Source organism: Convolutriloba macropyga, chromosome 11, assembly GCF_964194025.1.
Source record: "Convolutriloba macropyga chromosome 11, txConMacr16.3, whole genome shotgun sequence".
In the NCBI taxonomy this organism is placed as follows: domain Eukaryota; kingdom Metazoa; phylum Xenacoelomorpha; order Acoela; family Convolutidae; genus Convolutriloba; species Convolutriloba macropyga.
In genome coordinates this window covers 11227919-11300007 of record NC_134478.1, presented here as the reverse complement: position 1 = coordinate 11300007, position 72089 = coordinate 11227919, and the positions used below count along the sequence as shown (strand labels likewise).

Here is a 72089-nt window from a genome sequence, read left to right as displayed (position 1 = left end):
TACACATTTTGAGATTAAGTCATAACTTAAAAAGTTGCAAAGAAAAAAACATTGACCAGCCTAAAGCGAAATTGATGAACGGCCGCCTTATTTTGTGTTGTTTAGTCAATAAAAGTCGGCCATTGATTTCTATCGTACACTTTTGAGGGACACTAGGAAGGGCTATGATGAGACCCTAAAAGTTTTCAGACAATATCATATTGCGAAAATTTTAGTTTTCCAGGGGAGGCTAGCTAGGAGAGTCCAGCAGCCGGGTGACAAAATAGGAGATTTTCTGGGTGATTTGCATAATTTAGCCTTCAAGACGTACCCCCAAGAGTGTACTGAGATTTTAAAAACATCTCATTCTTGATAAGACAAAACTCGGGCTTCGAGCAATATAAACAAAATAGACATATCTTTGTTGATGTGGTCGATTTACCACGATGATAGAACCGCTTTTGAATACTGATCAAAGTTAAGATTAAATTTATCCATTGAACACCAAACCTACCATAAGAGCTAATCACTCTATTGAACCTTCTTTTATTTGAAGCAATTTTTCTTCTAAATGAAACTACTTATTATTTATATTCTAATTTTGTATTTTAAAGAAAAATTACGCTCAATAACAAAACATATAAGCAATTGAGCAGGAGCGGCTGCTATAATGGCGACCGAGATTGAAAATAAATAGAAAACTACTACCCAATTTTAATGAGCGTTGTACTGACTTCCAATTTTAATGAGCGTTGTACTGAGCGTTGAACTGAAAATCTATTTTTAACTCAACATTAAATCGATTTTTAGCTCGACTTTGACTTTTTAATATTACGACCCGAAAGAAGAATTGTAAATTGGTGTTTGGAATCGACAACAAGAACTGCCATCTTCGATATTTCAAGTGAGTACTCCCTTAAGATTCGAATAAAATTAATCGGGTGGCAGACCAATCAATCTAACAGGCATGATAATGAACAGTTTTTATCACGAGGAGTGAGGCCAAAATAGTTTACGCAGCAGAAATGTACGAGACTCAAGAGAAATCGGAGATGGAAGGAGAATTTATAATAGCTCTGCAAAAAGAAGCGCTGGTAATGGACGAAGAAATTCCGACAATAAGGTGCGATCGCCAACACCAGGAGGCGAGAACAGAAGCCAAGATAGGTCGCACAAGATTTGTGCCCAGCAGTCAAAATCAGCGTTGAGTTTCGAAAAAGAAAAGTGTCGCCGTTGCGGTCGGCAGAATCATGCATCTTAAGCAAACAAGAATTGTCTTGGATGCGGGAGTCCAATTCATTTCAAGCGAATTTGTTCTTATTTAAAAAAGAACTAGTTGAAGATGTCAAGGCTTCATTTTCAGCAGATTATGTAAAAAAATTTCTTGGTAGAAAAAGACCATTGGAAGCATTGTCTGCTCAAATAATGATAAAAGACAAACTGATATTGGGTTTAACTGGCGGTGGAAAAAGTGTGAATATTTTGAGAACCGAACCAGATCAGAGTGTGCAATAAAAATATATTAGCTTCCTACAATGGGAAAATGTTTTTAAAGGGTTCAACAACTATTAAAATCCAACTTACAACTAAAAAGTCAGTTGAGTTTCTAAGTACCAGAATTGAGATAACGACTTGTTTATTAGGCATGGAAATCTTATGAAACTTTGAATGTATTTTAAACTCAAGAGAAAACAAATTGTTTGGCGGAAAATTTGTGAAAACCTTACAGTTCTCGCCATCACAACGAAGTAACAAAACTCTGTTTTGAATTGTTGCGGGGGATCACGATTTACCTTGTTTCAATAACTGCAATATTGTTGATGAAAAAGGAAACAAAACACGACAAACTGAAACTATAGTCGAACCCTCTGAAAAGCTTGAAGACAAATCACATTTATTAATATCGAGATCGCTAAGTGACTTGGTTGATAATGTCGTATTGTTCGGAGTTCTGAACATTACGTTAGAACATAGGAAAGTTTACAACAATGCGAGAACAATTTCAAGAATACATCGATAAAATCCGGACAATAATACAAAATCGAGATCTGAATTTGGTTTTGAAAATCATGTAAAAATCATCTAATTCAATGCGTTTGTCTTGTAAGTAAATTACAAAAAGAGGTCTTTTTGCACATTATATGGGATATGCAAACGATATAGTTTTTTGCGACTGAAATTATCATAAAATAAAAATAAAAATGGATCAGTCAGATATAAATACGGCAGCATGAGCTTTGAGAAACGAACAGCTTCGAAAGAGATTAATGAACACTCAGACAGCATCATCATTACTGGTACTTAAAAATGGATATTATTGCTTAGTTGAAGACTATTGTTGTCAAAACGAACAGATAGAGAGCATGCTGGCCGTTACCAAGATATAATGATGTTAATGATTCTCTGGAGGGAAGCATGTTCTCCTCGAATATAGACTTTTTGTGGGGATACTTTCAGATGGCGCTCGAGGAACGCAGTCAAAATTTAACAGCTTTTATGACGCATCTGGGCTGCAAATGTGACTAGCCTCTGCACCGGAAGCTATTCAAAACCTAATGGAAATAATTTCTGCTGGCTTCTCATACGGAATGGCTCTGGTTTTTCAGGATGAAGTTATTTTTTTTTTAAAAAAATGTTGACTAACATCTGAAACGGTTAGAACTGGTTTTCCAACGTTTGGCGGAGAATGTATTGAAAATTAAAGTATCAAAATGCAAATTTTTCAAAAAGCGTGTCAGATTTTTGTTTAAATTATACTCGAGAGTGGTGACGATGTCGAGCCAGAAAACGTAAGAGCGATAGAAAGAGCCATCCTCTCTGAGAAACGTGAAGTATTTTTTCAGCCTTGTGGACCCTTATGGAAATTTTATTCCAGGTTTCGAAAAAACCGCTGAAATTCCCTAAATAATACTAAATAAATCAAATAATTCACAATGAAGTTCAGAATGCAATTGCGTTAGCTGAATTAAAGATGAAGCTATTACAAGCACTGGTTTTACGATATCCAAACAACAAGGATCCGTATGCATTAACTACGGATGTTTCACTAACATGCAATGGAGAAATTCTGACACAAAATCGAGGAACCGAATAAAGAGTTATTGCATGTGCTTGCAAAACTCTGAATAAAATCAACGTAATTACTCAACGACAAAACGGGAATTGATTGCACTTGTTCATTTTACAAAACTTTTAGAAAACTTTTCACTTGGTCAGCACTTTATAATTATAGCGGACCACAGGGCTCTTGTCTGGATCTATAGTTTGAAAGAACCAGACGGCAAGGTTGCAAGATGGATAGATAATTGTGCCATCAACTCCATTTTGCCATCATACAACAACTCCAATTTGCCATCATACATAGAACTGGACAAAATCCCGCACGCTCTCTGTCTGTCGCGCATAACCACAGAATGATGAGCAAACAGCTTTTGTTAACGTTATTGCCATGGAAGAAGAGCAAGACAATAAGGACTATTGTAGTCGTGGTTGGCAGTTACACAAACTACAGGGAGTGAAACTGCAAGATTCGCAGCAAAGTGACAAACTCCTGAAAAAACTTTATTTCTGGATTAAAAAAAAAACAAAAAAAAGGCCAGAACCAAAGCAGTTGAAAAATGGTGTTTGTGTATATTTTGGTTCAGTATACAAATCTTTGTCTCAAAGAAGGGATTTTGAATCGAGAACACCATGTAGAACCTATCTTTGAAACTGTAACGCAAATGCTGGTAACAAGTGGGAGAGTGTCCAAAATAGGTGAGCTGTTGCATGACTCTTCTAGCGCAGGACACCTTGGGAAAAGATACCAAAGTGCCTGCGAAAGGTTTCATTGGCCTTGCATGAGAACAGAATTTTGAGGTGTTCCTAAAAAGGAAAAGCACAAAAAAGAAATATTGACATTCAACCAAAAAATGGAAACTTAATCATCTTTTTCAAGTATCTCTCAAATCATGGGTCCACTTCCCAAGACTCAGGCACACAAGTACATTTTGCTTATCGGTGATCAGTTAAGTAAGAATTACGAGGCCGTCGCTTTACCCATTCAAGAGGCAAACACCGTGGAAAGAGCGTTTGTTGAACAGTGTACAGTGAGATTTAGCTGCTCAGTCAATCTACAGAGTAACCAAGTGTCGAATTCAAAGGACATCAACAACATCCTACTACAAGAGAACGCTATGAATAAAAGAACAACTCGAACAGAAGAACTCCTCTCCAAATATATAGGTCAAAATCATCATGAGTGGACCAAATCTCTACCCTTGGCGATGATGGCCTATCAATCATCAATCCATAGTGTAACAGAACAAAGCACGGCGTATGTGGTATTGGGTTTTCTACTGTCACTACCTATTGACTACATCTATAGTGCACCACAGAATGCAATAAATGCAACACCAAGTAACTATGTTTTCACAATGAAATGGAAACTACAAGAAACGCATCAGTTGACGCGAGACTTCACGGATGTCGAACAAGAACGCCAGAACACCTATTATGATTGATGTAAGTATGGACCGAGCTATAATATAGGAGAATTGTTAGCTTTCAACGCAACGTTAAAAAAAGAAAAACACGAAAAATTACTTCTTTCTATAGAAGACCATACACCATAGCTGAAATTATAAACGATTTGATATTCAAGGTAGAAAAAAAAGACAAAAAAGCTATTAAGTTCCTTTATAACCGACTGGAAAAATGTATAACACAAGAAAAACCATTCACCACTGAGCCTAAGGAGAACCAAAAAACAACAGTTAAGAAGGAGGAAAATATCAATTTCGACAGCTCAGACGGTGATGATATAACTGATTTAGAATCACCCTCAGACAGTGGAAGTAATCCAAACTCAGAAAATCAACCCGAAATTGCGAATGCTAACATTTCATAAAAATGGAACAAATGAGAATAAAGATAAAAATCAGAGCAAGAAACCCATAACGGGCAAGAGAAGGCAAGCAATGTTGTCGAGGGAGGAGGTGAAACTTCTTCGAAACCTGAAGTGTATACTGAAAAGACAGCAGCAGAAAAAATATTCCAAAAAAACACATGATTTTAGTAGTAATATAAAAAGTATTGACGAAAGAATTAATAGTAACCCCAAAGCACCAAAAATGACTTTAAAGTCTGGCAGCCTATTTAAATCGGTAGCTGAGAAAGAAAGGAAATAGGTACCTCATAATGAAATAATGGAATCGAAAAGAAAGTTCAGTTCGATCGGAGCATCGTGTGATGGAGTATTATTTTGTTTGTTTCTGGCAAAGCTAGCCATTTCCCCTTGATCCATTATTGAACAAACGGTTATGATTTTGAAAACATCAGCAAAGATCTAATCACTGGATCACAGTACAATGTATGATCACAGAAATCAAGTATCGAAATCAATAGAAAAAGCTATTTAAGGATCCAATAGGTTTCTCGAAAACTGTTTTCATCAAAACATATTTTGAAGACAATTTAGTAAAATAAATTTCTGAAAATCAAGGCAACCAAATTTGTCAAACAATCAAACACTTTAATATGGAAGACCCTGCAAAATTTTTTGGTAACAACAAGACTTTTATCAGCAGCTACTCGACGTGAGGGAAATTGTTGTTAGGAAAGATAGAATGCTCCCACTTGAAATTCAACGACTGACAATTCAAACAATGAATGAAAAATAAAAGAACGTAGTGAGTACTTCAGTAACGCTCTTCAAAAAAGTAACTCACATTGAAAGGGCAGGATCCGTTTAATAGGTTCATATATGTGCCAAGGTGGTAGCAACAAAAATTAAACCTATTTTTTGCAAAGAAAAAGTTCCATAGTTAATAAAAGGTCAGAATTTATGTTCTATTAGAGATAAGGACCCTCTTATAAAATTTTTTGCCATAATTATACAACCGCTGCATGCAATCCGCTGTATCCAAATGTCGTCATTTTATGAGACGGCTTTTTTCAACAATATGAAGAAAGTTTGATGAAATTCAATCGTGAACTACATGAGAAGCCACTGAATAATAACTTAAATGTAAAGGATCAAAACCTTCATCATAGCTTTCTCTCCACATCAGACTTAAAAGAGAGTCAAATTGCTCAAAAACAATTCTCCAAAAAAGAAATTGAATTATCAGTCGAGAGCCACTCCGAGATTTGGATGGAAAATAAAGTCATGAAAAATTTATTCAGTGGAATGACCAGTTCCATCAGGAAATTTTTCAAGCAATTTGAACAACAATTTTACAGAATTTAAAAACCGAAAACTTATTTGTTTGTTAAAAGCAAAGCACATTGCTGTGTCAGTCTTAACAGTCTCCCTCATTTTTTAATTTGTTAAATTTCCTCCTATATTGTTCATCTATTTAGGATCAGTTAATAAGTGAGCGTCTTGGCAACAACTATAGCGAAATTTTGACCCTGTAACGGGAACACCTACGTATAATCACTCACTCAAATAAAAAAATGAACGCCCTGAACAAATGAAAATGATTGAAGAAAAAAGTTCTTGAAAAGTTGGTTGTTTAAAACAAAGAAAGAGTGAGAGAGAAAGAGAGAGAGAGACAGAGAGAGAGAGAGAGAGAGAGAGAGAGATAGCATCTTGATTCCAAGACTTAAAATATGTTGGTTTGAGATCAAGCCCAAAATAAAGAGATCGTTTTGAGTCCAAAACCAAAAACAATGTGGTCTTGAGATCAAAACCAAAAAAAGAAACGTCTCGAGAACAATGTCGAATAACTCTTGGAGGAAAAATGGTTTTTTCAATATAGCAGGCAACGAGATAGCAGAAATTTGTAATATGTGTTCTATATAACAGTATTGTGGAAGGTTAATTCCGAGATTTCCGAGGGAGTGTATCTTGTGTTTCGGGGACTCAAAGGTGTCTACGCTAGAAATTCTGAGCAATATTTGGTCCCGAGCTCTGCACACTGAGGCGGATAAGCATAGCTAGTGCGCGCAATTAGAGAAGTTGAAATGTACAATTTATTTCATTGAAAAAGTCCTTGTCGAGCTACGACAAAAACTGGATAGCCATTGTGACAAGACCAAAGAGGCAACAAAGGCAGCATTGGGCAGACTGAACACCGAGTATGAGGCTCTACAAGAAACTTATAGGCAGCAGCAGCAGAAATGTTGAACAGGAGCAGTCCATCGATTTAATGAAACAAGCGTTGGCCGGTTTAAAATTACATGCAGCTAAAGGAAGGCGAAGCCATCGAGAAGATGGAGATGGCAAATGACCAATTCAAAGTCAAAGATTTAGTTTTAGATGTAATTTATTGCCTGATTTAAGACTGACACAATTTTGATCAGAAAAAAAGACATTTAATTAGACAGAACTCAGGCTACGAGTAATATCATCGACACTGACATATCTCTGTTGACTTGGTTAATTACCGCATCAGAGCTAACAACTCAATTGAACATTCATTTTTTATACCAATTTTTGTTCTACATTAATCTATCTATTATTTTAACTTCTAATTTCGATTTTTAATTAAGAATCACGCTCAATTAACAAAAGATATATAACGGGCGGCTGCTATATCAGATTTTTTTTATTTAAAAAATTATGCTCATGTTTCCGTACAAGAAACAGTTGCAGATCAATTGCCGCATGCAAATTTTTCAAATATCGAACCTTCATTTTTTAAATTAATTTTACTTCTACATTAATCTATCTATTAATTTAACTTCTAATTTTGTTTTTCAATCAAGAACCAGGCTCAATTAAATGCACTTTTCAACAATATGAAGAAACTTTGATGAAATTCAATCGTGAAATATATCAGAGGCCAATGAATCATAACTTAAATGTAAGTGATCAAAACATTCATTTTAGCTTTTTCTCCACATCAGATTTAAAACAGAGTCAAATTGCTCGAAAACAGTTCTCCAAAAAAGTAATTGAATTATCTGTCGAGAGGCACTCCAATATTTGGATGGAAATACAGTCATGAAAAATTTATTCAGTGGAATGACCAGTTCCATCAGCAAATTTTTCAAACAATTTGAATAACAATTTTACAGAATTTAAAAACCGAAAACTTATTTATTTGGTCAAAAGCGAAGAACATTGCTGTGTCAGTCTTAACAGTCTCCCTCATTTTTTAATTTGTTAAATTTCCTCCTATATTGTTCATCTATTTAGGTTTAGTTAATAAGTAAGCAACTTGGCAACAACTATTGCAAAATTTCGACCCTGTAACGGCAACTTGTACGTATAATCACTTACTCAAATTAAAAAATGAACGCCCAGTACAAACGAAAATGATTGAAAAAAAAGTTCTTAAAAAGGTTGGTTGTTTAAAACAAAGAGAGAGAGAGAGAGAGAGAGAGAGAGAGAGAGAGAGACAGAGAGGGAGAGAGAGAGAGAGAGAGAGAGAGAGAGAGAGAGAGAGATAACGTCTTGATTCCAAGACTAAAATATGTAGGTTCCCGTACAAGCCCGAAAAAGAGAGTATGTTTTGAGTCCAAGACCAAAAACGACGTGGTCTTGAGATCAGAACCAAAAAAAGAAACGTCTCGAGAAAAATGTCGAAAAATTTTTGCAGGAAAAAGGTTTTTTTTTCAATATAGCAGGCAACGAGATACCAGAAAATGGTAGTTTGTGTACTATATAACAGTATTGTGGAAGGCTAATTCCGAGAGTTCCGAGGGAGTGCATCTTGTGTTTCGGGGACTCAAAAGGTGTCTACGCTAGAAATTCTGAGCAATGTTTGTCCCGAGCTCTTCACACTGAGGCGGATAAGCATAGCTAGTGCGCGCAATTAGAGCAGTTGAAGTGTACAAACTATTTAATTAAAAAACACCTTGATGAGCTACGACAAAGAACTGAATAGCCATTGTGACAAGACCAAAGATGCAACAAAGGAAGCATTGGGCAAAATGAACACCGAGTATGAGGCGCTACGAGATAATTTATAGGCGGCAGCAGCAGAAATGTTGAACATGAGCAGTCTATCGCTTTAATGAAACAAGCAATGGCCGGTTTAAAATTACTTGCAGCTAAAGGAAGGCGAAGCCATCGAGAAGATGGAGATGGCAAATGACCAATTGAAAGTCAAAGATTTAGTTTTAGATGTAATTTATTGCCTGATTTATGACTGACACAATTCTGATCAGAAAAAAAGACATTTAATTAGACAGAACTCAGGCTACGAGTAATATCATCGACACTGACATATCTCTGTTGACTTGGTTAATTACCGCATCAGAGCTAACAACTCAATTGAACATTCATTTTTTAAACCAATTTTTGTTCTACATTAATCTATCTATTATTTTAACTTCTAATTTCGTTTTTTAATTAAGAACCACGCTCAATTAACAAAAGATATATAACCTTGCTAACAGGCGGCTGCTATATCAGATTTTTTTTATTTAAAAAATTATGCTCATGTTTCTGTACAAGAGACAGTTGCAGATCAATTGCCGCATGCAGTTTTTTCAAATCAAATCTTTCATTACAAATATCCAACGAAAAAATAGTAATCGGTTTTTTCGACCCATAGAAATTGTTAAGCTGAAGTATTTCGATATATTATGGAACAAGATATGGGATAATATTTTTCTAAAAATTAAAACAACATGGACATTGTAGCTAGACTTATTTCAAATTAAAACCAAAAAAAGATGCACTATTAGGATGTACCTAAGGCAGCATGAGCTTTGAGAAAAGAAAACCTATTAAAAAAGATTGTTGAAGATTTGGAGGGAGATAACTTGGTTCAACCAACTCACTTGCTTATTGTTTCGTAGTAGACTATCGTGGTTCAATTCGTTCCAATTATTTTTTTGACTGAAATATGGGGCAACAATATTGCTGCATGTCCAAACAAAACTTGCAAATTCCTCACATGATGGTTGCTTAGAGTGTGTACAGAACTCTGAATTACCCTATGAAAACAAAATGATGGGTAATGAGCAAAAAATCCGATAAAGGAAAAATTTTGAAAAAAATGATAACAGATGTGAATGTGAAGTTTTAAGTAGGCTAAAGGTGAATATAAATTTTTTTTATTCAAATTTGTTTATAAGATTTTACCTAGAATTGTTTAAATTGTGGTCTCTGACAAATGAGAATACATTTCCATTTCATCATATAAACATTTTTTTGAAACATTTTAAACCTGTCGGTGAACGTAAAGTTCAAAAACGTTTGTCATAGGTATCAGAATTGATTTGGAATCAGTTTTTTCTACCGGGTGAATAAGGAACCTTTAGCAAAATCTGCTCAATACAGGTTTTCGATTTGACTATATGTAACGTTCTAACTTTACGGGACTAATTATAACCTGTCAAAGACCAATTAGTTAAAAAAAACGTTCATTTTGTTTGATAATTTCAATTTAAACCGCATACTTTTTTAAAAAAACTTTTGCTGACTTCCCATAAGAAAAGCGTTAATTCCTTTTAATAGTTACTGTTTCAATACTGAGATTTTTTCTTTGATTGTTAATGCAGAAAACCTGTCCACCTGCTTGTTTTAGTCAATTTCAAATTGTTTCTTTTTTCTTTGAAAGAAATCAAGCTACGCCCACAAATATTAAACAGTTTACCATGCAAAATGCAACATAACTCGTTCCATATGTTAACGTTAATTGTTCCTCAAGATGTACACAACTCGAGACAGCACCAAGCAAAGAGAGCGGGAATTCTCGATTTTCTCCTATGCCATAGCGGACTGGCAAGACCGGGAGAAACACATAAATGAAAATCCCTTCCAAGCATACTGCTTCAACAATGCCAACCTGTTGGTTGAACTGCGGTATGACTGGCTCTTTTGAAAAATTCCAGACACTCATTTCAATGAAAACCAAACACAGGAGGTCTTTGGCCTCATGGGTCTAAAGTGACACTTAAAATCCGATCAAATGAATGAAAACATTTCGGCCACATATTACTAGTAAACCGTCACATTCCAAAATGGAGAAGCTAAACGAAATGAGCCGCAACGTAGACTCCCAACTTCAAAGAGACTAATATGAGTTAAAGAGGAAAATCTTCTCAGCAGGAACTTTCTCTGAGATACAAAACTACTTCAAGAGCATACGCAGAGGAATTCGGCTACCGTCTGAATTGTATCTCGGAGACAGGAAAGCGACAACAGATGAGGAGAAATCTGAACCATTCAACTTTTTCTTCCAGTCAGTTTTTATTAGATTGGACTATCAAAAGAAAACTGACAAAACGAAATTAGTCAGACCTGACAAGATCCACTTTTTAGGAAAACAAAAAAAGACTGCCCTTCAAGCACTAAACAATGGGAAGACAAAGGGAACAGATGGTTTGGGAAAACTCCCTTCGAAAAGATTGGCGACCAGCATGAGTAAATTACTTGAACTACACTATTGGTAAAAACAAGATTTTCCGAGGTACTGGAAAACTGGATCAATTATTCCTCTCTCCAAATAGGGAGACAAGCAGTCCATAGCAAACTATAGACTGATAGCCCTGCTAAACGGCATCTCAAAAGTACTTAAAATTGTAATATTAGACAAACTTTCCAAAATTATGTAACAAGTTATCCCAACACAACAAGTCGGGTTCACAAAATATAAGTCCAAGATGACACAAATGATTTTGAATCTCAATGAATTGTTCGAAAAGCTTGATCTGACCACGCTGGCAACACTGTTATTGGATTTTGAGAAAACCTTCGACAATTATGCCATGAAAAGTTCCTTGAGAAACTATGTACTGTGGGCAGAGCTGGTGGATTATTAACTCTGTTAGAGAATTTTCTCACAGAACGAAAAAGTCAAAATAGGCTCCACGAAACGGAATTTACAGCTTTACAGGTTTACAGGTATTAAGAGAAGTCCCTCAAGGAAGCTACTTTGGACCTCTATTTTTAAATCCGTTTATCAACAATCTCCCAGGAACAATAATGAGCAGCTTTCACGTTTACGCTAATGATTATAAAGTAGTTTGCACCAACTCTGTGACACTTCAGATTGATGCAAGCAAAATCTGGCAATGGTGTTCCAGAAACATGATGAAGTTGAATCTGGCGAAATGCAAACTACTGAGCATCGCGGGGGAGGCAAACATAAAACTTGGGGAGAGATTCTTAGAAAAAACCAGAAATCGATTGGGACCTTTGGGATTGTTGTCTCATCTGATCTTTCTTGGACAATACAAGCAGAAAACAGAGCCAAAAAAAGCTATTAAATCTTGCTGGAGCATCAAACGAAATATTTCCAAAGCCTCATCTTGGATCACAAAGAAAAACTTCTACCGCAGCTACGTTGTTCCAGTAATTTCCTAGTGATCATCTTTGTGGAAGGCAAGCAAAGCAAACCTCAGACGGATATTAGCTGCCCATAAGCAAGCCTCTCCTTAAATCCTACATACAACGCAACTGGAGTACACAGAGCGCCTGAATTTTTCCACTTGCGATTTATCATGAAGCTCACAATCTTTTGACGTTTATGGACATAATACAAGTACACAAGTACGATTCAACATGATATGGAAGGCTAACGTCTTCAAAAAAAATTCGAAAGAAAGAATTAGAACGGAGGGGAACACGATCGTCAATTCGAGAAGACTCCTAAAACCAATAGAGGAGAGCGATCTTTGGACAAGAGCAGTGTACATTGCGAATCTGTTTGGCAAATATTCACACTGTGACATTCCGAACAGAAGAAGAAGAAGAAAACATTTTATTGTTTAGCCCTGGAATTGTGGAAACCGGACGCTATCAATGCTAAGGTATACAATTAAAAGCATCCATCAAAACAATATCACGTTAAAAAAAACTGTTGTAAAATTCCACAGTGAGGTTTTTAAAGATTAAACTTGTCGAACCTCACACCACGAAAGATATTCAGAACTATTCCCGCTATCAGGAGTTTGATATTTGTAGTGCTTTATTATCACTTTTTGAACAAACTAGTGCTAGTTTTGAAATCTCTGCGTTGATTTGGTAGTTGTCTCCATTTTTTTGACATAGCATGGAGAAACAAGTTATTTAGAAAAGAAGTTGATCTGTAGTCATGGAAAATTTTTTTTAGTACAATCGTTTATGAAGTGTTTTGCACTTGGTAATATCAATGTCGTATTGCGTGCAGTTTTTGCTTATAAAAAATTCTGAGATAAAAAAACAGGAAGTTGAATAATTTACTGCTCAAACCCAGTCACCTGTTTTTTAATTCTTAAGCGCCATGGCTATTTTCAATTTCAGTTTCTAAGTTCCCTATTCAGCTTTTTTTACAGAAAACATCGTAGGTTTTCTAATGTGCTGAATAAAAAAGCGGAGTATTTGAGATGTGACAAAATGATTGGTTTCAGGAAAATTTCTATGCTTGATGTAGGGAGTTGAGTTCCAATTGAGTCTATTTTCCCCCTGAGCCATCTTCTCTAATCTTTGTTTAATATGATTCTCGAAAATGAGAATGTTAATAATTGTTTATCCTAAAAATTTACTTTCATTAGAATTTTAGGTTACTTTGGCATCTACTAAAATTGTGTCCTGGGTTTTGGTTTCTTTGATCATTTTGTTTGCTGAAACAAACGAATTCCGTTTTTGAATAAATAAAATTTAATTATTGTTCTCTGAAGTATATTACTTAATTGTGTATGTTTGATTCCAGTAGCTTCTTTGCTATTTTTTCTTCCTTGTTAGAAGAAAAATTGGGCATTTATCTATATACTGTATCGTTGTTTCATGAGTATCAATAGCTGTACAAAAATCGTATACATATAAATTAAGCAAAAGAGTTGCCAATACGGTTCCTTGGGGTACACCTCTGACAACTCTTTTCCAGTTGGAGTAAATTGAATCTAATTTTACACGTTGAAGTTTGTTAGAAAGAATGCCTTTTAGAAGGTTCTGTGCATCGCTATCAAAGCCAATTAATTTTAGTTTTCTTTTAGGATATCATAAGATATGGAATCAAATGCTTTTAAAAGATCCAAGGGTTCAGTTTGCACAATATTGATTGAGTCAATAAAATTACAAAATGGTTCTCTGGAAAACAACAAAGGATCAGCAGTGGATCCACCTTTTCGAAAAACAAATTGAACCGGATTCATAAGTGCAAACTTTTGTACGTGATTCGTTATTTGTTGATGAAGGATTCGCTCAACGTTTTTTGAAAAATGGGCATGTGATTGATTTTGGGCGGTAGTTAGTTACATTGATCTGATTACCTTTTTTGAATGGGGCTGATTTCCGCCTTTTTAATGCAGTCTGGAAACATATTTTGTTTAATGCATTCGTTAAGAATATAAGTGCGGTGTACATTTATTGTTTGGTTATCTTTCATAGCCCAGGCAGGTACTGTGCAGGACCTAATGACTTCATGAACCTAATGACTCCCTGACAACATCATGAACTATTTTTTCTTTACAAATTTTGAGACCGGACAGTTTGGTGTGCTTGCTTAGGTTATTTTTGTGGGTGTATAATTCTACAATCTTGTCTCTAAATAAATTACCAATGTTATAAAAAGTATAGTTGAGAAACTCCGCTATTTCAAATTTGTTATTTAGTAATCTTTAACCAGAAATTGCAACGCAGTTACAGTAGTGAAATGATTTTGTTTCCCTAGTTGATTTATTAAACAACCGCGTTTTTTCAAAATGTCAAGAGAATTAAAACAATAACCTGAAGGTTCTGGCCTTTTAATGTTTATTAGAATTGGTTGAGATTGTCGCTTCTTGTTATAAAAATCCCAATCGGCAGACGTTTTGTTTTTCTGGCATAACCAAGCGCATTTTCTTTTCTTCGTAATTCTGTTTTACATTCCTCGTCAAAGCATTAATTTTTCATCATGTTCTTGTTTTGCGATTTCAAATAAAGTTTTTGACAATTGGAGCGTGAATTTCGAGTGCATTGCTAATAATTGATGTCAAAATATTAAACTGTACGAGAGCATCCTTGCATTGATAAGGGGAGTGACACGGTGATAATCACGTTTCTTGTCGAAACAGAATATACTTTTCGCTTTGCATTTTATCAGTTTGACATCAATTACAACAAAAAATGTTAAATGAACTCATTTGAATGGCCTATCATAATTATATTGCCTGTTTTCTTCTATATTTTCATTCAAAATACAATCAATATTTCATTCTGATTTTTTTGCTAGTATTGTGGGTTCATGTACATAAACAATTTGTAGAGAATGGTGGTTTTATGATGCTTTCCAGATTGTTTTTCTCACATTCGTTTGAACAATTGAGGTTAAAGTCGCCCAATGCATGAACAGTGGTGCATTGTCCAGAAGCGAAGTCTACGTTGAATAACAGTTTGCCTAAAAATTTTTCTTGATTTTTATTTGAGGGACTGAACGTTAAATTGAGAATAATTTTTTTTAGAAATTCTATGAAAATATTTTTTTACATTCAACCCACACTGACTCAAACACATTTTTGTCCATTATCACTTAATCAGTTTGGTGCTAGTATCTTTGGAAAAAAATAGGGTCACACCTCCATCTTTCTTTTCATCTGTTTGAAAGCGGTCTTTTCGGAATAGTGCTTGAGTATTGTTTAAAACGTTCCAAAGCTGAGGGCAATCAGTTCAAGTTAACCAAGTTTCACTTAGTTCAACAGTTGTGATTTCCCCAAAAAACACAGGAGGAGACATTTCAATGAGATTGATTCCCTAATAATACTTTGCGCGTTTAATCGAAAAATTTATATGCTTAAAGAACATTTTTTTGTTATTGCTAAAACCCATTTGTCAGAAATTTTTGGTCCTGGATTTGATTTCGCGTCAACACATAGCAAAACAATAATTGCAAAAAATTTCGCACGAATCAACTTGGGATGACTCCAAAAAATCCGTGACACTACATTCACAAATATTTCTATTTTTTTGCATTGCAGCTTTGGTAATATATATAGAAAATAAATACATCATTTTGGATAGGTCTTGATATTTGTCGATTCTGTTTCGGTCAAATTGATATTGCACAATCGCATATTTCATTCTTTAAATTTATTGGGTTGTTGCAAAGAGACTCTACAAAAAGCATAACCCTGTTTTCAGAGTGATGGAAGACATCTGTATGAATATAGTCAGGATTATTTTGAAACTGGGCATTCAAATCAATCAGGTTAAGTTTTGTGTGGGATAGGTCCTTCACTTTTGAAACTAAACTGTATTGTTCCTAACTGAATTCATTGACACTAACCTTACTCTCTTCTCTGAAGGAACCATAAGTGCTGATTAACATTGTCTCTGTTGTGAATATGTGAGCCCATGTATGTATAAGCTTTTCGTATGCTGTAATTGATTCTTTAATCTCTAAATCAGCCAATCATAGACAATCAGTGATTCCAAATAGAATTGTTGCCCTCTTCTTTTTTTTCCTCCACTGCTTGCAGTTTTCTCAAGCAGTCCTTAGGTCCTATGACCCACGAAGTCTCTTGATAACGTAGTTGGTCCAATTTGTGTTCCGGCAATTCAGTTGGCGATTGAATCTCCGATTACATTTGCCTCTGTAGAGCCGTCTTTTGGGATAGATAAAGCTCGTCTATAGGCATGATTTGTGCTGGCATTTTGTGTTGAGTCAACTTTATTTGATGGGACTTCGAATTGATCTGCTTATGTTGTCAGTTGTCCACTGGAAATTGCAAATGCTCCACTTTGGGTCTGAATTTGATCTCTAATGGAGAGATTTCTGAGGTTACCTGAAAAAAAGTCACCTAAAAGATTCGGAGAACTATCAGTTTATTCAAAATTTTGCTCGGGTTGTTGATTTTTTCAAACATTCCGGCAGATCCGTAACAGTTCTTCTGAGAAAATAAATTTCTTGTTGAGATTGCAGGAGACTGTATTTAGCAAGATGCTCAGAAATTTTGAGGTTAAAGTAACATCAAAATGAATCGACGGATCTCCAGACTGATTGCTCTTGTTGTTCAACGCTTGAAGAACCTCAAAGAAGGGCTCACAAGAGTGTACTTCCGAATATTTTGACAAAAAAAATGACTACGGAAACTTATGTACATGGAGACTGTCATGTTAGTGCAATGAATTCAGAAACATAAAGAAATTAAACTTTGACTGAATCTACTGGCGGAAATGAAAAGTTTCCTTGGAATGCCCTAAATTCTTTTTTATTATTATTATACTTCAGATGTCTTTCCACTTTGCTGGTTCGGATAAGTGGTTAAATCATTTAGAGATTGTCTCATTGATTAGTGTCGGACTTCATGCCAAGTCTACCCGGTAAAGTAATCAATTAATACGTAGAAGAATGGATCTCACCTATTTAGCTTAAAAATTTTATTGAATTAGGAAACAGTAAAGACAACAGTAAAATCGATTTTAAACGCATATGTAGGATCCGTTGTAATCGCGCACGGATGTCAAGTTTGGTATTTAAGCAAAACAGATCTACTTGCGATAGAAAAACAAGAAAAAAGCGCGACTAGGTGGATCATTGGTAGAAACGAAAACCATAAAGAACGCTTAATTAAACAAATACTACCAATTTTCACTTTAATCTACAATACGTTTTACTTCTTTGTGACCTAATTGACGGTAGATTACGATATTAACATCGTTCATCATATAAGTTTTAATGAAAACAATGGTACGAGACAACGAAAAAGTAGCGAGATAAAAATACTGAAAACTCGTCTTAACAGAAGTGATGAAAACTTTTGGTCACACAGCTCCCAATTATTCAATATCATCAGCAAAAATTTAAGTATTTTAGACCAGCGCAAAGGAAATCAATAGTCAGTGATTTCATCTGGCGCTACTTTCTACTGAGTTATGTCTAAAATAGCACGTGCAGTTGGAGAATGTTTTGCCTATGCAAAAACTGTAACCCTCGAGCAAAACTGGCACATAAAACTCATTTGTAAACTTATTATGTGGGTTCTAACACCCCTGTACTGAAGTACTAAATTCTAATCTACTACTACTATAAAGCTGAGTAATAAATTCTGGAAATGATCCTATCCAGCTTTGAGGATGTTCCGGTCAAATTAAAGTACGCCCAATTACCGTTATTTTAGGTTAAATGGTCAGATTCAATAATACATGAATACAAGCTGATGGATGGTGATCCGCACTCATAGTTTTCATCATAATGTCCTGCAGCGGTTCTCATTCTAAGTTCTATCAGTTGAACATTTCGATAGAATCAATTGTGATTAGCTCGACTGCATTTTCGAATACCTGGTTTAAGCTGACTTACTTTTGTGAAATCTCATCAGATACAGGTCAACCATGTAAACAGTCGCAACTTATCAACGGAGATTTCCAACGGCAGAGTTTTACCATAGTTGTGCGCGTAGACAGTACTGTCCGCATATCATTAGTCAAAAAGAAATCTGCTTTGCTCCCATTAAAAGATACCAAATTTTGTGACGCATCCTTAGAAATAGCACCATTGCTTGTAAAACACCAAGGATCTTTCAAAAAATCATCGACCAATCTAATTCTTCGATCTTTTTTGACGAATAACGGAGTCAATAGATTGGAGAATGAAGGCGAAGAAGTTGGTGTTGTAACCGTGGTATTGGATGGTATGGATGTTTCTGAACAAGTTCTACAATCAATTTCATCAAATCTAGCATCAGAAATGGAAACCGAAGGCAGTTGCGGTATGTTGTGTTCAAAGTGATATTTGATTTCTCTTGCACCAAATTAGAATAAATACTGAATAAGCTTTAGTTTTTAAGTGCTAATCTCGAGTCCTTATAAAAACCATCACGATGAGTTTATGGTGCCAACATTTTTTTTATATATGGTGGTATATTAATGTGACTTAGACCTTTTCTTCAGTCAAATTTTCATTGTTTGTTTACGCATTGTAAAAAAGACAAACATCATTTTGCAGCTCATAGAATCAATTATGATTAACATCATTTATTTTTAAAAAATTCAAATATTTGATAAGGAGGAATATGTTAACTTTTCGAACGGCAGTTGGTGTTAAGGCTTTCTTCTGGGAGAAGGACTGACAAGCCTGGTTGGAGGAAACAAAAGAAATTAATTAATTTGTGTTCAGTTCTTTTTTGCTCTCTCATTGTTCTGTGCTTTTCGACAATCTCATGTTTATAGACGGTCTCGTCTATATGCGCCACAATATTCTGTGTTATTAATAGTCGCACAGCGATAGCTGGGGCTATTATTGGACTTCTCTTGGTTTTTTCATAGTCAAGATTTTTTGTTACGACCACATGACGTTACAATCAATTCAAACCTTTTTGATCATTCGTTCATGCAGTTTCAACTGAATTGCGTGAGTGACGCCATTTTTCGCTCTTAGTTGAGCGAGTTTTGTGGTTCGTTTGCGTGATTAAGTTTTTGGTCACACGTCACTTACCTCACTCTCAAAAATGACTTCATCACTTTGAAGTTGACCTTTTACTTTCATTCGAAGAGATAAGGTTAAGTTGCTATGTGTCACTCTAAGTGAAGGTTATTTAAGAGCAGCTAACAAAAGCCGCAATAAATTATACAGATTCCTAATAAAAGTAGAGCATCTCTGCATTTTTTTTGGAAAGAAAAAATTTCTTTCTCAATCTTTTTGAGGCTGCGAAAATATTGCGACTGTTTTCTGGCAATCTGCACACACATGCGATTGTATGTACCACTCAATAAGGAGCTATTAGTTATTAATTGTTCTCAAACAAAGTTTGTAGCAATTATATTAGTCTTGATGGCTTTTTTACGCGATTTTTTGGTCCTGATGGCTTTTTACGCGATTTTTTGCTTGATTGAGTTTTTGTCTGACCTATTTGACTTTTCGTTCTCAAAAACGGCATAAACAGGTAGCGCGCAGCGGGCATTAAGTTCTCTCAGAGCGTTCAGCACACTAGTCCCCAAGTATGTGATTCACAGAAACTCTATTGGAGACTTATACTTATGGCGTGAAGGACGGTTCTTAGAGGTTGACCCACAACCCCCCCCCAAACAACCCTTGTCACTTCACCCCCAATCGCCACCCCTGACATCGTTCAGGCCGTAAGGCCTGAAAATTGCGTTTTCATAAAATTTCATTGGGTTCTTGATTTTGCTGTTGAATTGTTAACTGCTTTCGAACGACGCTTAATGCATTTATTATAAACATGTCTTCTTTCGTGCAAATTTTTTGCTTGAACATTTTTGTTCTAGAACATTCTTTGCCTTCTCGTTTTTTTCGGAGTTTTTTCGGAATTATTCTCTGACATTTTGACACTAGAATTTTTCATATTTGTTTTAGTCTTCAAAGCTAATTGGTTTCATCAGTTTATTGAATTTATGAGTTTTACGTATCTTTTTGTTGTTTTCGTGTTTTTTACTTAATATTGCTGATGAACGGTCTCATCGGCCTTCTTATGCGGCAAGATGATTCATTCATTTGTACCAATTTTTAGATTTTTTTAAACTTTGCTAATATTTGCTTTCGAAGAATTTTGAATATTTATTAACGTTTGTCACTTTGTTCCGGGAAGCCCTTGAATTTACACCCTTGAATATTATTGAATTTAGTAACTCCCCTCCCACCATCCCGACTGAAGCTGGCTTCAATAGATTCGAGCTCCCACTTGTCGTTCGAGAGCGTTAGTCGGTTATGTTTACATGATTTTTCATTGTTGATTAGTATTATGGTGTCAAGGAATGTCTTATGTAGATCGTGTTTTTGATGCCGTGATTATTAAAAGCGGTTTAATATTGGCTAATTTTCTCACGTTTGATGTTATCTGTTGTTTTTTCTCCTTGGTTTGCCTTCGCCTTAAAACCAGTAGTTTTCTGTTCGTTTTGTTTATGCTTTCTTTGAACCGTAGTGTAATTTCTTGCTTTAAAGGCTTGTTCCAATTCTTCCGCTTAATTTCATATTTATGGGGCCATGTGCCTCATTTTGTAAAACTGTTTCTCTGTGAGTGAGTTTAGTTTGGTTGTTAATATATTCAATTCTTTGGATTGTAATTCCGGTTGTTTTCTCTTTTTACTTTTCGATCACGTTTTTCGTCACGACTTACCTCCCTCGCTGTTTCAAATTAATGGATTTTAAATTCTTGCGCTCACTGAATTGCGCAAAGTAGTGAATACGGCCAGGATCAATAGAACAAAGTCAAAAGAATCAAACAAAGATACGAAATTAATGCCTTATAGTGAATGCGGTTAAGGGCAAAATCGAAAACTATTTGAATAGATAAAGCCCAGTCAATTAATCAAAGTATTATTATTTCGCCTAACATTATCTGCTCTCCACCTTTGAACAATTTGATAGCACTTAGAAAAAATCCGGTCAATATTTATCTCTGTTTCAATCCTGATAGGCCCTCTAAGTTCTTTCTGTTTATTGGGTAGCAATTAGTGCGTTTTGGATATCTGTTGATTTGATTGGAATCAGTTTTAACGATTTCAGTTACTAAAAAAGTGCTCTGACCTGTTTTCGTCTCTTTCTGGAAAATGGAAAATTCTGCCGTTTCCAGTTTTTATGCTTTTCAAAAAGTTTCTGTTGCGCAATTGCCTCCTCTTTCATCTACTCTTTGATGGCTCTAAAAAGAGGCACTTGATTGTTTGATCATACAGATTTTCAAATTAATTTAAATGTGTCAGTGTGTCTCAGCTCGTGATGTTAATCAATTAATGTGATGTCACCCCTCTTGTTTCCAGGGATTTTTTATATAGAAAATTATTCAGATGTCGTTTTGGTGTTTGTTTTTCTCGGCTTGTTTTGTTTTGCTTTTTTATTAAGTTATTGATTGAAAACAAATGGTGTCGCACGTCTTGTTGAGAGTTATTGATTTAGATTCTGAATTCGGAGTCTTATGGAAAAAAATAGATTTTGGAATTTTTTATTTTCCATTGTGCTTTATTATCATCTTTCTCTAATTGTACATTGAAATTAAATAGGTATTAATTTTAGAGTTTTCACCGCCCTAAATAAATCAGATTGAATTGGTCAAGCGTTTTACCTGAAAGCGAAAGAATCCACCTTGAATTATCTCGCTCAGAAAACTGACGTACCTTCAGTAAATTTTGAATAGGCCGCTTAGGGTTAATTTAGTACGAAGCTTCGGTTCGTTTCCGGAATCTAGCTTTGTTTTTAATTCGTCAAGATCTTCGTAACGGTCACTTCAAATCTGCTTTTTGTTCATTCATTTGTGCATTGTCACTAAATAGTGTGAGTAATGTCCTTTTTCATGCTTGTAGGAACAAGTTTTTTTGTTCATTCGCCTGATTCAGTTTTTGATCACGTATGACTCATTTCACTCACAGAAATTACTTTCCTAACTTCGGAAATGATCTCTACTGACTTTAATTGAAAGAGATGGTCGAATGAGTATATACCACTTTAATTGAAGGGTATTTAAGGGAAGCTAAAAGAAGCAACACAATTTATACAATTAAACAAAAATGGTGGAAGTTTTCTTTTTGAGTCTCAAAAAGATAATGATTATCTTTTTGAGATCGCAGGTCTATGAAGCTATGGCAGCTATTTTCTGGTAATCCTCCAGCTATGTTTGAGTAACTAGCTTTCAGTTCATATTTAGGTCTCCAGGTACCGAGACCACCTTTCGTAGGCATATCTTTCAATGAATTTTAATTGAATTTTTTTTCTACATATATAACAATGAGCAAGTAAAGGCGATAAGTTTGTCATCAATTAATGGTCATTCAGTTAATCACCGATTATTCAGGGACCGGACAGTATATCATATATCGGTAAAATAAGATCAGAAATGATTAATTGCTCTCGTAGAGAAGCAATTATTTTAAACGTTTTTCTCTTTTTTATGCAAAGTTTTCGCTTGATCTAAAATTCTCTCTCAATCACAATTTCAAGCAGCTGAATTCAATTGGCGGCAATTTAATACTAAAAGTCAAATGAAAAGTACGCCAAAACTGGTGCCATTTTTCACTTTAAATATTAATATTGGTATATGTTAACCTCTAATGTGGTTATTTGAAGCCCACTATTGAACTTCGTAGTCCCATTATGGCTCCCCCGACTGAAGCAGGCTGCAATTGATTAGAGCTCCCACTAGTCGCTCGAGAGCAATTCTTCCGACATTTAGTCGGTTTTGTTTTTAAAAGACATTAAATAGAAAACAAACAGAAACCGCTATAGACTAATTGTCTGGAATTGAAATGCAATTTAACATATCCTCTAAGCTCGAAACGTCGGATTAGCTGATTTGGTCATGCCGTAGCGACCTGTGGGAATTGATATCAAACTATCACAGCCGAACATAAGAGCAATTTACCAAAATAACTTTTCTTGTAATTAAGGAACAGTTTAGGGTAATCAAAGGCAAATTTCAGCATTCGGCTTTTAAATCAAGTCCGATTTCGGCGTTTTTTAACGTCGGCTCTCTTACGTGTAATCGAATCCATCACAATTGTGCATGTTATGCAAAGGTAAATCGCGTTTATGAATGGAATAAGCCCTCTTCAAAATATAAAAAAAAGAACATTGTTAATTTCCTCTGGTACACATAAGAATAAAAAGCAAATGGTAAAAGAGGCAATGTAAAGTTAAGAATATAACATTATGTAAAATTTTAAAATCATTAAATTACCTAGCTAAAAATTTGACCTTAGATTAGTAAAAAAAATGGCCTAAAATGCGAGCATAAATTGTTCTCACAATTTTATATATACATCATGAAGATTAAAGAATAAAATTAAAATCTAATGCTCTCAATGTCATCTTTTAATATCAGTTACTTTTGGGTCCTTCAAAAATTCTTTCCAATAATATTCTTTCAGTTCTTTTTTTAAGGAAGCTTTAGATGTTGTTTTCCGTCTAATATTAGAAGGCAGACTATTATAAATTGCCTTATTATAAATTGCCTTATTATAAATTGTCTTATTATAAATTGACTATTATAAATTGCAGACTATTATAAATATCGCTCTCGGTTTACTGTCTTTCGATCTATAGTCCCACCCCCAGATTGTTCACAGTTGTTTTTTGTGCTTCTTAACTGCCTATTCCAAGGGAAGTTAGTTCGAAATCGTCATAAATAGAGCCCTAATATTTCAAGTGTTTTCTTGTTCTGGTATCTTTCATATGTTGTGCAGTCAATATGGTTAACTAAATGGTTAAATATGCTGCAAAAAAAAAAGAAAAACAATAATTTTGTTTCCAAAAAATCATGCAAATAAGAACTTAATTCAATTCTCTGAATTTGACATTAAATGTTTTTATGCTGAAGGTGAAAGAGAAAATATGGCTGATGGAAATAGCGTGCAGGGTGATGAATCTTCGAATCGTGTTAGTTCCTCGACTGCTGAAGTGGAAGCAATGGATACAAGTAACTCTGTGGGTGACACCGACAGGAGATCGGATAACCAGAATGATCATTCTCTGTCCACTGAACCAACTGCTGCAGCCTCTTTAAATGCTTCCTCAAGCGCAAATGGTTCTGCGTCAGCCAATCCGAGCTCAAATCTAAGGTCAGTATTTGATAGATAGAGGTGAGTTGTCGGATCTTTGAGTTCCCCCCCCCCCCTCACCCAGTCCTATATAACCGAAATATAGGCACCCCCAGTTCTATATAACTCAATTCTAGGCACTCCCTCCTCCCCGTAAAAAAAGAATGTTTGGCTCCCTTTCAAAAAGGATAATAAATTGCATGCATAACTACGTCCTTGGTATAATAGACCGACCACCATATTTGCAACGGGTTGCAAGAAAAATTAAAATAGCAGAGCATTACACTAAGCCAGTAAGTCCCAAAAATGCAATTAAGAACAAGTTTGTGGTTAATGGGGGCTAGCGGCAAAGATCAGAATTGTCCTCGATTCAATCTGAAAAAAAATAATTCGATTTTCTGAACCCCCACCCTGTGCCCTTCCTCTTACTGCTACTGGTTATGACTTGACTAAGTCCAAAGTACCTTTCGTGACCTGTCTAGTAGGTTGTTTTTTTTTCTGAGTGTCATGGTTTAATCGGAACCCTGATAACAAGAGAAACAAAATCTATAAACAATCAATTTTTTAATACAGTTTTGGTTTACTGGGTTTTCCGAAGAACAAGATGTATTATGTTTCGACTGTCCCATCTTGGTGGGATTATGACATAAATAGTTTATAACCATAGCCTCGCCCCCTCAACCTTACGCTAGTGTGATTTTATTAAAAATCAATATCTCAATGCATAATTCGTAACTGTCACAAACAACAGTGAGAGCCGTAACATAATTGATTTTAAAAAATTGTTTCATTGCAAGCCAACCGTCATCATCATCAACATCCAATTCCTCAGCTGCAGCTGTTTCTACGTCCAGGCATCGATCCAGGAGGTCCAGACACATAGTGGACGAAGATCTCCCGCCTGGATGGGAAAGACGGGAAACGCGCGATCATAAAGTCTATTATGTCAATCACAATAATCGAACAACGCATTGGAAGCGACCAACGAATATCACTTCAAACCAGAATCAGAACCAGAGTTCGGAAGCAAGTTCCAGCTCTAACTCAAGTGCAATTCCAAAACTATCCGAACGAACCAGTGCTTCAAATCTATCCTCGTCATCATTGCCCTCTCGGGATCTAAATAGATCACAGTCTGATGATCTCCCCGATTCCCGTCAAGGTGCAGTTGGAACCTCCGCATCCCCAGCGACTCCTTCCAAGTCGGGAAGAGAAGCCAGTAGGAGAGATAGTTCGGCTGATGAATCGGCTGGAAAGAGTTCCGAACCACGTAGACGGAGGAGGAGCTCCAGGAAGGAGGAAAATGACGACGAACCTCTGCCGGATGGGTGGGAGTTAAGATACGATATATACGACAGGTACCTAATGTTCTGCAATCAATTTTTATTTTTAGCACCACAATTTAGCAAAATTTCAGGAACTTTCATTTGCAACCATTCCAAAATTTTTGTTTTCATAATTGTGACAAAATTCGGCTTTTTGCACTGATAACTCTTTGGGTGGTCTAATGAAAGTAGGGATTGGAACTAGCAATTACTTTTTATTAATACCGTTATAATGGTACAAAAATATTAGATCTAGATTACCATTTTTGGCGAAGGAAAACAAAAAATTGTAATTTTCGTCTTTTGAGGTGATGTAATATCGATTTCTGCAAAAGGAAAGCACCCAAAAATATATTAGTATGTTTATTAATAGCCGCCGTCAACCTCTCCAGGGTTATTATTTAGGCGCTTTAGGCGAGTTGAAGAAGAATGAATTTTCAGTTCATGGCGCGAGAAAGGTGAGCGTGATTAAATTTTAGCCCAACGAGCGAAGTATTTTGATAACGTGCGGCTTTTTCGAAGCAGTTTTTTTAGTTTTACTTTACGTTTTAGGATAAAGTGGTTCTTCTAAACCATGCCGACAAGTAATTGTTGTTTGGGAGCATTTTTGACCGTCTCAGTCATGTATTACAGTTTTATCTGCTAACTTGAGCTATTTCTGTGCTTTCGCCGTTTTGGACTCTCTTTTTAGCGGTTTTTATTCTTTTTCAAGTTTTTAGTGTCTGGGGTAAATTTTTTGGTTGAAATTAGGATTCATGTAAGTCTTCGTGCCCTTTTAATTGCGTTGTTATCATTTGAAGTTGGTTTTAGTTGAAGAAAGTAGTCCAAATTTTAGTCCACGTTCAAAGTTTTTTATATTTAATTATTTAATTGGGTTTGGTTTTAGAGTTATTGCTACTAAGTGAAAACAATTGATTCTGTGATAGCACATATTTCTTATAAAAGTAAATAAATAAGTTCTGCAGTTCTTGTTTTTCTGCTTTCTCATGTTTAATGTTTCTCAGTACGTTTGGGTGTCGTGTGTGTGCCGAACAAATAATCAGGAACTACTTCTCGAAGTTTGTTAATAACATTTGCTGAGACGTATGATTTTTAGAGAATCTTACTTAACAATTAAGCAGGTTTCTTAGATTTTGTCTTTAGATTTTGGACTTTAGATTTTCTGCTTTCTTATGTTAAATGTTTCTCAATGCGTTTGGGTGTCGTTTGTGTGCCGAACAAATAATCAGGAACTACTTCTCGAAGTTTGTTAATAACATTTGCTGAGACGTATGATTTTTAGAGAATCTTATTAATAGCCGCCCTCATCTTCTCAGCCGGCTATTATAGCGCTCCTATTTTTTTTTTACTTCGTCGAATAAAAAAATGTTTCGCTTTACCTGATTTTGCCGCCTTTTCAACATTTTGCGTGAAATCTTTTTGACTTCTCTAGGCTAGTTTCTCTCTTCTCTCATTCTGCTAAAAGTGATTTTGAACATCAGTTGCTCAGCAAAGCAATTCAAAATGAACAGAGTCAGTATAAAAAATTGAAGTCAGAAGTAGAAACGGGATAAACCCATAAAGCCCAATTTTAGATGCCCGCTAATTGAACGTCGTTCCTATAAGTCTTAGTTACCATCTCTAATGCTTATTGGTATTGATAGTAGCCCCTGTAGCCTCTCTCTAAAACAGAAGTATGTTCAACCACGAAATGCCATCAAAATAAATCGGACTTAAAAAAATGTTTTGGCACAAAAATCTTTTTTTTATCAATATCTTCTGTTATTTCAATCCCAATCATGCTTATTGGAATCAACGGCGGCTATTTTCCGGCAATCTGCCGGGTATGTTTTAACAATTAAGCAGGTTTCTTAGATTTTGTCTTTAGATTTTGGACTTTAGATTTTCTGCTTTCTTATGTTAAATGTTTCTCAATGCGTTTGGGTGTCGTGTATGTGCCGAACAAATAATCAGAATTTACTTCTCGAAGTGTGTTAATTACATTTGCTGACACTTATGATTTTTAGAGAATCTTATTGAACAATTAAGCAAGTTTCTTAGATTTTGTCTTTAGTTTTTCTTTTTTGCTCGATGTTTCTCGTTTTTCGAGGTGTATTACTTGTAATGTTTTTAATGTCCTTGCTCGCCTCATCTGGCTATTATAGTGGCTCTAAGTTTTCCGTCGTCGAATAAAAATTTGTATTGCTTTAACTTAGTTAACACCTTGTTGAGCATTTTGCGTGAAATCTTTTTGACTCCTCTAGGCTAGTTTCATCCTTATCCTATTCTGTACAAAGTCCTTTTAAGTAGCTCGGCAGAAGTTGCTCAGAAAATCAATCTAGAATCAGCTGTATCCAAAAACCAAAATTAGTTCTTACATTCTTTTACTTTCTAATTTGTTTTCTGTTTTTTTTTTCAAATTGAGCGTCTTATTGAAGTAAATGGCTTTGCTAGTTTGTTTATTGGTTGACTAGGGCACAGGTTAAGTTTTACCTCGTGTCGATTCCGGAGTCTTCCGGCTTTGTTTTTTTTGTAAGATGTTTTCACACCTTTTTCCATGACTTCGAGCATTCAAAACGGGATAAACAGGTAAGGCCCAGTGGGCGTTAAATTTCATTAGAAGCTCTCAGGTAGATTTAGTACTCTTTATAGTGTTTAGAGTCTTGAAGCTGTTAGGAAAGCCTAAATTCGAAGTTAAATGTCATTTTTAAGTTTTTGAGCTAAAAATGTGCAATTTTTCATGTTTTTCGAGTTGCGTTCAACTAGTCTTGAGTTGACTTTTGTTAAAGTTGATGAAGTTCCTTCGCAAGATATAATTACCGTTTATGACCATTTTATGAGAATTATGTTTTGCTACTGCAAACAAACACGAAAAATGATTGCATTTTTGCATTTTTCAGGTTTTATTTCTGAAAATTTCGGTCTTATGTTTCTCCAGCCTCAAGGGCTAAGGAACCTTCTAGAGTTTGATATTAGATTACCGCATATTTTCTAGTGGTAGTGGATGATTTTTCAAGATTTTATTATAACGAATTTTTCACTTTTTCAAAGAAATTTCCAAAAATTTTAATATCCAGGGAACCTCCTATAGGGTTTGCTCTTATATTACTCTATAGTTTCTGGTGGCAACTTTTTGATATCTCAAATTTTAGCTTTTTAAAAAACAAAAATACTTGTTTTTTCCTGGGCATACCAATGGCCCAGGAACCTCTAGGGTTTGAAAATAAGTTACTGCATAGTTGCTAGAGGTTATCAATTTTTTTTGCGATTTTTTAAAAAAATTTCTGAAATTTTTTTGAATTATTTTCAAGTTTATCAATCTTTTTGAGCCAGTGAAACTATTTAGGGATTGAAATAGGGATACTGGATCATCTTTGGAGACATGTTTCTGAAGATAATAATATCACGAATTTTAGCAAGATTTTGTTACAATTTGCAGTTTTTAAATTTTTGTCATTTTCTCAGTTTAGCAATCTACTGGCCAACGTATGTTTTTTAAGTCTTTTTAAGTCAAGATGGCAAAACTCCAGAGACAGAAAATGGCTTCTTATTTTTTGCGAATTTTTCGGAACTTTAAATTTTGCCCTTATCAGTTTTTTTAAGCATTTGTCATATTTCTCGAGGTTACCCAACTTCAGTGTCAAATAAATCTTTCTTGGCATGTGTGTGAGTGAATGAGTATGATGATTTGTATCATATTTCAACTTAAGGGTAAAAGTTTTCAAAGTTTTAGCAATGATTTTTTTTATTCTGCTCGATTTTTTTATTTTCAACTTTTGTCTTTTCGGCTGAGATTGTATAACTGATCAGGGCTGTTCAGGTAATTTAGTTCTGTTTTTCATTCAATTCTGTGGATTGTTTTTCAGGACTTCTCCTGCTATGTTTAAATTCGCTTCACCCTTTGATCACATTTTTACGTAAGTCACGATTTTCATCTTATCTTCTGACTTACCTCACTCATTATTTCAATTAGACGGATTTTAAAATTTTCACGTATTGAATTACATAATGTAGTAAATATTGTCAAAGTCAATTTAGCAAAATCAAGAGAAACTGGATAAACATGTAAAGCCCGATCTTTAAGTGATAGTGCATTAGGTTATCAAAGTTCATTAAAGCAATTGCTAGCTGGCATAAGTATTATGCCTAATAGCCTAATAGCATTAGGCTCATTTTACGCAAGTCACGATTTTCATCTTATCTTCTGACTTACCTCACTCATTATTTCAATTGGACGGATTTTAAAATTTTTCACGTATTGAATTACGTAATGTAGAAAATATTGTCAAAGTCAATTGAGCAAAATCAAGAGAAACTGGATAAACATTTAAAGCCCGATCTTTAAGTGATAGTGCATTAGGTTATCAAAGTTCATTAAAGCAATTGCTAGCTGGCATTAGTATTATGCCTAATAGCCTAATAGCATTAAGTGTACTTTTGAAATCTAACCGTATTTGCACAACAAATAAGAACCTTTTGACACTTGGAAAAATTGTCAATTTCACTCTTATTTTTTCTTTTTCTTAGTCAATCCCAATGTGCGTCGACGGCGGCTATTTTCGGCAATTTGTCGGCTAGTTTCAACGGCTAACATTAGCTAAAGCTATTTAAGTATTATATCAAAAAGCAGGATTTGATTTTTTTTGAATGAAACTCTGCTTGGATGACTAAAGGTCGTGGAATAATATTTGCAGTAACTGCACAGGATGACCACCTTAGACGAAACTTTGAAAACTTACTAAGACTTATACGGTGCCGTAGAAAACTTACAAAACTCTACAGGGCGCCGTATAAGACTGTAATGAGTTTTCTTTGCCATCGTAGCTCAATGATGTAATTACCAATTTCTAAAGTCTAACTTCCTAATAACGATTTTAAATGTATGTACATTTCCAAATATGCTTGGCGAAACAATTATATAGCTGGCAAATAGTGACTGGACAGAATATTGAAAGACTTAGATAGAATAGACTTACCCGGGTATTACTCCGAACCACATATTCAAGGAGGAGCTATATGCTCAACTGGTTTCTTTTGGTCAGTCAATTTTGGCCGATGGATATATTTATCGTAGCAAGTTTTCGCCGTATCATTTAAAAACCCAGCGGGTGTAGAATTTTAATTGGAGGGTTTTAGGATTTGGCGTTTTAGTGAAATTGTTCATGGAAAATTAGTTTGTCGTTCGGTTTTGTCTTCTACATGAAGTTATCGGTTAAGCTAAAGTTATCTAATTTAATTGCACTTTCAGTTTTATCTGAACTTATTTATTAAATCCTAAAATTATATAGCAACTATTGTTGTTCGCTCTCAGACATAAAGGTAAGAGCTATTTGTTTTTGATGTAGGCCTTATTACGCGAACCACAAAAACCGCACTACCACGTGGGTTCGCCCATCTCCCCTTCCACCAGGGTGGGAGGAACAGGTGGATTCCAAGGGGAGGGTGTTTTATGTGGACCACAATTCCAGAACCACAACTTGGAAGAAACCGACAGCAGACTCTGTCAGGAATTACGAAGCATGGAGAGGTCAAGAGAGTAGTCAGTACCGAAGACAACTTAGCATGCTCAATCACAGGTTGGAAAAAGTTGATTCAAATTCAGATTTTTCCCATTTTACCAAGCTTTCTGGGACCATATTTGTTTTTATAGACGTTTTGCAAGAGAACCAAGGCAAATTATAAGGCAGATTCTATGAGACTTTTTTTGACAGCTCATTGCATTATTATCATTCTCTCCTAGAATCCTATATGATAAAGGTTATTTTGCAACTATTATATGTGAGCAGTTACTGAAGCAAAAGTTGCAATGAATTCAAGCGATCTCAGGTAATGAAAAATTAAAATCGGATCTTGGGCTTCATCAGCTTAGTAAGCGTTGTCCATTTTTTAGTCTCATAAATAGGGAATGAGATATTTGTGATCTCTTTACTGTATATTAAAGTGACACAGTTATGTCTAGTCTACAAGTGAATTAAAAATTTTAGTTCCAATTTTTAATTTGTCCAGCTCTCATATTTACTTTTTTGTGTAGCAACTTGATATATGCGAGCGATGCCTTCTTTCCATTGATTTTCTAGCTTTTGGAAACAGTTGATTTATTCGAGTCTATTAAATCATCTATTTTGTTCAATGCTTCTTTTCAGTGCGTTGCCTAACATAGGTTCCTCGTAATTTTACAAAGAAGTACCGTGTCCTGTTATGTTAGTCGAGGTAGCAGTTAATGTTGGCCTACACTATTTACATAACTGTCAGTATGATTGGAACTTTTATTTATCACATTTATTTAGCAAACAAAAAAGTCAATGTTCAAATCCCAAATTTTGGGGAATGATATGCCATGAAGAGTACTTTGTTAAGACATCAAATATCTCTGGAGTAGCGAAGTAAAAGTGGTATTATTTAAGAGCTCTGATGTTGGGTTCATGTTTCTACAATCTAAAGCGTTTTTTAGTTAGTGTTTTTTTCATTAGTACGATCTTTCCACTAATTTTATGACTCTGCTGTTCATAAGCAGGCACATTTTTGTCCGTATTATAGTCACAGGGCAAGGAAGCGCATAATTGAGAATGTTGAAGGCGTCATTTTTAGAGTTCCTTTAAAGGAGAGTGAGAACGTTTCTTAGAGAGTCTTTTTTTAATTGCTCTCAAAGAGAATTAATTATTGTAAAAGTGTGTGTCTTTTTACTACACTAATAGGAGTTTTGAGAATCTACAGGCTTTCTTTAGCTGAAGTTATGACTTGAAATTTGACTTTTGTTTTCGAGCATTGACTTCTGTTTTAGAACGTTGACTTGTTTTCGATCAGTGGACTTTAAAAGTATTTTAGTTTGTAATGTATAGTAATTAAGAGCGAATGGTAATATTCAAGGTGAGAATGTCGTTTTTTGAATTTTTGATCCCATATAAGTTCCTCCAAGCAACATATCTAACGTATCCCTCTCCCAAATAGCCTGATTTTCTTAGTCCCGTTCTTAGACTAAGCCCTCCCACTAAAGCAGGTTGCAATTAATGAGAGCTCACACTAGTCGTACAAGAGCCATTCCTCCAACAGATGTCGATTATGTTTTTTTAAGTGTGGAAAGTGCTCTGACACTATTTGTTTTTCAGTAAAATAAAGGATTTTTAAATTGTGATGGTTTCAAGGAAACATCAAGAAACTTAAAGTTTTCTTTATTAAAGTTTCAAAGAACGAAAGAAGAACTTACCTGACGAACTTTATTGCTGTGTCGATAACTAATGGCCACAAAACTAAACTCAATTCTAATTTTGTTTTGGCGCTATCATTATCTTATTGACCTATCAATCATATGTCAGAAGTAAATTCTCCCACCAACAGAAACCTGATTCTAACATCCACCGACCTCCAACTATTGAACTCGATTGTACCCAAGCCATATATGATTCTCATGAAATGTTGATGAAAATAGAAAATCACTTCCGGGATTCGGAGTTAAGATCTATTCACATGCCAATCATGTAAAATATTTTTAGCTAATCTAAATTTTCTCTGTATATTTTCGAATAGATGACTACTATAAATACAAGCTAATTTTTGTATATTTTCAGTTCAAAATTTAATTTAAAATTCAACTTATTGAATTCTTTGACCCGTGTTATCGACCACGACAATGGTGTCCAGACCAGCTGCAGACAGACAAATTTTGGATCTACAGAATGCAGAACCAGCTACTGCGTGGATTATGTCTTTTGTGGCGAAATGTCGCGCAGAGAAGAAAGAGGACAAGGTCAACAACGATGGTACTATACAGGACTTACAGGTAACCAATCTCTTCCTTAGTATGTGCGGGCAAGATGCAATTTATAAACTTAGGAGCCTAATGAGTCCTAGGAATTTGATAGACACTCCGTATAAAGACATCAGATTGGCGATTCAAAATTATATTTCTCCTAAAGAGAGGGTAGTAACGGCAGAAAGGGCTAAATTTCTGTCCGTAATACAAGGTGTAGGGGAGTCAGACGACGAGTCAGTCCACGTCTTAGCCCGAAAACTCAGCACGGACTATTCTAGTGAGCGACAACCAAATTGCAAGACTAGACGAGGACAATGTGAAAACTGAACCAGCAGTGGAGGAGACCATATCTCAATCAGAACAACAACTTCAGAGCACAGATGTGGGACCTTCACTTCAAGATGAAGCTTATGCAGCCACATCATCTGCAGAGCACCAACAACCCGAAACCTCAGAGCCTTCACGAACATCAACAAGAAACAGAAAACAGCCCGACAGATTTGGAGAACCTATACCCATAAACTTGCTTAAAAAAGGAGGGAGAATGTGATGGTTTCAAAGAAACATCAAGAAACTTAGAAGTTTTCTTTATTAAAGTTTCAAAGAACGAAAGAAGAACTTACCTGACGAACTTTATTGCTGTGTCGATAACTAATGGCCACAAAACTAAACTCGATTCTAATTTTGTTTTCGCGCTATCATTATCTTATTGACCTATCAATCATATGTCAGAAGTAAATTCTCCCACCAACAGAAACCTGATTCTAACATCCACCGACCTCCAACTATTGAACTCGATTGTACCCAAGCCATATATGATTCTCATGAAATGTTGATGAAAATAGAAAATCACCTCCGGGATTCGGAGTTAAGATCTATTCACATGCCAATCATGTCAAATATTTTTAGCTAAGCTAAATTTTCTCTGTATATTTTCGAATAGATAACTACTATAAATACAAGCTAATTTTTGTATATTTTCAGTTCAAAATTTAATTTAAAATTCAACTTATTGAATTCTTTGACCCGTGTTATTGACCACGACATAAATAAAGATTTTCAAGAAACTTCAAGTTTTTCCCGGATTCTATTAATCTTTTCGTTACTCGTCACGGAGCCTCATAAGTGGAAGGTTGCATCAGATTTTCATTAAAGCATGTGTAAGTCTGAGAGATTTCAGTTTGCAGACAATGTTATTTTTGGCGTTGGTATCGGTTGTTTCCATAAGTCTTTAAGTCTTCAGTTAATTTTTAATAACCGCTGTAGGCCTCCCGAAGCTTATTATTCAGACGCTCTGCAAGGTTTTGTTTGAGAAGTACAGCTTTTTTGTTTTTTTGTCACCTAGTCCATTAAATGTTTTGCATTAAATATTTGTTTAAAAAAACTAAAGTTATTCGAGTTTTGCCGTCTTTGCTTACGTTTTGTACTTTGCACCTTCTTAGAACTGTTAATGATTATAGTGTGTAGTTACGTTTTCTGATTACTTTGTTTTGAACTCGTTTCTTGTTTGGACACCACTTCGAAATTCGGCCATATTTCTAATCGCCGTCTTCGTTGCTTTAAGCCCTTCTTTGGTTTTCGTGAAGGTTAAGTTGGCTAATGACGGTTGCTCTTTGCGCTTTTTTGGCATGCAGTTAACGTTTGTGATTTTTTTTCATAATTTTTTAAAATAGTTTTAATTTTTTCCTGTTATTTTTTTCATTAGTGATCACTTTCAGTCCCAAATTCGTTCAGATGTAAAAATTGACAATCATTGTTCTTTCCATTTACGTGGATTATGCTTAATAGCCGCACAGCGATAGCTGGGACTATTATTGGCCTTCTCTTGGTTTTTTACAATTCAAAGAATTTGAATTGTTTTGGTGCGCTGTCTTTTTTTTTAAGATCTGTTCACACTATGATTTTTGAAGTCAAATTGGAGTAGTGATTTTGGTCACGCCGAAACAGGAAATGGAGCGAAAAAGCGAGTGGTCTTAAGGCGTGAATTTTTTTCGCTCTAATTTTAAAGTAGGGTGAGAAAACGGTGTTTGAACAAAAATTCGCTTTCGCTAGTGGTTTTTTGTTCACATGCGGCAATTTCACTTTGGTTTTTTCTGTTTTTTCAATTTTTTGGATCGGATTTTTTTTTCTGAAAGGTTTTCTCAATCCATTTATAGTTCATTCTAGGCCTTTTTTGTTAGAATCAACTTTACATTTCTCGCTGGTGGGTTTTTTGTTCTCCCTAGAGGCATTTGGATATTGATTTTCTGTTTTTTTTTGTTTTGTTTCTGAATTTTTGGAAGTGGTTTTCCCAAATCACTGATAGAGCGTTCGAGGTCTAATTTTTGTTTAGTCAATGAAAATTCTTTGAATTATACGTCAGGACATGTCCTGCTATGTTTTTTTATTTTGTGATTTTTGTTACGACCATATGACCTCACAACCACTTCAAATCTGCTTTTTATTAATTCGTTCATGAAATTTCAACTGAAGTGCGTGCGTGACGTCATTTTTCGCTCTTAGTGGAGCGAGTTTTAGTGTTCATTTGCGTGATCAAGTTTTTGCTCACATTTGACTTACCTCACTCACAAAAATGACTTCCCGCTTTGAAATTGACTTTTATTTACTTTAATTCAAAGAGATAAGGTCAAATTGGTGTGTGTCACAAATGAAGGTTATTAAAGAGCAGCTAATAGAGGCAGCAAAAACTTATACAGATTTTTAATCAAAAGATATATCAGCCTTCAATGAAAAGACGAATTTTTTTGGTCTGTCTTTTTTACTGTTTTTTGAGACTGTAGATCTACGGCTCTTTTCTGACAATCTGCCAGCTATGTTATAGGACTTGTCCTGTTTTTGGCCTTGTCATGATATTTTTTGAACCTATGACGTGACGATCGCAGTTTTTGTTTCTTCATTCTTTCCTACTTCTTCGATTAAATTGTGCTCGTGAATTGGATCTAGTTTTTGGTTTTGCTTATTTCGGAAGTTAAAGTAAATTAAGGACTTTCCACTGCAATTGAAGTTTATTTGGGCTGCTTTTAAAAGCATATTTTATCAGTTAGAAAGGCTTGGACGCATCAAACGGACGCACCACAGTAAATGACAAAAATCACACACTCTGAGAGTTATAGCAAATGAAAAACTGATTTTTTTTCTTTTAGGCATGTTAGGTGTTGTTTTCATTGATTTTGTGGAACTAATAGTCTGCAAAAAACTCAGCTATGTTCTGGAAATCTGACAGCTACGTTTGTGTTATGTGTGCTCGAGTGGGCACTTGGGGGATTAACTCTCATGAGTGCTCAATTGTTTTAAATTTTGCGCTTCTTGAGTCCGTGACAACTTTTTGGTGAAAATTTTGTGGTTGGAACACCGCGACTCGGCTTGTTTGATTTTAACGGAAGATTCAAATAATTATTTTCATCGATAATTGAGGCTGTTTGTTTAGATACGCGGCGAGTGGAGCCTCTCTGGACGAAGATGAGTTTCGCCCTTCTGGTTCTGGTTCTTCGGGAACTGAACAACCTGAGGGGGGATTGTCTTTACCGGCTGTAAGCGGTGGAAAGGGCTCAAACCCTGACGATGGTCTGGGGCCTCTCCCTAAAGGTAAGAAGTGTATTCTATCTCAACAATCGTTGCATTTCAAACATGAAATATGCTCAGAAGCCCGAATGCGTTATGTAATCTTTATATAGTTAAACTTTTCCCGAGTTAAACTTTTCCCGCTCCAATTGGCTAATGGTCCCGGATCTTTTCCATTTTTGCCCCCCCCCCCATCTTATTGCGTGCATATTATTTGCTCGCCCATGTGCACGCGCCATACTTTCCATAAAAAATGATTTATTATGTAATATCACTTGCTCTGTAACTGGGGGTGCATAACACGTACGGGGGGGGGAGGGGCTAGGGCTACAAACAGAAAAAAAATCCAAAGTCGCATTATAAACTGCTGGTGTGAAGGGAAATTGTTGAAGCTGGCTCTATATTGCACTACAAATAAATTAAAATTTAAAGCTGCAGGCAGAGCTCTTTCGTCTCACATCCTACTCTAAAGAGCTGAGCATTTGAATGAAACAGTGATAAACTATGTCAGGTATCCCTGAGAATGATACTTGATCCCGGAGATTCCACATACAAAATGAGGTACTTCTTTGAGGAACAAAGATTGCTTTTAGGTTGGGAGCGTCGAGTGGAGCCGAATGGTCAAGTGTACTTTGTGAACCACAATAACAGAACTACTCAATGGAAGGACCCAAGACAGCAAATGCAACAGAATCTCTCTCGTAACAACTCATCACAATCAACAGGTACCCGATTCGAATTAACACAACATAAATAAGTTGAGTAGTTATAAATTATAACTACTTGAGATGTTTAATTCTCTCGAGCGAAGTTTGACGTAATTATTATAAATGTGTGGGACGTTTTTGCACCCATAAACAAAAATTATCTAGTCTATAACCCCTGATTTAAATTGCCCCGCCTGTCGTTCAAGGGCAATTTGTCCGACGTTAGTCGGTTTATGTTTCGTTTTACTCTGGGTGGCCTCATAAATAGGTATTCATACGAGTTACATACTACTCATTGGACTGCTCCTTCCTGGTCAAAATATTGACGAATTACTGTTTATAAAAAATTATGTTCATATGTTAATGAAACTATGTTCACAAGCTGTAATTGACCTGAAATTTACCTCGCATCCGCAGAGTCTTATGAAAGCGAATAAATAGTCAACGGTAAGAGAAACTATGGACTGGGATGGCTCTGCAAAATCATAGCAAAATTCTGGCATTTATTGAGAACCGCTTAGCGGTGCAAGTTGTGGTCAGAATTTTGAAGTTACTTCTGCAAAGTTACTTGTAACCGTTTTGTGCGGGTTCAGTACATTTAAATTTCTATAATTGTTTCGTATATGTAACTTATTGAATTGTGTCGTGTACAAAATTCTAGCATTGTAGCTTCAGGAACTGCTGGCTTTGAGTATAGTAAAACTCGAACTTGAATGCTTTTGGAAGCAGTTGATAATTAATACCAAGAATCGCTTCTGAGAAATCGCTGTGATCTTTTCATCGGCTTTCTGTGTTGTGCAGGTATGTCGCAATCTGGTAGCAATGGAAACTGTACTGGAGGTGATTCTGGACAACAGCAGCAGGAAGGAGATGAAGGGTATGAGGGTGGAGAGAGGGGAAGCATGGGTAGCATCAGCGAGGGATTGCCAAAGGGGTGGGAAGTCAGAAACACAAAAGAGGGTAAATATTCTCTAATTTTGGGTTCCTTGCGTGGTATATATCATAAGAAATAACAGGACTAACTTTGAGGAGAAACTTTGTTTAAAACATCTGATCCAAATAATTGTCGAAGTGAAAAAGTATTGAGATGCGCACTTCAAATCTGATTTTTCCCATTTCTGTAAAATAATGAATGTAAAATTGATTTAAAAAGCCTCAATTTTTTTCCGCTCATTTCTCGGGAAATTTTCTCCGTATGATATTTTCATATTAAATGTTCTTCCTTGATTTTCATCTTTTGAATAGAATTGATTGCTCATAATGAAGCATTTATTGTAGTCGCCTGGGCTTTTTAATAATATAATATTTTTGCTTGACCATTTTATTATAGAATATTGTTTCACTCTCTTCAGCAGTTTCACTTGCGGAAAGACTTTCAAGCATTGAGAAACTTTTGATCAAATATGCCGTACCTTCATCTCAAGTTGAATTATGTTTTAGTTGGCTTAATGGAAGGAGTCAATGTCAAATATCTGATTGAAGGTTATTCGAGGGCTGAGTTGCAGCACTTAAGTCTGAATCAATTAAAGACATCAGAACAATTAATAAAAGCCAGAATTTTTCTCAAGCTTTTTCAAAATCCGCGAGGCGATAGGGCCGCTATTATTTGTCTCATCGTGTCTTTTTTTTCAATCCATCAATCTATTGCCGTCCTCGTTTTTTCTTATGACCACTTTTTCGGATCTCTTCTAACACTCTGCAGCTGAATTTGCGGGTGTGATTTCATTTGTTCCTGTATTCTGTTTAGGTTTTGGGGGTCAATGTTATTATTAAATTTCTGACTTACCTCACTCAATAAAACGACACCTGCAATTTTACATCTCAATTGAGAATGTAGTCTGTAACTGAAATTGAATAGAGGTCATCCAAGCGTTATAAATATATGGTTATATCACATGAAAAACGGAAGGATATTTTTAAATCAAGATATCTTTAATTTAGATTATTTTAGATCAGTCTCTGTTCTGATTCGTTTTTTAATAGCCGCGAAGCGATAGCCGAGGCTATTTTTGGCCTGCTCTAAGTTTTTTTTAATTTATTTCGTCTTCAAGGTTTTTGTTACGACCATATGACGTAACAACCACTTCAAATCTGCTTTTTGTTCATTCGTTCATGCAATTTCAACTTAATTGCGCGCGTGACGTCATTTTTCACTCTTAGTGGAGCTAGTTTTTTTGTTCATTCGCTTGATTAAATTTTTGGTCACACGTGACTTAACTCTCTCTTAAAAATGACTTCCTTGCTCTGAAATTGACTTTTCTTTACTTTAATTCAAAGAGATAAGGTCAAATGAGTGCTTGTCACTCTAATTGAAGGTTATTTAAGAGCAGCGAATAGAAGCAGCAATAAGTTATACAGATTCTTAATCGAAATTTAACATCTCAGCCGTTAATGAAAATAATAAGTTTTTTTTTTGGTCTGTCTTTTTTACCTTCTTTTTGATACTACAGATCTATAAAGCTATTGCGGCTATTTTCGGGCAATTTGCCAGCTATGTTTGTCAGTTGTTTCTTATAATAGGATTTTAACAGTTTATCTTGCAGGTATGCTACAGCAATTGGATGGCTACATTTTGTCTCATTTTATTCATAGGTACTTTTTGACTACAGGTTTTCAAAGCTATCGCAGTTGTTTTCTGACAATCAGCCAGCTATGTTTTGAAATTTCTGGAACGTTTTTAAATAGCACTTACTGTCCTTATTGGATACGTTTTGCTGCTAATAATTAAGCGGAGCTTATGCGCATTTTGCAAAGATTAATTTGTAACGTCAGGGTGCAATTCCCGGTTTTTCCAACCCCCTCAATCAATTACGCCCTAATGAACGCCCTTTAAATGCTTTTTCTGATCTCCGTTGAGTTTAAGCTAGCTAATTACGAAGTCAACCGCTCGTCAGTCAGTAGAGATCAATTCGCTCGACGTTGGTCCGTCATTTTTGAGTTTGTAATAGCCGCCCTCATCTTCTCCGCTGGCTATTATAGCGGTTATAGTTTGGCTTTTTGTTTACATGAGGCTTTTGCAAGCAGTTTTTTTAATTTAAACTTTTTCTATTAAGAAGCTGTAGTAATTCTGAATAGACTGTTGTAATCATTTCGAGCTTGTTTGATAAAGTTTGGTAGTTTTTGGTAATTAATACAATTTTTTTAGGATATAGTAATTTGGATTTTTTTCAGTTATTTTTTAATTGCTCTTGAACGTAGTTCATAGCAATTATTGTAAACGTGTGTGTCTTTTTTTATGCAAAATTTTCGCTTGACAATTTTGACTTTTCGAGTGACTTTTACGCCCTTGACTTTTTGCATTTCGCGTGATCTAAAATTCTCTCAATCACAATTTCAGGCAGCTGAACTCAATTGGCGGCAATTTAATACTAAAAGTCAAATGAAAAGTGCGCCGAAACTGGTGTCATTTTTTACTTTAAATCTTAATAGTGGTATGTTAACCTCTAATGTGGTTATTTGAAGCCCAGTATAGAACTTCTTAGTCCCATTTAGCCCCCCCCCCCCCCCCGACTGAAGTAGGCTGCAATTGATTAGAGCTCCCACTAGTCGTTCAAGAGCAATTCTTCCGGCGTTTAGTCGGTTATGTTTTGCTAATTTTAATTATGTTGTAGCGATTTCGTGCGCATTGTTTTGTTTTATTTAATTTTGTTGGAAGTGAAAAGAACTATTGCACGATGGTTTTTTTAGTTGCCAATTTGGAATGGTGTTGCGGGCATGAATCAGTAATTTTGTGAAATATTTAAAAAAAACTTTTGTCCCTTTCAAATTCTTGGCAGTTTCTCAAGAAGTTTGCGAAAATATGGAAGCCGATTTTGGTTTGCCAGTTTTATGTAAATTTTTATATTCTCAATTCGACTAATAATAGGTGTTTCGTTTTGTGCACTTATATTATATGAAAATGAAGTATTCTAATTTTTTAGTTCTTTTGGTTCTCGGGGCTACTTTGTTCTGGTTTATTCCTTCTTTTTAATATTTGGTTTTTACTAAGTGCCAGTTTTTCAAAGAAGTAGAATTTTTTGGGCGAGTCTACGCTTTGATTCGTTTCCGGAGTTCTTCTGGCTATGTCAAATTGAAGTATTGACCGAAATAGGGCGTGGAGCGAACTATGGAGTGTTTTGTGGCGTGAATTTCTACTCTAATTTTGAAGTAGTGAAAAAACGATGGCTGAGCAAATTCGCTTTATCGATTGTGATTTTCTGTTCACGTATGGCAATGCGGCTCTTGTTTTTGCTGTTGTTGATCATTTTTTATAGGTTTTGATGAATCAATTTTTAGTCTTTTTCAAGTGCAGTTTATTGTTTAGTGAATGAAAATTTGTTGATTTATAATTCAGTTATCCTGCTGCTTTTCGATAAAAAAATTCTCACTCTACCTTAGTTCACAGCTTGAGCAGTCACATATTTTTGACTTCTGGAAGATATTTTCACTCTTCTCTCGTTCTGCTCAGAGTGCTTTTAAGCAGTAATTGCTCAGCAAAACAATCTAGAATAATCTGAGTCAGTATCGAAAAACAAAATCAAAAATGGAAACAAAATTTACCCATAAAGCTCAATATAGATGACCGCAATTTGAACTTTGTGTATATATGTCTTAATTACCATCTCTAATGCGTAATTGTTTTGATACTAGCATATGTATCCTCCCATTAAGAAACCCGAATTTTTCTAACTACGAAATGAAATGAAAAATAGTTCGTTCTTTTAAAATGTTTTTGTTTAAGTTATTCTCTGGTTTTTCAATCCCAATCAGGGAATTCATCCCAATTGTGGGATTCAAAGGTGGCTATTTTCTGGAAATTTTCCGGATATTTTTAGTTAAACTAGTCAACCAATAAATTTTGCGTCCAATTTTTTTTTTTAAAAATACTTTTTAGAAAATTTTGTGAGCACACTCCAATTAGACACAATTACAATGACATGTGAATGATGTTTCAGGAATTCCTTATTTCGTTGATCACAACAATCGCACAACTACATTCATCGATCCTAGAAACGGCAGATCGACTGTTGTGAGTCACGAAAGCCTCGTACAACAGCCAAAAGACATTTCATACGAACGCCATTTCTCCTGGAAAGAGAATCAGTTCCGACTTCTCTGTGCGAGTAATTCCCTCCCTTCCACTTTCAAAATTACAGTATCCAGGGAAAATGTGTTAGAAAGCTCGATGCGTCAAATATTAGCTGTTAAACCTTATCAATTGAGAAGACGTTTGCACGTTTCGTTCGAGGGTGAGGAAGGAATCGATTACGGAGGCGTTGCGAGGGAGTGGTTCTTTTTATTATCCAGAGAGGTTCTAAACCCAATGTGGTGTTTGTTCCAATACGCCAACAACACCAATTATTCCCTGCAAATAAACCCTAGTTCATCTATAAACCCAGATCACCTCAAATATTTCAGATTCATAGGCCGGTTTATAGCGCTGGCTCTTTTCCAGAAAAAATTCATTGACTCAGGTTTCACTTTGCCATTTTATAAGAGGATTTTGAACCGTCCCATGGCCTTGGACGATTTGGAAGCAATAGATCCAGAATATTTTCAGTCTTTGAAATGGTTAGAGGATACAGATATTAGCGAAGAAGATCCGGAGCTTTTAGGGTTTACATATTGCATGAATGAAGAAGTTTTCGGAGAGGTCAGAAGCCATGACTTGAAACCGAACGGTGCTGATATTTTTGTCACTGAAGAAAACAAAGCTGAGTATATTAGATTAGTATTAAATTGGAGATTTAACAGGGGTGTCGAGAACCAAACGAGATGTTTCTTGCATGGCTTTAACGAGGTCGTTCCTGTTTCTTGGTTGCAATATTTTGATGAAAAGGAACTGGAAGTAATGCTATGTGGAATACATGAGATTGATATCGATGATTGGATGGCAAACACAATATACAGGAGCTACACACGGACCTCCAAACAGGTTATTTTTCTGTTTTTTTTTTTCATTTTGCATCGTGCCCTCTTCTGAAAAATATGCTGCGATATTGATGGGAGGGTAAAATGTACGGTGTGATGTTAGATTTCTGGGATCTTTTTCGTTTTCGTTTGTTTCCCCAGCTTAGTGACCCCTCAGATCCCCGTTTGTGTCCCCCGCAGACGCATGTGCTATATTTTTACGTAATGATTTACTATTTAATGAGACGTGCTCTGTAACTGGGCTCGGGGTGCATAACGTACTGGGGGGGGGGGGGGGGGGGGGGACAAACCGAAAAGATCCAATTTTTGAAGTCAACGATCGCATGCGCTTCCTTTCTCAACGCTGTAAACTCAATCATACAAGCTATGACATTTAGCCGAAAAGGTGCATAAAGGTTACATGACAATTTACCCAATTCCATTATACCCAACCTGCCATTTTACCCAATACCAACTTACCCAATGCTCTTTGATATTTTCGTTCAATTATCCGATTACAATTTAGCAGTCGTTATTACAAGGATGTTTTAAAATGTTTATGTGGAAAAATATAATCCCATGTTCGGTTGTGATAGTTTCATATCAAGTCCCACGGGCCACTTATTTATATAATCGGCTAAATAGTCGTTCTGATAATTTTAACAATAAGTTAAATTGGTTAAGTTGGCATTGGGTAAAGTGGCTTTGGGTAAAATGACAGCTTGCGCAAAATGGCATTGGGTATAAGCGCCCTATACCGGTATTACCAGAGAACCTTTAATCTTGATAACTCCCCGTTATGTACTTCATAGCTGCGAAGCTGTAAGCTGAGGGTAACTAATTGCGGTGATATTGGGTTTTCCTCTTTTTGTTTCGCCATCTGAAGCTCTATTTTTTTGCTACATTTTTTTACTCCACAAACCTCAAAACTGCTATTTTGTTCATCTTTTCACGCCGCTCTTGAACTGTCTTTATGTGCTTGTCATCATTCTTTACGCTCATTAGCGGTTAGTTTTAAATCTTAAATGAATTACGTCCCCCTCTGACTTTAAACACCAATATTAAGTTGACTTAAGGTTGCTCCTCGAGGTCAAACAAGAACTCCTATGAAAAAAAGTTACTAACAAAGCATTTTGACTAAAATGTAATAAGTACTGTACTTATTTGTTCAAAACAAGAAGTTTACTTATAAAAACTTCGTGTTTTTTGTGTTTCAAAGGTGTGGTTCGTGCGTAACATTGAGAAGCTAAAATTGGCAATTAGCACAAAACTGAAATTGATTTCGGAAGACTGTGCTGCGTTAGCTTAAGTTCCTCGATGTTCATCACAGGGTATCCAGTCTTTACATTACCCGTGGTACAACGTAAAAGTTTTATCGTAAAAAGCAGTAATCAATAAAGCTTTGTTTTCCACGAAATTGCAAATAGAAATAATTCGAATGTGGCTAATAATGAGGGTTATACTGTAGCTTTACATAGCGCATATTGAAGCTCGAGCTTCATTTTTAATTTCCTTTTATTTCTGTGCTAAATTTTGAACTTTCATTTCATTTTGAGTTTCTCACGCTATTTGCCGTAGAAATAAGTGTTAAAATTCATTATCATAAAATTAGGCCTGGTAATTTAGTCAGTTTATTCTGCGGCAAATAGCGTGAAAAGCTAAGAAGGAAAATATCAAACCATTCTCAGAAATCATAAGAATTGCAGAACGAGCTTTTAACTTTTTAGGTTGTCTGGTTCTGGAACATAGTTCGCAGCCTCGACCGGGAGAAAAAAGCAAGACTGCTTCAATTCGTAACTGGAACTTGCAGAGTTCCAATTGGTGGGTTCAAAGAGTTGATCGGAAGTAATGGACCCCAGAGGTTCTGCATTGAAAAAGTGGGAAAAGAAACCATGCTTCCCAGATCTCACACCTGTTTCAACCGGTTGGATCTGCCTCCGTACAAAAGTGCCCAGCAGCTGCAAGAGAAACTAATGATTGCAATTGAATGGACCGAGGGCTTCGGCCAAGAGTAAACAAACAAACTTGAAGAAATTGCAAATCTGTAATTTATTATATAAACTTGAAGTTCTATGCCTTGTTGGGAGATCTTGTTCTTTCTCTAAGTTGAAAAGTTTGAAAAGCTCCTGAAAATAATGAAATGTATGGCGGTTTTCAAAAGATGTGAATATTTTGTTCAATATTCCGATATTCCGAAATTCAGATATTCCGAAGTTAATATAGGTTGCAATATTTTTTCCAAGTCGCGTTCTACAAAATTGATCAATTGCAGCATTTATAGCTCTTCTTACGGCAGTGAAGCTTAAGCTGGAACTTTTCAAACTGTGCCAAGTTAAAACAACATTGCAAAAGTCGTGAAAATTGATTGAGATTTGCTTTCAAAACAAACCTCGGCATTAATTGGAAGTACAAAAATAGATTGATAATTTATGATAGTATTTGCGAAGAGAAAACAGGAGCCCAGCTTCATTCTAGATGTTTTCCAATTCAATGTTGTTGTGAATTAGTAGCTTACATACATAATGGCAATGCAGCATAGCCCACAATCAAGAAATAGATACTTACATATGTGTAGATAAAACAAACATTATTTGTATCAATCCGTTTAATAATTGTAACCTCTGGTGCTATCGTACTACCTGGCACTGCTTGATCGAGGGTTTAATTCAAATTTCATTCTCCTTTTCACTTGCTGATTCGACGACGGTAAAGTTGCGATTACCCCTTTTGTGGTGGAGGAAATATATATGCATGGATGGTTTTCTCGTTCAGCCGGTTTCGCCCAAAATTTATGTATCTGCGAGAAACTTTTTGGTGGTATCATTAATAAGACCATGATATCTTGCAACTGTCCTTAGATGCTTTATTATAGCTGCGAAGCTGTAAGCTGAGCGTAGCTATATTGCGGTGCTCTTGGTTTTTTTTACAATCCAAGAATTGGATTGTATTGGTGCTCTGTCTTTTTTACAATTCAAAGAATTTGAATTGTATTGGGGCGCTGTCTTTTTTTTTAAGATCTGTTCACACATTTTAATGATTTTTGAAGTCAAATTGGAGTGGTGATTTTGGTCACGCCGAAACAGGAAATGGAGCGAAAAAGCGAGTGGTTTTGCGGCGTGAATTTTTTTCGCTCTAATCTTAAAGTGGAGTGAGAAAACGGTGTTAGAACAAAAATTCGGTTTCTCGGTGGTGGTTTTTTGTTCACATGCGGCAATTTCACTCTGATTTTTACTGTTTTTTCGATTTTTTGGATCGGATTTTTTTCTAAATGGTTTTCCCAATCCATTCACAGCTCATTTTAGGCCTAGTTTTTTGTTTGAATTAAATTTTCATTACTCGCTAGTGGTTTTTTGTTCACATGCGGCATTTTGACATTGATTTTTTTGTTTTTTTTTCTTATTTTTTTATCTGATTTTTTTTGAAATGGTTTTCTCAATTCACTCATAGTCCATTTTAGGTCTAATTTTTCTGTTTAGTCAATGAAAATTCTTTGAATTGTACGTCAGGACTTGTCCTGCTATGTTTTTTTTATCTTTGTAAGATGTTTTCACACCTGTTTTCATGACTTTGAGCTTTCAAAACGGGATAAACAGGTAAAGCTCAGCGGGCATCAAGTTTCATTAGAGGCCCGCGTTTAATAGTCCTTCAAGTACTCAGAGTGGTGACGCTACTGGGAAGGCCGTAATTCAAGGTTAAAAGGCCATTTTTGGGAGTTTTTGAGCCTAAAATAATGTATTTTTTAAGCTTTTTTGTCATTTTTTGGATTTTTTGTTAGACCAGTCTGAAATTGAGGTTTATTAAAGTTGATAAAGGTACTTTGCAAGACGTGATTGCTTTTTACGGGCACTTTAAGCGCTATATCTATTGCTACCCCAAACATAAACACGGTAATTTTTACTAATTTTTTCAAATTGTTTGAAAATGTTTGTCATTTTTTGAGTTGTTTCAGACTTTGATGCTGTTTCAGACTTTGAACAAAAAAGCTCCTCTGGGAATTAATAATAGGTTTTTGCATAGTTTCTAGTGGTAATGAAGTGGTTTTAAACATTTTAACTTCATGAATTTTACCAATTTTTTTAAATCAAACTTGTTTTAAATTTTCTGACATTTATTGTCATTATTCAAGTTTTCCAGCCACAGGGGGCAAGAAGCTTCGTCTAGAGTTTGCTAACAGTTTACTGAAAAAATTTTTGGCCATGGTATTCAATGGTATTCAACATTTTAATATCTTTTACCAATTTTTTTGATGAAGTTACAATTTTTTTCTTTAAATTTTTGAAATTTTTATTCAGTGGCCAGGGAAGCTCCTATGGGGTTTGCTAGTATGTTACTACATAGTTTCTAGGGGCAATAAAATAGTTTCCAATTTTTTAATTTTGCATTTTTAGGGAATTTTTTTGATAAAGCTTGCAATTTAAAATTTTCGATTGTTTTCAAATTTTTTTTTGTCTTTCTGAGTTTAACTATCTTTACTAGCCAACGAAACTTTTTAAATGAAGTAGACGGTTTACAAAACAGAACTCCAGAGTCAAAAAAAAACGTTTTGATCTTTTTTATAGCCCTATTTCTGGAAATTTTCTTTAAATTTTCTCTTCTCAGTTTCTTGATGCATTTGTCATATTTGTCCAGTTTATCTACTTCAGTGGCAGATTCATCTCTTTCAAGGTTTTTGCGTGAGTTAATGAGTATTTTGAAATGAGTCATATATGGCTTTCAAGTTACAAACTTCAAGGGTTTTAGCAATGATAGTTTTTTTGGTTAGTTTGTTTGATTCTTTTAGTTTCGACTTTTGAGATTTTGTCTTGTTGGCTGGGTTTGTTCAATTGATCTGCTGGTCAGGTTCATTAGGTCTGTCTTTCATTCATTTACTTGGATTGTATTTCAGGACTTGTCCTGCTATGTTTTTTGTTTCGTCGTCTGACGCTCTTTTTTCGTTTTACATTTGTTCACACCGCAAAGCTGAAAAAGTCAAATTTTCTGAATGACTTCTTCTTCTCACTAACGGCATTTGCGCGCGTGACGTCATTTCTCACTCGCTTTTGCGAAAGATTTTAGGTTATTTGCGTGATTAGATTTTGATCATACATGACTTACCTCACTCAATAAAATGACTTTTGCACTTTAAAACTTAAGTTTAATTTGAATTTGTTTAAGATCAAAGGAACTCCTATGTGCAGTAAAGGTCCCTAATAAGAGGCTTCTGTGGAATGAATTTTAACAAGCTGTATTAATTTATTGCTGAATGTTTTTAGCCTAGTTTTTTGAGCGGCGTCAATTTTTTTTTCAATTTAGATCTGTATCTGTTTCTATCTCTATTATATGGCACGCAGGTCTATTCTTTCGCAGCTATTCCGGCAATCTGCCGGCTATGTTCATTAAAAAGACCATATTTTAACTGGAGGGTTTGTACAATTCTGTCTCTTTTTTGTTGATTTTCTAATACATTCAACAATTTTCACCAGTTTTGTCGGAAATAATTTCTCGTTTACATCTTTTTTTTATCAAATTATCTAGTCATGAAATTGAATTTAGTTATTCCTGGTCAATATTTGATTTTGAGCTATTTTTCAGGCTTTGCTCTCAAAAGGTACAACTGAAGGCTAGGCACTGCACTTTTCACTGAAATAACTTAATTTGCTTTTTTTGTTTGCATTTTTTTCATAACCTTTGCCAAGTGTTGTGTGGGTAAGTGCTTGAGTAAAAGAATTACTGAATTTTCTCAAATTAGTTGTTGAAAAGTAGCATTTCAGCATTCTATGGAAATTTGTGTGCATAAATTTAATGATTTTTTACTTTTTCGTTTTCCTTGCCCTTTACTCGGTTTTCCTTTTATGAACTGTTTTTTGCTGGTATCTCTGTTCACTGGTATTTGTTTAATAAAAGAAAACTAATTCTTTTTTATCAATTATTGTTTTGGAGTAGCAATTTAAAAGGCAAATATCAGATAATTTTCAATTTTTAATTTTTCTCTTGGCGTTTCAAAATCTTTATTATAAAAAAGTAAAAGATTCAGTATTTCAACTTCACATTGATTTTTACTATTTCTTATCGGTTTTTCGAAATATTTTTTATATTGATTTACATTTTTAGTTCATTCTAGGTCAACTTTTCTGTTTAGTTCGTAGTTCACCGCTTGTTAACATTTTGTGCAAGGCTTTTGACTATTCTTAATTAGTTTTGCCCTTCTCTCATTCGGCTGAAGCTGCTTTTTAGCAATTGCTCCGCAATAGCAAAATCGTTTGTGTTACTGTTGGATTGAGGTAAAAAAAAAGTCTGACATAGCTAATCCCATCACTTGATTTTTCCACCCGAAATCAATCGTAAGAAAAGAAATTTCGTTTACGGGGGCCCTGAATGTAGAAGTACTCCTTGGCTCCCCTGCGTATGTTGAATATTTTTTTCGATTTCTTTCCATTGTTTAATTTAGCATTAGATGAATCATCAATGCGTCTGTTCTTGCGATGTAACAAAATAGATTAAATGATTCAAGTTATATCAATTAAATTATGCGCAATATCAGATTCGTTATCAATTTTTAATGCAGTATCAGTAATTTAATTAGTGCTTATTTACAATCAAAGCTTTTTTTAGACCAAACGTAATTCTGAAAAACCGTAGGCAAAGTTTTTTAAGAAGGAAATCAGAATAGACTTTTGGTTAGGTTCAGTGAAGTATTCACCCTAACCTCTGCTATTTTACATCACAAACTAAAGCGGAGTTTGGAACATGTAATTTTATTGTTTATCTTTTTATCACTGCGGGAACCTAGAAGTTTAAGATAAATAATTTTTATAAGTGAAATTGATTTAAATTCATTGATAGGGTGTAAAAAAAAACTGAAAATACATGATTTCAAAAAGCAATCAAGTTAGAGTAAATGTTGTTTGGTAAAATTAAGCGCTCTTTAACTTTGTTCCGATGAAAATCCAATGCAAACCCTGCATTGTTTCGATAAAGTCAAATGGAACAGACAAATAGACGATTGAAAGCTTGTTATACGCCTTTGTTCCATATTCTTCTGAGCTAGCTGGAGCGGAACGTCTGATAGTGTAATATGATTGAAACAGAGACAATTACAAGCAAATACGTCATCAGTAGTTTCTTCAGTGTTGCTATATTTACTCCAATTGTGCATTAATTGATCTAAAATGAGGTAATTTTATGCTCACCACAAAACAGATAATTTTTACCTCATATGTTCTAAAATACTTCCAAGAATTTGAAAAAAAAAATTGGTGAATGTTTTTCCGTATCCTTTGCCGTTTACAAAACATTGCAATTAAGCTGCAGAAAAATTTGTCCAATTTTTTCGAAACTTTATTTTAATCGCGCAAACGTTTAATTATGTAATATTTAACAAATTGCAAAAGAGCTTCAATGAAATCTATGCTGTTGAAACGAAAAGTCTCACTATAATGAACAACTCAAAACTTTTTCTGGCGTTTATCAAAGACTTATTTTATTCTGTTTGCATTGCGGTCATGAAATGAGATCGTTTGTCAAATTCCTTTTTAAGAATTCTTAAATTGCCATTGCTTCGAAAACCAGTTAACTGATTTCATCGCTGGAGATAAGCTTGCTATTCTTGTCCATAAAGTAGATTTTCTGATCAAACAGAAACATTACACAGGAAAGACAAACCTGAATTGCATTTGGCTGATTTCTTTATCGAGGATTTCGGTTATCTCTCATTATTTTTCTCTTGGCTTTCCAAAATGATAATTATAGTTTATTAGAAGATTCAATATTTCAATTTCACTTTGATTTCTACTGTTTTTTATCGTTTTTTTTTTTGAAAATGGTTTTTCCATTCCATTCCTAGTTCATTCTATGTCTAAATTTGTGTTTAGTCAATGTTTAGTCCTTAGTTCACCGCTTGTTCAACTTTTTGGGCGAAGCCTTTGACTATTTTAAATTATTTTTGCTGTACTCTCATTCTGCTGAAGGTGTTTTTAGAGAGCAGTTGCTCCGTAATCGAAAAATCATTGATGTTACTGTTTGATTGGGGTAAAAAAAATTTGACATAGCTAATCCCATCATTGATTTTTCCACCTAAAAGCAATCGTAAGAAAAAAAATTGTGTAAACGTTCGTTTTTAAATCATTTCCGAAGGCCCTGAATGTGAAAATACTCGATGGCTCCACTGCGTATGCTGAATTTTTTTTCTACATTGTTTAAATTAGCATTAGATGATTAATCAATGCACCTGATATGCGATGTAACAAAATACGTTAAAAAATTCCAATATACCAATTAAATTATGCGCAATTTCAGATATGTGATCCGTTTTTTAGTGCATTATCAGTAATTTAATTCAGTGCTTTTCGACAAGGCGTCTTATTGAGACCAAACGTATTTCTGGAAAACCCTACGCAAAGCTTTTTAAGAAGAAATAGAATAGACTTTTGGTTAGTTTCAGTCAAGCGTTCACCCTAATTTGGTTTTTTATTTCACAATTAAACGTAGTTTGGAAATTGCAAATTTATTGTTCATGTTTTCATCACTTAACGGTAAACTAGAAATTTTTGTCAGTTTTTTATAAGTGAAATCGAATTAAATTTACTGATAGGGTGTGTCATACATCATAAATTAATTTAGTGCAGTAAACTTATCATACGATGTACTTAATTTATTTAGTGTACCTATTTCTGAGGGGCATGTGCTTTATTAAGAGGGGCATGTGCATTATTTCTGAGGGGAAGTCATTAATATTTCACATGCTAGTCTGTTGCTCCCATTTTCCCACAACGGGAAAATTAGTGTTGACATTTCGTTATGACTTCTGGAATACCAGTTGCCTTAATCTTCATTCTCTTAGTTTTGCAATTCGCGTACAGTTGCTCAATTTAACTTATTCTTCATTAACTGTCTTTACAAATCGAGTAAAGTAAACAATTAGTCCTTAAGCGATTCGCTAAGCGGATTCATTTAGAAATTGTGTAAAGCGCACTCGCCGCGCAAGTAGGACATAGAATATAAACACAACTCGCGACTCAAGATCAAGTACGCAATTTCATTCGCGTACGACATGGCGCAGTCAGCAGCTCAAAAGCGGACCCCACTTGGCATTGAGCCATTTTGGGATAAACCTAGTGTAGACCCGCCGCTGAAATGGGAAAAGTGGCAGATGCAGGCCAAGTTAGATCTTCTTGCGAAGGAAAATATCACAATAGACACTTTGTTGGAACCAAAACCTGAAACAGTGCAACTACCACTTGAACCGATCTATGAGGTTACGATAACGGGATCATCGGCACAATCGGAGCGGGAAAGATTGGCGAGGAACGCTCAATCAAAAATGAACTGGGAAAATCGGTGCCAGAGACAACTGGAGATAGGAATAATGTGCGGAGACAAGCCATGGGCACAGGCCGATCGAAAGACTGTGTCAATGCTATACCTTAGTTTGGGCACTGAAGGACGTCGAATTGTCTGTAGTCAAAACCCACATCTCAAGATGGTCAGTCTCTCAACAGCAGAACTTTGGACAATCATGGAAACAGCATTTATTCGTCAGCGCAACATCACATTCGATAGATATGTACTTCTCACCACGAAACAGACAAGAGGAGAGTCTATCGAACATTTCTTCGGAAAATTGAAAGAACTTTCTGAAAATTGTGAGCTCGGAAGTCAAGAAGACACCCTCATCAGAGACTTATTTATTGCAAATATGTTAGATCCAGAAATTCAACGGTAATTGTTGCGAGAAACTTTAGAACCAGCCCAAGCATTACGTTTGGCCATAAATATGGAACTAGGTCAAAGAAACCAACTACAAATTACAAACTCGCAATCTGCTCCGCAAGTTAATGCAATAATTCCTCAACGACCTCTTCGACCACCGAATCAACGGCCGACTATATCCAGCTTTCCTCGATCACCAAACCAACTCTGCAGGAACTGTGGCTTAACTTGGGCAGCTAATCATAAAGTCAAGTGCATTGCGAGAGGCAAGACTTGCAATAATTGTGGCCTCCAAAACCATTTTTCGCGAGTGTGCAGAAAACCGAAATCCTCATCAAACAAATCTAGTCGCTCTACAGTTAACTCTGTTGAAGAAACTACAATTGATCAAACGGTAAATGCCATACAAAATATGAATTATAACCCGCAATGCGAATCGGATTACGACAGCTCAGATGACAATATGGTCGCTAGCATCGCAAGTAACGCAATACAGATCGAACCAAAGAACACTATCCTACAAATTGGTAACACCCATGTTGGACTTCTCATTGATTCCGGCAGTGTGTGCAGTATTTTGCCCAAGTCTCTTGCTTCGGAAATTGTGGAAAGTTCTCCCCTTGCTCGTTTGTTGATGATAGCGCCTCCCCAGGAACTCAAAACATTTTCAAACGAACCCATAAACGTGATAGGTATGATACAGGCACCAATTGCGAGCAATGGATGACGACTTGAAGAAGCTGAATTTGTAGTTGTCCGTGATGGACTAAAACCACTAGTGGGAAGAGATCTATTTGACGCTCTTGGAATCTCAGTAACTCAAATCCCAAAACAGGAAGGTAGTATGGTCAACACTATCACATCTCAATGTCTATTTAAAACACGTATCGCACAACAATTCCCTCAACTTATTACACGTATTGGTCGCTCAAAAATACACATTGTCAAATCTAAATTTCATCGAAATTTTCAGCCAAAACCTTAAAAGGGTAGAAGAGTACCCATCAATTTGCAAGAACGAGTAAATACTGAAATTAAAAAACTTCTTGTAGAGGGACATATAGAAAAACTGAATAACTGTTCTGACCAATATTTTATTTCACCTATTGTAATCACAGTCAAACGAGACCAAACCATAAAATTAGCACTAGATTCTAAAACTCTTAACAAAGCAATACACAAGAACAAATATCAGATGCCACATATTGAAACACTTATGGATTCGATATCACAAATAATAACAAATTACAAAACAGAACCCGCGGAACAAATATATTTCTCTACTAATGATCTTAAATACGCTTACAGCCAACTAAACTTACACCCTGAAACTGCTAATCATTGTAATTTTAGTATTATAAGTGGTGACATGACAGGCACATATCGATTCAAGACAGGATTCTACGGTCTTACAGACATGCCTGCCGAGTTTCAGAAGGCAATGAATTACACTCTGATTGGACTTAAAAATACATTCTGCTTCTTAGACGACATTTTAATTGTGAGCAAAGGTTCAGAAGATGATCACTTCCAACTTGTATTAGATTGTCTTAAAAAATTGGATGCAGATAACCTTCGTATTAATCTTCCGAAATGCCACTTTGCAAAACAACAAATTTCATGGTTAGGATATAATATAACTCAATCTGGGATCTCGCCACTCGAATCCAAAACATCCTCTATTATGTCAATACAACCTCCTAATACACTTAAAAAATTACGCTCATTCCTCGGCTCAGTCCATTATATTAGTAAAGTTATTCCCAATTTAGCTCAACTTTGCCACCCGTTAAGACCTCTACTTCGTAAATCCACTAAATACATTTGGACTGACACTCATACACTACATTTTAATGCTATTAAAACTCGCATAGCAAATCATACAGAAAACATTCATTATAACCCCCAATTTGAAACGCGAATCAAATGTGATGCTTCACGCTCCGGATTGGGAGCAGCACTAGAACAATTAACAGTTGATGGTTGTAAGCCGATATCTTTTGCATCCCGATTTTTAAACAGTAGTGAAGAACGTTATAGTATTAACGAATTAGAACTTCTTGGGGTAGTTTGGTCCATAGAATATTTTAAAAATTATTTGTATGGCAAAAAATTCACTGTTATCACTGATCACCGCGTATTACTTTCCATTTTAAAGGAACATCGATCAAATAAAAGTTACAATAGTAGGCTATCACGGTGGGTTGACCGTCTTTTGCCTTATCAATTCTCAATAGAGCATTTACTTGGCGCGAAAATGGGCCTAGTTGATTACATATCTCGTAATCCATATCAACCAGCAAAAAGTGTTTCCAAATATGACGAGGAATTTTTAGTTGCAACATTATCGAGCATACATTCTGATGCCCAATTACTTCAACAAAAACACAATCTCACAGCTAATTGACTTAATAAATTATATATTGATATTGATGGTGAACATAAAAATTCCACTACCCATACAGCACAAGTTTTAACCATAAATTATGAAACACAAAATCCTCAAACTGAAATTTCTGATTTACTCGCTTCGCGAAATAATAGTTCAAAATACTATTCAAAGCAAACTTCTAATTCAGACATAAAATCCGCCCAGCGTGTACGCTTAACAAACGTTAATTCAAATCTCGCCCCGCGAAACAATAGTCCAAAATTCTATTCAAAACAAACTTCCAATTTAGACATAAATTCCGCCCAGCATGTTCGCTTAACAAATGATAGTTCAAATCTCGCGGCGCGAAAATACAACTCTAATGTAACCTCCTTTAAATTCAATCATCCGTATAGCACACACGCCCCACACGTACATTTAACTAATAAAACTAAATCATTCGCGGATCAAATGCAAAACTTATTTCTCCATTCCACTAATGGTATTAATTGTACTAGTGTACATGATCAGCGAGTACATTCCAGTCAAAATGATTTCGTACTCGCTAACATATATCCTACTCCAAAAGTTATCACTTCTAATTTAATTAATACCACCTCCGATCTCGCACCGCGAGTACGCATTTTCTTTAACAATTTAACACCCGCCCGGCATAATCCTTTACTATTTACTCAAAAGACTAAAATGCATTCCTTAGATGACTCTTTTGCAACGCAAGTTACTAATTACTCAATTCACTCTAAGTCTCCGTCACATAGTCTACCATTTACAACTAATCCTGTACAAATTGAGTCTCAAAGGCTAGTAAATACAAGAAAAGCGTCACTCGCTTCCAAAATGCTTCCAAATTTACTCCTTTAAGTCATTCTCACTTGTCAATCGAAAATCAGCCTCAAATTCCTACCTTTTTTAGTAAGCCACACTCAAACACCTTAAATAACTCACGTGCTCAATTAATAAACAACAATCAAGTGCTTTTTGCCCAAACTCAACCTGAAATTCAGTTGTCTTCCTCTTTGTCAATTAACTTAATTGAAAAAACTCAACTCTCATCAACAATGAGTCAACAAGCTTCATCTCTCAAGGGAAAAACACTCTCCTCCCGATCTACCAGAGCTTCGCCTCGCGTGTCATTCACTGACAATGCAACAACGAGTACGCCACGCAGATCCTCCTCGCATTCAAATTTAAGCACCCCACTAACGGTTAGCCCCCAAGTAATGTCGTTTGAACGAGTGGTGGGAAAAGTATTTAGCAAAGGTCTAATTGCATCACTCACAAGTAAGGACGCAGTTCTAAAAGAAGTGCGAGACTGCATAATTCGGGGGGATGAAGAAAGACTGAAGGCCCTCAACCCGTATCTTCATAGCTATTGGCGGGACCTTCATGTGACCGGCGGGTGTGTTTGCATGGACGAGAAGGTGGCCATTCCGAATGCACTCAAAGAGGCCCTCATTGACGATCTACATGCAAGTCACCCGGGTAGCTGGGGGATGATATGTATGGCTCAGCACTGCTGGTGGCCGTACATGAATCGCGACTTGCTTGTCAAAGCAAAAGAGTGCAAATCTTGCACTGCTATCGGTAAAAACTTAAAATCTGTTATTCCCGCAAAACAATTTAAAGCGCATACACCATGTATAGTTCCAAACCAAGAAATACAAATAGATTTTGCAGGGCCCATTAATAACGAAAAAGAACATGAAATTTACATTTTAACATGCATTGATAGATTTTCAAAATACCCTTCTGCGGAATTAGTTGATAATGCAAATGCCTCGAATGTCATAAAATTCTTAGATAATTATATACAAATTCATGGAGTTCCTCGTTCCTTAAGAATAGATCAAGCCCGTTGTCTTATAGGTAACCAAGTAAAAAATTTTTGTACAAAAAATAATATCACACTAATACCAGCTCCGGCAAATGATCATCGTGCAATAGGTTTAGTTGAACGACTTATTGGTACTATTAAACAACGCTTGGCATGTATTAAAGGCGCACATAAAGAAGTAAATACGTTCACCATTAAAACAGCATTAAAATCAATTATATACCAGCTTCGCATATGTAAACATAAAACAACTAAGCTTCCGCCATTCGAATCTCACTTCGGGCGTAAAGCAAATACAACACTTAGTAATATAAGTACTCAACCCAAATCATCTGACATAAGTTATGAAAAAATTTTGAATCATTATTTAGATGAAGAAACTGTAACGCCTAACGAATTGCTGCCGGAGGAACACTGGGGAAACAGCCGGAGTGACGACGAAATTGAACGTAATATGTGTAAGGCGACAAAGGATGCTACCAATCGCGAACGGCTAGCAACTGATAATGAATCACGCTTCCTTCGCACCACGCAAGCACATCGTCCACTCCCATTGAAAGAACACGCCGTCCAACTAAACATTGCCCGAAAGAAGCACCTTCATAAGAGATCCAAGAAGAATCTGGACGGCTTGTATGAGGTGTTGGCCCCAAGATGGGTAGTACAAAAGACCGACCAATACACTTCGGTCATTCGCGAGCCGGGTAAGATGGAAGTGACAGTACGCAATAGCGATATTGCAAAATTTGGTACTCGTGAAGAACGAAAAACCAAATTGACGGACTACATAAACCGCAGAGGACCCCGCACACACAAGAAAACAACTGAAGCTAAGATACTTAGCCACATAAAAGAGTGTACCCGCATCCAGAAAGGAGACAGAGAAATGAAACACCGAAAACGAGAGACTGGTAGTGGTGTATCCTCGAATAAGTCCAACATTGCTCGCGCAATGTGAGTACGTATGCCGAAAGTTCCGGACAATTTCGCTCCCCAAGTAATACCTGAAATTCCAGAGGCAGCTCCCGAACAGCAAATTATAACTGAAGAAGTATTTATTGCACCCCCGCCTACAAATACTCAGCAAGAAGCACTCGTATCATCTCCTTCAGTTCCAACAACAACTTTAGCCCATACTCTGACACGAACAACCAAACGGACTAGGAAAAGTCCTAAATATTATGGATATGACAAAGAAGATTCATCAGGTGACTCTACTAATTCGTGTCCTCCGAACTTTGCTCCACCCCGTAGGAATCGACGAGTAGGCGACATCGAATCGATTCAACCTTCAGTTATACAAACAATTGTGGATACAGCTACTCGAGTTGAACCGATTCATAACGACTTTCCCTCGCCTATCATAGGACAGGTGTCTCCGACTGACCCCCGTATACGGCCAGCCGATCAAAGCACTTCAAATGAACTGATAATTGATGAAGAAGACATGTGAAAACTCTGATACATTAAAACTTGATATATTATTAATTATGACTAGCTATTATAACCAGTAAATATATTGTTGATACTATTTAACCGGTGAATAAGTATTATTATTATTCATATTGTTATTAAAAATTTATTTTATGCAATTTTAATTTTCTTTGAAGCGGGAGAAATGTCATACATCATAAATTAATTTAGTGCAGTAAACTTATCATACGATGTACTTAATTTATTTAGTGTACCTATTCCTGAGGGGCATGTGCATAAGTCATTATTATTTCACATGCTAGTCTGTTGCTCCCATTTTCCCACAACGGGAAAACTAGTGTTCACAATTCGTTATGACTTCTGGAATACCAGTTGCCTTAATCTTCATTCTCTTAGTTTTGCACTTCGCGTACAGTTGCTCAATTTAACTTATTCTTCATTAATTGTCTTTACAAATCGAGTAAAGTAAACAATTAGTCCTTAAGTGATTCGCTAAGCGGATTCATTTGGAAATTGTGTAAAGCGCACTCGCCGCGCAAGTAGGACATAGAACATAAACACAACTCGCGACTCAAGATCAAGTACGCAATTTCATTCGCGTACGACAGGGTGTAACATCATTTGCATCAATTTTGTTTCGTTTTGTCACAGTTTCGAGACTTGAGAGCAATTTATGCTCTCGTTGCCACTGCTTGGGAATTGCAGCGAAGTTCTCATATGTGTTCAATGCGGGTCTCCTTCAGGAAACAAATTGCCAAAAAACTTCATGCAATACGTGCTGTTGAAATTGAAAGTCTCACTATAATGAACAACTCAAAAGTTCTTGCGTTTAGCAGGATACTTAGCGTTATTCTATTTGCATTGCCGTCGTTAAATGTGATTGTTTGTCATATTCGTTTTCAAGAATTCTTAGGTTGCCATTGCTTCGAAAACCAGTAAACCTATTTCATCGCTGGAGATAAGCCTGCTATTCTTGTCCGTAAAGTAGATTTTCCGATAAAAAAGAAACATTACACTGCAAAGACAGACCTGAATTGCATTTGGCTGATTTATCTATCGAGGATTTCGGTTATCTCTCGGTACTTTTCTCTTGGCGTTTCAAATTGATTATTGTAATGAAGCAAAAGATTCAATATTTCAGCTTCACTTTGATTTTTTTTATTATCGGCTTTTCAAAATGTTTTTTCCGTTACTTTCTCAGTTCATTTTGGGTTTAATTTTCTGTTTAGTCAATGTTTAGTCCTTAGTTCACCGCTTGTTTTACATTTTGCGTGAAGCCTTTGACTATTCTAAAATAGTTTTACTCTTCTCTCATTCTATTGAAGGTGCTTCTTAACAGCAGTTGCTCCGCAATCGAAAAATCGTTTATGTTACTGTTAGATAGAGGTAAATAATATTGACTTAGCTAATACCATCACTTGATTTTTCGACCTAAAAATAATCGTAGGAAAAAAAATTTCGTTTAAACATTCATTTTGTAAATCATTTCTGGAGGCCCTGAATGTAAAAGTACTCGATGGCTCCATTGCGTATATTAAATACTCTTTCAATTTTTTCCATTGTTTAAATTTGCATTAGCTGAACAATGCGTCTGTTCTTGTGATGTAACAAACTTGTTTAAAGGATTCATTTTAGATCAATTAAATTATGCGCAATTTCAGATTCGTGATCAACTTTTCAATGCAGTATTATCAATTTCTTTGACTTTTGGTTAGGTTCACTCAAGCGTTCACCCTAATTTGGTTTTTTATTTCACAAACTAAACGTAGTTTGGAAATTGCAAATTTATTGTTCATGTTTTCATCACTTTAGGGTAAACTAGAAATTTTTATCAATGTTTTGTAGGTGAAATCGAATTAATTTTACTGATAGGGTGTAACATCATTTGCATCAATTTTGTTTCGTTTTGTCAGTTTCGAGACTTGAGAGCAATTTATGCTCTTGTTGCCACTGCTTGGGAATTGCAGTGAAGTTCTCATATGTGTTCAATGCGGGTCTTTGTGAAGTCTGTTTTAGTGCCCCCGCTCCTTCAGGACACAAATTGCAAAAAAGTTTCAGGAAATCTGTGCTGTTGAAACTAAAAGTCTCACTATAATGAACAACTCAAAACTTTTTCTGGCGTTTATCAAAGACTTATATTTATTCTGTTTGCATTGCGGTCATGAAATGAGATCGTTTGTCAAATTCCTTTTTAAGAATTCTTAAATTGCCATTGCTTCAAAAACCATTTAACCTACTTCATCGCTGGAGATAAGCCTGCTATTGTTTTCCGTAAAGTAGATTTTCCGATAAAAGAGAAACATTACACTGCAAAGGCAGGCCTGAATTGCTTTTGGCTGATTTATCTGTTGAGGATTTCAGCTATCTCTCGGTAATCTTCCTCTTGGCGTTTCAAATTGATTATTGTAATGAAGCAAAATATTCAATATTTCAGCGTCACTTTGATTTTTACTTTTTATTATCGGCTTTTCAAAATGGTTTTTCCGTTCCTTTCTTAGTTCATTTTGGGTCTAATTTTCTGTTTAGTCATGGTTTAGTCCTTAGTTCACCGCTTGTTTAACATTTTGCGTGAAGCCTTTGACTATTCTAAAATAGTTTTTCTCTTCTCCCATTTTGCTGAAGGTGCTTCTTAACAGCAGTTGCTCCGCAATCGAAAAATCTTTTATGTTACTGTTAGATAGAGGTAAATAAAATTGACTTAGCTAATACCATCTGTAAATCATTTCTGGAGGCCCTGAATGTAAAAGTACTCGATGGCTCCACTGCGTGTGTTGAATTTTTTTTCGATTTCTTTGCATTGTTTAATTTAGCATTGGATGAATAATGCGCCTATTCTTCCGATGTAACAAAATAGATTAAAGTATTCAATTTATATCAATTAAATTACGCGCAATTTCAGATTCGTGATCAACTTTTCAATGCAATATTATCAATTTCTTTCAATGCTTATTGACAATCAAATCTTCTTATTGAGGCCGAACGTAATTCTGAAAAACTGTACGCAAAGCTTTTTTAAGAAGGAAAACAGAATAGACCTTTGGTTAGGTTCAGTCAAGCGTTCACCCCAACATCTGGTATTTTACTTCACAAACTAAAGCGGAGTTTGGAACATGTAATTTTATTGTTTATCTTTTCATAACTTTACGGGAACCTAGAAATTCTTAATAATTTACTTTTATAAGTGAAAGTGAATTAAACTCATTGATAGGGGATTAAAAAAGCTGAAAAAACATGATTTCACAGAGCAATAATGTTAGAGTTAATGTTGTTCGTTAATTTTTAGCGCTCAGAAACTTTGATTTGTTGTACATCCAATGCAAACTTTGCAGTGTTATGATAAAGTCAAATGGAACACAAATATCTGGTTGTAAGCAGGTTATACGCCTTTGTTCCATATTCTTCTGAGCTAGCTGGAGCGGAACGTCTTTCAGTGTATTATGATCAACACAGAGGCAATTGCAAACAAATTTTGGTTTCTTTAGTGTTGTGCTTTTTCTCCAGTTGTGCAGTAATTGAACTCAAAAGAAGTAATTTTAAGCTCACCACAAAAGAGTTAATTTTTAACTTTTACGTTCTAAAAATCTCCAGGGATTTGAATAAAAACTAGTGAATGCTTTTCAGTCTGCTTTGTCATGTACAAAACATGTTGCAATTTAGTAGCAAAAGATTTTGTTCAATTTCCTCGAAATGTTAATTTAACCTTGAAAACGTATTTTTAAGTAAACTGTGTCAAAACCTGCAGCAGATTCGTCAACAACAACTTATTACTCAACAAGTTTGACTTGCAACCGTTTTCAAGTGAAAATCAATGTAGATTTTATATATAGTTTGGTTGGGTATTGGTTTAGTTTATACACAAGTTAATACCCCAACACCATTTGCATCAATTTGGTTTCGTTTTGCAACAGTTTTGAGACTTCAGAACAGTTTAGGCTCTCGTTGCCCCTGCCTGGGAATTGCTGTGAAGTTCTCATGTGGTTTAAGGCTGGTCTATATGAAGTCTATCTTAGTACCCCCGCTCCTTCTGGAAACGAATTACAAAAGAGCTTCAGTAAAATTTATGCTGTTGAAAATCAAAAGCTCACTATAATGAACAATTCAAAACTTTTTCTGGCGTTTAACAAGAGTTTTACCGTTATTCTGATTCCATTGCGGTCATGAAATGCAATCGTTTGTCAGATTCAATTTAACAACTTTTAAACTGCATCGCTTCGAAAACCGGTTAACTGTTTTTGTCGCTGGAGATTAACCGTCTATTCTTCTCCGTGAAGTAGGTTTTTCAATAAAAGAGAAACAATACACTGCAGAGACAGACCTGAATTGCATTTGGCTAAATTTTGTTTCGAGGATTTCGGTTATCTCTCGATTTTTTTTCTTGGCGTTTCGAAATGAAAAATTTAGTATACTGAAAGTTTCTATATTTCATTTTCACTTTGATTTTTACTCTTTTTGATCGTTTTTTCAAAATGCTTTTTTCATTCCATTCCTAGTTCAATTAAAGTCTAATTTTTTGTTTAGTCAATGTTTAGTCCTTTGTTCACCGCTTGTTCAACATTTTGCGTGAAGCCTTTGACTATTCTAAAATAGTTTTAGTTTTGCTCTTCTCTCATTCTGCTGAAGGTGTTTTTTAACAGCAGTTGCTCCGCAATCGAAAAATCGTTTATGTTACTGTTGGATTGAGGTAGAGAAATAGTTTGACAAAGCTAATACTATCACTTGATTTTTCGACCTGAAATTAATCGTAAAAAAAGAAATTTTGTGTGAACAATCATTTTGTAAATCGTTTTCCAGAGGCCCTGAATGTAAAAATACTCGATGGCTCCACTTCGTATGCTGATTTTTTTTTCCATTTTTCGCCAGTGTTTATATTGGCATTAATCAATATATGATTAATCAAATTACTTGATTTGCGATGCAACAAAATAGATTAATCCAATTATATCAATTAAATTATGCGCAATTTCAGATTTGTGATCAATTTTTTAATTTAGTATCAGTAATTTTATTCATTGCCTATTAACAATAAAGGCTTCTTATTGAGATCAAACGTATTTCAGAGAAACCGTACGAAACGCTTTTTCAAAAAAAACAGAATGGACTTTTTGTTAGATTTAGTGAAGCATTCACCCTAATCTCTGGTATTTTATTTCACAAACAAAAACGGAGTTTGCAAAATGCAAATTTATTTCTCATCTTTTCATCACCTTACCGTAACCTAGAATTTACTTTTATAAGTGAAATTGGCCTAAACTCATTGATAGGGTGTAAAAAAACTGAAAAAAAAACATTTCGATTTCGATAAGCAATCAACTTAGAGTAAATGCTGTTCGGTACGTTTTAGTGCTCTTAAACTTTGTTTTGATGTATATCCAAAGTAAACCCTGCATTATATTTCATAAAGTCAAATGCAACACACAAATATCTGGTTGTAAGCAGGCTATACGCTTTTGTTTCATATTCTTCTGGGCTAGCTGGAGCGGAACGGTTTTTAGTGTTTTGTGATCAAAACAGAAACAATTGCAAACATATATTATATCGTAGTGCTCCAGAGCGTCATAAGCAGTAATTTCTTCAGTTTTGTCATTTTTCTTCAGTTGTGCATTAATTAAACTAAAGAGAGGTAATTTTAAGCTCACCACAAATGAGTTAATTTTTACCTCATACGTTCTAAATTGCTTCCGAGAGTTTAATAAAAACCAGTGAATGGTTTTCAGTCTCCATTGTTATGTACAAAACACTGCAAATAAAGAGCAAAAAATTTTGTTCAATTGCTCCCATTTTTTAAATCGCGCAAACGTATAATTAAGTAAACGGTGTCAAAATCGACAGCATATTCGTCAAAAACAACTTATTAGTCAACACGTTCGACTTGTAACAGTTTTCAAGTGAAAATCAATGCATGTTTTATTTAACGTTTGATTGGCAATTAGTTTAGTTTATACACAGGTAGACAACATCATTTGCATCAATTTTGTTTTGTTTTGCAACAGTTTCCAGACTTGAGAGCAATTTCTGCTCTCGTTGCCACTGCTTGGGAATTGCTGCAAATTTCTCATGTGGGTTCAATGCGGGTCTATCTAAAGTCTATTTTAGTGCCCTCGCTCTGTCAGGAAACAAATTGCAAAAGAGCTTCAATGAAATCTATGCTGTTGAATTTCAAAATTTCACTAAAATGAACAACTCAAAACTTTTTCTGGCGTTTAACAAGAGTCTTACCGTTATTCTATTTGCATTGCGGTTGTGAAATGTGATCGTTTATCAGATTCATTTTTAAGAATTCTTAAATCTCCATTGCTTCGAAAACCAGTTAACTGATTTTTTCGCTGGAGTGAAGCCTGCTATTCTTATCCGTAAGGTAGAATCTCCAATATAGAGAAACATGACACTGCAGAGACAAACTTGAATTGCGTTTGGTTAATTTCTCTATCGAGAATTTGGGTTATATCTCAGTTTTTTTCCTCTTGGCGTTCCAAAATGATCATTATAGTTTCAAGAAGATTCAATATTTCAAATTCACTTTGATTTTTACTGTTTTTTATCATTTTTTCAAAATGGTTTTTCCATTCCATTCCTAGTTCATTTTAGGTCCATTTTTCTGTTTAGTCACCGTTTTTTCCTTTATTTCGCCGCTTGTTCAACATTTTAAGTGAAGCCTTTGACTATTCTAAAATAGTTTTGCTCTTCTCTCATTCTGCTGAAAGTGTTTTTTAACAGCAGTCGCTCAGCAATTGAAAAATCGTTTATGTTAGTGTTAGATAGAATTAAAAGGGTTGACATAGCTAATAAAATCACTTTTGTCATGAAATGAATCGTACGAAATGAAATTCGTGTAGAAAATTATTATGTAAATCATTTGTGGAGGCCCTGAATGTAAAAGTACGCGTTAGCTCCACTACTAATGTTGAATACCTTGTTCGATTTTTTTGCATTGTTATTTTTGGTATTAGATGAATAACCAATGCGCCTGTTCTTGCAATGTAACAAAATAGATTAAATGATTCAATTTATATCAATTGAATTATGTGCAATTTCAGATTCGTTATCCATTTTTTAATGCAGTATCAGTATCTTAATTCAGTGCTTATTGACAATCAAAGCTTCTTATTGAGACCAAACGTATTTCTGAAAACCGTACGCAAAGCTTTTTAAATAAGAAAACAGATTGGGATTTGGTTATGTTCTGTCAAGCGTTCAGCCTAACCTCTGGTATTTTATTTCACGAACTAAAACGTAGTATGGAAATTGCAAAATCATTGTTCATCTTTTCATCACTTTACGGTAACCTAGATTTTTATTATCATTTACTTTTGTAAGTAAAATCAAATTAAATTCATTAATAGGGTGTAAAAAAAATTTAAAAGACTTGATTTCGAAAAGCGATCAAGTTATAACAAATGTTGATTGGTTAGTTTTAGCGCTCTTTAATTTTGTTCTGAATTACATCCATTATAAAGCAAATTATACGCCTGTTTTCCATGTTCTTCTGTGCTAGCTGGAGCGTAACGTCTTTTAGTGTAACATGATCAGAACAGGCAATTGCAAATGAATTTTATATCGTAGTGCTCCAGAACGTCATCAGCAATAGTTTCTTTAGTGTTGTCATTTTTCTCCAGTGGTGCATTAATTGAACTAAAGAGAGGTAATTTTAAGCTCACCACAAAAGGGATAATTTTTACCTCATAAGTTCAAAAATACTTCCAGGAATTTATTTAAAACTAGTGAATGGTTTTCAGTCTCCTTTGCCATTCACAAAACAATGCAATTAGGCTGCAGAAAATTTTATCAAATTTTTTAAAGTTTTTATTTTAATCGCACAAAGGTATAATTATGTAAACTGTTCCAAAACCTGCAGCAGATTCGTCAACAACAACTTATTAGTCATTATGTTTACTTTAAACCAATTTTTAAGTGAAAATCAATGCTTAATGTATTCAATGATTGGTTGGAAAATGATTCATTTCATACACAGAAACCTAAGATCATTTGCACAATTTGGTTTCCTTTTGCAACAGTTTCGAGAATTGTAAACAATTTGTGCTCTCGTTGCCACTTATTCGGAATTGCTGTGACGTTCTCATGTGAGTTCAATGCGGGACAATATGAAGTCTATTTTAGTACCCCTGCTCCTTCAGGAAACAAATTGCAAGACAGCTTCAACGAAATATAAGCCGTTGAAAATCAAAATCTCTTCATAATCAAGATCCCGAAATTTTTTCTGGCCTTTAACAAGATACTTAAAGTAACTCTGATTACAAATATTTAAAAAAAATTAAATTGCTATTGCTTCCAAAACCAGTTAACTGATATTGTCGCTTGAGATAAGCCGTCTATTCTTGTCCGTAGAGAAGATTTTCCGATAAAAGAGAAATATTACTCTGCAACGACAGACCTGAATTGCGTTGGGCTGATTTTTCTATAGATGATTTTGGTTATTTCTCGGTTATTTTCTCATGGCGTTTCAAATTGATTATTATAATCAAGCAAAATTTTCAATATTTGATCTTCAATTTGATTTTAACTATTTTCATCGGCTTTTCGAAATGGTTTTTCCGTTCCTTTCCTAGTTCATTCTGGGTCTGCTTTTCTGTTTAGTCAATGTTTAGACCCTAGTTCAGCGCTCGTTAAAAAATTTTGCGTGAAGCCTTTGACTGTTCTTAAATAGTTTGGCTCGTCTCTCATTCTACTGAAGAAGCTTTTTAACAGCAGTTGCTCCGCAATCGAAAAATCGTTTATGTTACTGACAGACTGAGGTAAAAAAAATTGTCAAATCTAATACCATCACTTGATTTTTTGATATAAAAGTATTCGTAAGAAATTCAAGTTGGCTTAAAAATTCAATTTCTGAGTCATTTCCGGAAGCCCTGCTTGTGAAAGTACTCAATGGCTCCACTACGTATGTTGAATACTTCTTTCGATTTTTTCACATTGTTTAATTTAGCATTAGATGAATATTGCGCCTGTTCTTGTGATGCAACAAAATATTTTAATTGATTCGATTTATGTCAATTAAATAATGCGGAGTTTGGAACATGTAATTTCATTGTTTATCTTGTCATCGCGTTACGGTAACCTAAAAAATCGTAATAATTTACTTTTCTAAGTGAAACTGAATTAAAATCATTGATGGGGTGTAAAAAGGCTGAAAAAACATGATTTCACAAAGCAATCAACTTAGAGTAAATGTTGTTTGGTAAATTATAGCGCTCTTTAACTTTGTTTTGATGTACATCCAAGGCAAACCCTGCATTGTTTTTAATAAAGTCAAATGGAAGCAGGTTATAGGCCTTCGTTCCATATTCTTCTGAGCCAGCTGGAGCGGAACGTCTCTTAGTGTATTGTGATTAAAACAGAGACAATTGCAAACAAATTTTATTTGATAGTGCTCCAGAACGTCATCAGCAGTAGTTTCTTTAGTGTTGTGCTTTTTCTCCAGTTGTGCAGTAATTGAACTCAAAAGAAGTAATTTTAAGCTCACCACAAAAAAGTTAATTTTTAACTTATACGTTCTAAAATACTTTAGGATTTTACCAGGATTTTAATAAAAAATATTGAATGGTTTACAGTCTCCTTTGCCAATTACAAAACAATGCAATTCAGCTGCAGAAAATTTTATCCAATTTCTTTGAAAATGTATTTTAAACGCGCAAACGTATAATTATCTAAACTGTGTCAAAACCTGCAGCAGCTTCTAGTGAATGCTTTTCAGTCTGCTTTGTCATGTACAAAACATGTTGCAATTAAGTAGCAAACTAATTTGTTAAATTTCCTCGAAATATTTTTTTAACCGCGCAAACGTATAATTAATTAAACTGTGTCAAAATTCACAGCAGATTCGTCAAAAACAACAAATTAGTCAACATGTTTGACTTGCAACAGTTTTCAAGTGAAAATCAATGCATGTTTTATTTAGCGTTTTGTTGGCAATTAGTTTTGTTTATACACAGGTACGTATACGTACCGCCATTAGCATCAATTTTGGAATCGTTTTGCAACATTTCCGAGACTTGAGAACAATTTATGCTCTCGTTGCCACTACTTCGGAATCGCTGTGATGTTCTCATATGAGTTCAATGCGGGACTACTTAATGAAGTCTATTTTAGTACGCCTGATCCGTTAGGAAATAAATAGCAAGAGAGCTTCAACGAAATATATGCCGTTGAAAACAAAATCTCTTTATAATCAAGATTTCGAGGATTTTTCCGGCCCTTAACAAGATACTTAAAGCAATTCTGAGTGCATCGCGTCATGGAAAGTGATTGTTTGTCAGAGTCAAATTTCAAAAATTTTTAAAACACTATTGCTTCGAAAACCAGTTAACTGATTTTGTCGCTTGAGATAAGCCATCTATTCTTGTTCGTAGAGAAGATTTTCCGATAAAAGAGAAATATTACATTGCAAAGACAGACCTGAATTGTATTTGACTGATTTTCCTATCGAGGATTTCGTTTATCTCTCGGTACTTTTCTCTTGGCGTTTCAAATTGATTATTATAATTAAGCAAAAGATTCAGTATTTCAGCTTCATTTTGATTTTTACTGTTTTTATCGGTATTTCGAAATGGTTTTTCCGTCCCTTTCCTAGTTCATTCTGGGTCTCTTCTTCTGTTTATTCAATGTTTAGTCCTTAGTTCACCGCTTGTTAAGAATTCTGTGTGAAGCCTTTGACTATTCTAAAATACTTTGGCTCGTCTATCATTCTAATGAAGATGCTTTTTAACAGCAGTTGCTCCGCAATCAGAAAATCGTTTATATTACTGATAGACTGAGGTAAAAAAGATTTGACATAGCTAATACCATCACATGATTTTTTGATATAAAATTAATCGTAAGAAGTGCAAGTTTGTGTAAAAATTCATTTTTTAAATCAATTGAAAGTACTATGGTTGTGAAAGTACTCAATGGCTCCACTACGTATGTTGAAAACTTCTCTCAATTTTTTCACAATGTTTAATTTAGCATTAGATGAATAATGCGCCTGTTCTTGTGATGCAACAAAATAATTTGTTGATTGAAATATCAATTGAATGATGCGCAATTTGATCAATTTTTAATGCAGTATTAGTAATTTCTTTCAATGCTTATTGTAAGTCAACGCCTCTGATTGAGACCAAACGTAAAACTGAAAAACTGTACGCAAAGCTTTTTTGAGAAGGAAAACAAAATAGACCTTCGGTTAGGTTCAGTCAAGCGTTCACCCTAACATCTGGTACTTTACTTCACAAACTAAAGCGGAGTTTGGAACAAGTAATTTTATTGTTTATCTTTTCTTAACTTTACTTGAACCTAGAAATTCTTAATAATTTACTTTTATAAGTGAAAGTGAATTAAACTCATTGATAGGGGATTAAAAAAGCTGAGAAAACATGATTTCACAGAGCAATCATGTTAGAGTTAATGTTGTTCGGTAATTTTTAGCGCTCATAAACTTTGATTTGTTGTACATCCAATGCTTTCACCATATCTTCTGGTATTTTACTTCACAAACTAAAGCGGTGTTTGGAACATGTAATTTTATTGATTATCTTGTCATCACTTTACGGTAACCTAAAAAATCATAATAATATACTTTTCTAAGTGGAACTGAATTAAATTCCTTGATAGGGCGTAAAAAAGCTGAAAAAAAATGATTTCACAAAGCACTCAAGTTAGAGTAAATGTTGTTTGGTAAATTTTAGCGCTCTTTAACTTTGTTTTGATGTACCTCCAGTGGAAACACTGCATCGTTTTTAATAAAGTCAAATGGACGCAGGTTATACGCCTTCGATCCATATTCTTCTGAGCCAGCTGGAGTGGAACGTATTTTAGTGTTAGTGCTCCAGAACGTCATCAGCAGTAGTTTCTCTAGTGTTGTCATTTTTCTCAAGTTGTGCATTAATTGAACTAAAGAGAGGTAATTTTAAGCTCACCACAAAAGGGATAATTTTTACCTCATAAGTTCTAAAATACTTCCAGGAATTTATTTAAAACTAGTGAATGGTTTTCAGTCTCCTTTGCCATTCACAAAACAATGCAATTAAGCTGCAGAAAATTTTATCCAATTTTTTAAAATTTTTATTTTAATCGCACAAACGTATAATTATCTAAACTGTGTCAAAACCTGCAGCAGATTCGTCAACAACAACATATTAGTTATGTTTACCTTAAAACAGTTTTCAAGTGAAAATCAATGCTGGATGTATTCAATGTTTGGTTGGAAAATGATTCATTTCATACACATAAACCTAAGATCATTTGCACAATTTGGTTTCCTTTTGCAACAGTTTCGAGAATTGTACACAATTTGTGCTCTCGTTGCCACTTACTCGGAATTGCTGTGAAGTTTTCATGTGAGTTCAATGCGGGACTAAATGAAGTCTATTTTAGTACGCCTGCTCCTTCGGGAAACAAATTGCAAGAGTGCTTCAACAAAATATATGCCGTAGAAAATCAAACTCTCACTATAATCAAGAATTCGAAAATTTTTCTGGCCTTTAACAAGGTACTTAAAATAATTCTGATTGTATCGCGGTCATGGAAAATGATTGTTTGTCAGAGCCAAATTTCAAAAATTTTTAAAACACTATTGCTTCGAAAACCTGTTAACTGATTTTGTTGCTTGAGATAAGGCGTCTATTCTTGTCCGTAGAGAAGATTTTGCGATAAAAGAAATTTTACATTGCAAAGACAGACCTGAATTGCATTTGACTGATTTTCTATCGAGGATTTCGGTTATCTCTCGGTACTTTTCTCTTGGCGTTTCAAATCGATTATTATAATTAACCAAAAGATTCAGTATTTCAGTTTCAATTTGATGTTTACTGTTTTAATCGGCTTTTCAAAATGGTTTTCCGTCCCTTTCCTAGTTCATTCTGGGTCTCCATTTCTGTTTATTCAGTGTTTAGTCCTTAGTTCATCGCTTGTTAAACATTTTGCGTGAAGCTTTTGGCATTCCAAAAATTTTTTGCTCTTTTCTCGTTCCACTGAAGGTGCTTTTGTAACAGCAGTTATTCCGCAATCGAAAAGTCGTTTATGTTAGTGTTAGATTGAGGTAAAAAAATTGACCTAACTAATACCATCACTTGATTTTTTGACATGAAATTAATCGTAGGAAACGCAAGTTCGTGTCAAAATTCATCTTGTAAATCATTTTCACAGGCCGTGAATGTAAAAGTACTCGATGGCTCCACTGCGTATGTTAAATACTCTTTCGATTTTTTCCATTAATTAATTTAGCATTAGCTGAACAATGCG

The 72089-nt window shown here is 35.2% G+C and overlaps 1 protein-coding gene across 1 annotated transcript; it reads left to right on the top strand.

The window, feature by feature from the left end:
- Positions 1-17901: 17901 nt before the first annotated feature.
- LOC142349557 (NEDD4-like E3 ubiquitin-protein ligase WWP2) lies at positions 17902-45662 on the top strand. The gene is made up of 9 exons (XM_075401188.1): positions 17902-18528; positions 24082-24322; positions 25099-25659; positions 30951-31181; positions 36783-36940; positions 37510-37641; positions 38425-38583; positions 42558-43537; positions 45240-45662. The coding sequence occupies exons 1-9, from the start codon at positions 18012-18014 to the stop codon at positions 45525-45527; spliced, it is 3267 nt and encodes a 1088-aa protein (XP_075257303.1). The 5' UTR covers positions 17902-18011; the 3' UTR covers positions 45528-45662.
- Positions 45663-72089: the final 26427 nt, after the last annotated feature.

Bases quoted from the DNA above. Each gene is read 5' to 3' on its own strand.
- LOC142349557 (XM_075401188.1), top strand. From the start codon at position 18,012: ATGTCCTGCAGCGGTTCTCATTCTAAGTTCTATCAGTTGAACATTTCG. The intron at 36,941-37,509 runs GTAAGAAGTGTA...GATTGCTTTTAG, and splicing joins TCTGGGGCCTCTCCCTAAAG to GTTGGGAGCGTCGAGTGGAG. The intron at 37,642-38,424 runs GTACCCGATTCG...TGTGTTGTGCAG, and splicing joins CAACTCATCACAATCAACAG to GTATGTCGCAATCTGGTAGC.